We start from the raw sequence: 72,089 nt of genomic DNA on the forward strand, positions 1-72,089 counted from the left end.
GTTCTTGAAGTATATAAACTATAAATTGCATATTCCTGTAAAAAACATTGATTATAACTACTTACTAGATAAATTTTCCCTATTAAAACTTTCTGAAAGAAGAATAAACACAGATTTAATAGTACTACATAAAATACTTCATTACAAAATTGACTGTCCTGAGTTACTCCAATTAATCAGCATCCACATACCCAAAAGATCTTGCCGAAATTTACTACCCTTTTATTTTTACAACACCAGGACACTGTCTTATCAAAATTCCTCAATTCCAAGACTTCACAGTCTCGGAAATAAATACTCTGATCTGGGAGATATATTTCATCTAAAAAATAATCAATATAAATATTGTTTATTTCAATTCTTTTATAGATCGAGACACAAATAGACATCTATAATTTCCGCAATATATATATTTTTATTTTGAATATCTATTTATGTTAGACTTCTTATCATTTTGACTAATGTATCTTATTTTATTATATGCTTTTGTTGTAACATTTAGTATTTTTTCTTTTTTCGTTGTATTTTGTTTCCTTTATTGTTTTAATTTTGTAGAATCTATAATAACTGTGATACTCTACTATTAAACTTTGTAGTGTGTAAAAGCGTTGACGGCCGGCATAGTCCAGTGGTAACGCATTGGACTGCCATTCAGAAGGTCGCGGGTTCGAACCCGGCGTGCGCAAATAAATTTTATTTGATTAATTTGTGTTATTTCACAATTAATTAATTAAAATAATATATAGTATATTTGCGGCACGTTCCAGAGTGGAAGATACTACCAGTATCGCCCTGGTGTAAGACCACCATTCAGAATTGAAACGTTGCTCCAAATGGCTTTAGCCGTGTTTAGTGACTAGATCTGAATAGCCAGGTACTTCCCCACCTTCCTCTTTCCCTTCCCCATTTACCTTCAGCCTCACAACATCCCCCAATTGGGGATGCCATAGTCTCACTGGCTCCAGACGGGAGCAGTTGGGACTCTTGTGAGGTATTAACTATAAAAAAAAATATAAAAAAAAGCCCATTAGGGCGTGTAATAATAATAAATAATAAACAATAAATTTTATCATCACATGTATTTTTCCTCATTAGCCCGGAACTTCAAAATTATTACATCAATTGCTCCCCCGAATATAGATGCTCTGCTACTAACTGACAAAATATCCATTTTCAGGGTTTATCCTTCTCCAACCTCACATAAAGTTCCTTCAATCTATTAACAAGGATAATTTTTCCCAATATAGGATTGGGAAACATAATCAACATCGTTTGGACATCGGTTTTAAATATGAAATACAAAAAAAATATGAATATCCACCATCGAAAGAAATACGCTGATTGGCATATATGCATTTTTTAAATAATATAATTCTATAATAATATAATTCTATAATAATATAATTCTATAATATAACAGATCTAAAACAGTTTTCACTGCCAAAATTTTCGACAAAAGACGAGAATGTAATATTTTCGTTTGCATCCACTAACTAAAGGCATTTCTTAGAAGCGCCGTTCTTTCTAAGAAATCATTTGTCTCTTTTTTTGTATTAAGTTTGTGGAACGCTTTGAACTCTAAGAGGTTTGAATTTTTCGAGTACTCATTTCATTCTTACATTAACTATGTATCTTATATCTTATATATCACTAAATACTAATATAATTTTACTTCACGGTTTGGTTTTGATGGTTCAACAAAGGAAATCGGAACATGCTAAAACAATTCCCACAAAACAAAGTTTAATGTTTAAAAAAATTGCAAACTGTGTACCATGTAAATTAGGTACCTACCTGTAGAACTAGATCTATTAAAAAAAACATTCAAAAAAGGAAGCATTTATCGCCATAACCTATTCGAAATTATTTTCATTTGTGGACAAAAATTCGTAGTAATTATCTAAAAACAATTTTAGATCTCGGCGTTACTTTTCATATTGGGAGGTGGATTTGGGTACCGCCGCCCCGGGAAGCATTAATTGGATAACCAATACCTCTGTCATAGGTCACCTAAGTGATTCGCTACATTCGGTGAAATAACAGATGGAGAGAGGCTGGTTCTGGGAGACGCTTAGACCTCTCCAACTGGTATCTAGACTCATCGCCTCGCGCCACAGCCAGAAGGATGTATTCATACGTCCGTTACTCCTGGACACACTGGTCCTAAGATTCCTATCCAACCCTTATACCCTTTTCCTTCCCTAAAAATTCTCTCCTTCCTTTCCTTAAAAAAACACTCCACACACCATACCCAAAGATGTCATAGGCCCTGAGGGTAATTATTTTCCTTGTGGTCTCCCATCATCAAAATCGTCCTACTCACGTCGTAGCATCCGTCCTGGGCGGGTTATGAAAACTAGTGTTTTTATAAATTTCTAACCTCATATAATATCTTATATAACCTTACACCCTCATAAATTCACAATTATCCAAATTACACTTTGCCAGTCGCCCTCCCTTAACAACTATTGTTTTTTACCACAAATATTTTAAAGTACAGAGTTGGGCGTGGTTTGAATGTTAGAATAGAAGCTAGTTTAAATATAAAAAACAACACTACAAGGAAAATGTCGTTGTTTTATATATTTCTGGGTATTAAATAAGCAGTTACATTTATTTGTTCATAAAGAGCACATGTGGAATCATTCCACGATTAACACTTACAATTTTATATATTTGTTTTGCCATACGAAAGTTAAAGGGAGTACGAAAAAAACTTTTGACCGGTCATTGGCTGAGTTGGCATCGCGTTTGGGTCCCACCCAGGCGTAATTCCTCGGCTGGCTAAGTCCTCCTTCACAACACAAGCAACGTTTTCCGCTTAATGTGGTAGTAGTAGGGGATTATTCAATAGAGTGGGAGTAATCTAAAAAAATCCGCCAAATGTTCTAATCATCGTATTGAGAAAGTAGATTGCGGAATTCCCCACTCTCCAGCATGTTAAATTTACAAATATTTAGAGCTCATTCTATCTTCACCACCGAATTAGTTGTGCTTATTCTACTATCATTAGTATTAACAGTTATATTGTAGCCGTTACAGTGTAACAGTTCCAGAGTCTGACAGAACAGATTGGGGGTGGGAGTGGCCTCAATTCATACATCATCGTCGCGTAACTGGTAGATTTATCGGGAGCATTACGCGGAATCCGCTGGTCTTGCGGTTTAATAGTGATGGATGCTATCTCAGCATCCAAAAGGCAATCAATATTCTATTACTAGTGAGATATGCTATGTGCTTTGTCAACAAAACTACTAAATCATCATTCTTAAAATAAACTTGCATTCTATTCGTGCTTAGAAGACCGACAAAAGAGCAAGCAGAATTCACCAAAAATATTATTTACGAAAGTTATTAGGTATTAAGAAGAAAGACATAAAGAAATGTTTTAATTGTTTTGACCTATGTACTTATTTATGCAGAAGAAACATCAATTCTATCTGAAAAAAATACCCATGGGACACTATCGAGAGCAGGATACTGTTTGATGATTTCATTTTGATGACAATCGAGAAAAAGACAAGGCCCTTGGCCTCGATTCTCGACGAAGTCATTCCACTCGAACGGGTGTTTCGATCAACTAGTTGTTCGTGTGGAATGACGTATTGTTTTTGGCGTATGTAATTATGTACCTCAACGAGACTCAACAAAAAGAATGCCGACCAATGTATGTACTTTCGACTGCGATTGCGAGGGGCCTGGATTGGAGAATTGATACCTAGAAATATTGTAAAGTCTGAGGTAGAACTTAATGGCAGATAACCTGAATCAAAGGAAGCTACTAGCAAGGTGATGATAGAGATTCAGTAAAATAATGCTAATATTACGGTTATGTTACTGAAAAAATAATAATTTCGACCCCAACAAAAATCAGTGAATGTATTCTAATATTAATATGAAATCGGAGTTATAATATAACGTATTATTTTTTTATTTTTTTTATTAGGTACAATATTTTTTACAGTTCAAGTTTTCCAGTAATGTAGGCCTCACTGGGTGGCTTGCCCGTGCTGAGGCCTTCATTTGCTATAAGTGCTAGAAATGTAAAGGTCTTATAGTAACTAAAAATACGTAAATGTATTCAAATATAACCACCAAATCCGAATTATAATATTTAATATTACGAATTATTAGTTACTATAAGACCTAGAAATTTACGAAAAAGATTTGTCAATGGCTCCATAAGATCATTTCATAATTGTATTTTCAAAGGAAGGATGAAAGTAGATTGAATGCTGTTGAAATGAGATCCCTGAGGCGTATGTGTGGTAAAACCATGTTTGATTGTGTGGAATGTGGAGATCCACAAAGAGTGCAAGGCTGATCTAAGCGTAATGAGTAAGATTAAGAAAGGGACGCTTAGATGGTTTGGGCATGTAGAGCGAATGAGCGAAAATAGGAGTGTGAGGAGGATATATGATGCAAATGCGATTGGTAGCAGAAGTCGGGGACGCCCAAGGAAGACATGGCACGATCAAGTGAATCAGATACTCGAGTCGGGCCATGTCAAGAGTCAGAATAATAGAAGAGTATGTATGAGACGACGTATGAATGTGAATGAGGCAAGAAGTGTGTGCCAAGACCGAGTTGTTTGGCGGTCCGTCCTCTCTGCCTACCCCTGCGGGGAAACGGCGTGATGGTTAGTTAGTTAGTATTTCATTTGATGAAAATGAATTATATTTAAATAATTTTTCGAAGAAAACTTCTTCTAACTGCTTTTCACTTTGTGATGGCATTATTTATTTTTTATTAAAACACAAATAACATTGTTTACATCACTTTATTTCGATACAAAATCTCAACATGTTTCATGAACCAAGTTATCTATGATATCTAAAATTACGATTTTATGAGATTTTAAAGTGAACATTAATAAAATAAATGCTTAAGTGTCCCGTGACGTCGACGACCGGTGCAAAAATCAACATCTTTACTGCTTATAATATCTTTGATACTATTCGGTATTTTCTAAAAATTCTATAAGTTTCGTCTTCAGTATACTCTAATAAATAATATGATACATTTTTAAAACACATTAAATTTCGTTATAGTAGACGACCTCATTGAGATGAGCCGTTGAAAGCATTTAGAAATATGTATTTTTCTAAATATCGTGATAATTTTTTGGATTAAGTCCTAATAGAATTTCCAAAGTAATTTAAAAACAAATCGTGTGTACTTTAAAATAAATCAGAAATATTGAATATATAGAATACCAGATTGTAATTTAATCAACAAAAATATTATAAAGTTCGTAATAATTTATCAAGTTGAAAGAAAACAACACGACCGCAATAATTTATAGAAACCAAAAATCATGTTCCTTTATTTGCATAAGTCAGACTGGAATATTAATTAATACGGTGAAACTTTTTAAGAACGGTTGGCTTCGAAATTAGGAGGAAAACTGAAGAAAACACTAGAAATACTGGTTCCACCGCAGCCGAAACAAGATTTCACCAATCCCAGTGGATTTCAATTCGTGGAAATTTCTTCTCCGTCTTATTCCGTTATTTTACAGAATTATTTTTTTTACCCTACATTCTAGAGGGCAGTTTATCTTGTCTAAAAAAGGGTTGATTTTTTAATCTTGAACAAGATTGTTTATAAACTCTTTTACATTTAAAGGGGATATTTAAATGAAATTAAAAAATCTTAGAAGTCGGTGCATCAATTTGTGACAATTTGGTGGCGCGCTTTTTAAATTACTGTCACATTTTTGTGTTTCTTCTTGCTATGATATTAATAAGAATCGATAGGTATTATTATTTCAAACAAAATTAATATTCCTTAATTGGAGATGTTGTCATAGATTTCTATGGGTCGGTCAGACAAAATGTTTGGATCGTAGAATTCTATCAAAAAAATATTTCTTTTATTGGAACAACTATTCTTTAACTTTAGAAAGTTATGCCCGTCATTTTAAAATATAAAGCCTATTTCCCGGTAAGATAGAGATACTGAGTTCGATTTCCAGTTTAGACGGTTATCTTTTGATATTCTGTGTCTTCTTCCGTTTCATGTTTCGTTAAGATTTGTTATTATTATCTTCTTCTTCAAATATGTATTGTATTATTATTAGAAAAACATGTATTAAGTCCAGGCAGTTAGAAGTCTAGTGCAGTCTCGTAAAAAAAACAAATAAATATATAAATAAAATCGTTAAAAGTTAGATAAACAGTGATATTATTCATGAATCATTCGAAAATAACTTTAACAATAGTCCGGCATCCCCTCAATGACCCCCAGAGATTGAATAACGACCCATAAAACAACTTCAGGACAATAAAAAAATCAACATATGAAGTTATTATTTTCAAAGAAAAACTTTCATGACATAAAGTTTCTGTTCGCTGTCTTTTGTCCCGTAAGGATTATTATTTAACCTCTTCAGGAACACAATCGTCTCTGTCCACGGCGGCACAATGGGCGTAATCGTGCGGCCAATATTTGTTCAATTTGAATGGTTTATTGTGGGCAGTGAGCGCATGTTGTAGTATTTACTGTTCACAGATAAATTTATCGGGAAACGTTGTGAGCATCAAATAAGCATTCGCGAAGTATGACAAAGCATTTCCTCAGAAAGGGCATTCCAAATGGAATTCTTGAAATTTCGCGCGGTGGTGAGAAGAAGGAGAATACCTCTTCATCTGTCATGAATAATGTGCAAATAATTTAAATAAAAATAATATGTAGTCACGACACAAATAAGTTATTTTGTGGAAATGTATTACGCATTGGTACCATTTTTGACAGTGAAATCAAGCTTATATATTTTTTAAATAGGTAAGTAGTTCCTATATAAGAACATCATTTTAAAGTACACATTACGACAGTAGCATGTAATTAATGTGAACTAAACCTACCAATTGTTGTGACAAATCAAATTGCGTCAAAAATAAATTTGAGTTATAAACTGTATCTAAGTATCCCGTAGTGTGCGCCCAAAGACAAAGAAAGTGTTGACAGACGAGGGTTGTAAAGAAAGAAGTGAGAAGTGCGGGGTAGAGCGACAGGTCCTACGAGCTCAGGAAAGGAGACAGTCAAGATTGAGGCGGGAGAGAGAGGAGACTGAGACAGGAGTGGTGGTGAAGCACGCATTCCCCGTCCAGCGATGTGATGCTGGGCGGTGGATGAAGAAGTTACAGTCGAGTTAGAGAAAGTGATTTTCAAGATATGTTATTCTCCGCCCGGCGACGTAATGCTGGGCGTAAGGCGAAGAAAGTGCGGTGACCAGACGCAGTCGGGAGGCGAAGAAAGTACGGTGACCAGAAGCGGCCGGGAGGCGAAGAAAGTACGGTGACCAGAAGCGGCCGGGAGGCGAAGAAAGTACGGTGACCAGAAGCGGCCGGGAGGCGAAGAAAGTACGGTGACCAGAAGCGGCCGGGAGGCGAAGAAAGTACGGTGACCAGAAGCGGTCGGAAGGCGAAGAAAGCGCGGTGACCAGACGCGATCGGGAGGCCTGAACTGCAGAACTGCAGAAGCTGCCACCTAGGACTTCGGCCTTACTTAGGCCAATGCACAGAACCAACTCAGTGACGACAGGGTAGTAACTGAGAACAATGACGATGTGAATAGTGAAGAAGCAACCCGAACCATATTAAAACTAGTTAAGTTATAGATGTAAGTAGATCTAAGTATAATTTAGATTTAGTATTAACACTTGACAAACCTAATTATAATAGAGACTCATAATTAATAGATTTTATTAAATAAATTCACCTCCCTTGTCCCCACCCAAGCGATACGAATTGGCGAGAACATACGACTGAAGAGGTAAGTATAAAACAGCAATATGTTTAAATATAATTCTGAGCTAGTTGCGGAGGATATGTAAACGCGATATGTTACATTATATATATACCCTTGAAAAGGAAAGTCTTCAAAAGAAAATGATGTTATAAAATAAGTTAAGGAATTTTTTATTAGTTTCATCATGGAATGTAAGACTCTCGACTAGCAATTTGGAGGTCGCGGATTCAAATTCCGGTGGGCAAGTAAATTTGTAATTGATTGATTTGTGTTATTTCGTAATTTAATCACTCACAATAATATAAGGTAAACTTACGGTACGTTCCTGAGTGGAAGATACTTTTAGTATAGCCCTGGTGTAATCAGATCACCATTCTGAATTGAAACGTTCCTTGAAATGGCTTTAGCCGTGTTTGTTGACCAGATCTGAATAGCCAGGTACTTTCCCACCTTCCACTTCCCCATCTCTCACCACTACCTTCAGCCTCACGATGTTCCCCGATTGTGGATTCCATACTCTCACTGGCTCCAGTTGGGAGCAGGTGGAACGCTTGTGCGGTATTCACGTAAACTTAAGGCATGGAAACCTGATAAAAATTAAGCCGGTAGAAACCTTTGAAATGGGGATATAAGGTTTGAAATACCCTTGTTATAGAGTAAATAATTATTAATTTCTTTATCGAATGTCTAAAAAATGTTATATTTCAGTCAAAATTATTGGCATCATGAGATATATACGTTAAATAAATAATTTCTTGGTTGTATAGTACAGGATAAGATTGTTGCGAAGCGGAAAGGGAGATGACCCACTTGAAGACACTGTTTCTTGTTAAAATAAAGAAGAAGTAAATTTTTAGAGGTGGTGTATTAAATCTTTGCGTGGATTCATAAAAGCAAAGTGCATTAATGGTGAACAAAGTAAAAGAAAAATAATTATTTCGAGTTCGAAGCCTTGTAAATATTTTCATCCATTTTATAGAGAGATCGTTTACCTTGAGACTTCCGCTTATATTTCGCATAGGAAGCTCTGGTTTTAAAAATAAAAGCTGATAAAATGATAAAAGCCTTTGATACAAACAAGTTATACGAAATACATTCAAATGTATACGTAAAACGATATACTGAAAGAAACCGAAGAACGAAACTAGGATGTATTTTTTTTAATTGGCTTTTTTGAGAATTCATCGGCTGTAATGTTAGCATTAAAATGGGCGAATGTCGGATATTTTTTTACTGTGGTACAAAATAAACAATTTTGGATTACCGAATTTTTATAATGTGTGCATGTAATCTATACCAGCACTTTGTTGAATCCTTCAAATTATAGTAGCGTTGGTAATGCAGTTTTAGTGATTTTAATTATATTTAGTATTGTTCTAGTTTTGTTAATATTATTTTATGTTACTGTTACATGTTTTACTATTGTTTCACATTCAGTTAAACGTTATTTCATACTTTAAAAACTTTGTGTATAATTATCGATAGCTCACTAAGAATATTTTGTTTTTAAAATCCATGTAAAAGCCCGGCTTGGCGTAAAACTAAAGAATATATAACGTAGGTTGGCCTGGTTGTGTAAAAGGTGTTATTTTATGATTGATTTTTTTTTAAATTATCTGTGGTTAAACATGAAAAACAGTATGTCAGAATGTACTGGGGAAAAATACGTCAAGATTTAATCATATTTTTAATACAATAACTTCAAAACGAATGGTAAATAACGTTGTCAAAAGAGCCTCCACTTTCAACATTACTTTAGATTTCAGGGACAAGATTTTCATTCCTTTAAATATTGTAGAGTGTACGACGTACGTGTACAAAGCACTTCACCAAATGACGAAGAGTTATTTTGGCTCATTAAACTCTGCATTTGAATAAACGTCGCTCTGACAGCGGAATCAAAACATTTATCTATTCTATTGGCTCCGTAAGTCGGGGCCGTCTCTAACATATTTCGTACCCAGAGGGTCAGAATTCATCGAATAACCTTAAATTTAGAAACAACACTTTTTTTATCTAAAACCGGACAAGAGTTCCAACTGCTCCCAAAGCCATTTCAAGCAACGATTCAATTCTGAATGGTGGTCTTACACCATTGCGATACTGAGAGTATCTCCAACTCTGTAACGCTCCGCAAATCTTACTATATAAAAATCACTTGTCACTGTGTTCGTACACGCTAATCTACGAAACCTCCTAACCGATTTCAATGAAATTTTGTGAATATGTATGGTTTGTCCGAGGTTGAAATATACAAGGACCTATAAAAAGTTTGATAAAAAAACTTTTTTTTTCAGTCTTTACATCCAAAAATACATACAACACAAATTTTAACTTCCCTACATAGAAGGCGGTTTGTGGCAGGAAAACGTCATTTATTATAAAATGCATTCCAAACGGTTGAGATCAATTCTAACTGGTTTCTAATCGTAAAATATACAAATTCAGCCTGCCTATGTTTGTGATCGCAAAACTCGAAAAGTAGTGGACCGATATTGCTGAAAATTTCAAAGTTTGTTGTTATTAGTACCAGGAGTGTTTAGAGACTGAGGAATACAAACACAATATCTCTGCACCGTAATGAGATACAGAGTCGAATTTAAGTCGATGTAATGTGTTTTTTAACAGTTCAACATTGTGGTTTACTTGGTAGTGAATGATGGAAGAAGTCAGAGGCGCACAAAAAAGACTTTAATAATAGCGAAGCATTGCGGGGGATCCACTAGTATACTACAGGATTTTCCAATAAGAGGTGTTATTTTGAATAGCCCGCTATTTCGGTAGATTTTACTTTTGAAGATGTCATTTTTTTACATTAGACTAGTATAAACTACGCCATTAATAAAAATGGAACAATACACGCTTCAACAATGCATTGAAATTATTAAAATTCACTTAAGTGAATCAAATGCAAATCATCTTGAGTGATGAGGCCCATTTCCACCTCGGTGGCTTCGTCAACAAGCAAAATTGTCGCATCTGGGGCTCGGAAAACCTAAGAGTTATTGTTGAAAAACCTCTCTATACTCAACGTGTAACTGTTTGGTGCGGTTTATGGTCCGGCGGAGTCATTGGACCTTACTTTTTAGAAAATGAGGCTGGAACAACAGTTACGGTGAATGGATTGCGCTATCGAGAGATGATTAATGATTTTTTATGGTGAAATTGGATGGTACTGATTTGGAAAACGTTTAATTTCAACAAGACGGCGCTACGTGCCACACAAACAACGAAACCATTGATCTTTTACGATTGAATATCAAAATAACACCTCTTATTGTAAAACCCTGTATATACCAATTTTAATTGGTAAATTGTAAAATATCACAAAGAATCATATGAAATTTACTTGCGCAGGCCAGAATTTGAACACTTGACCTTCAGCTTGCTATTCAAGATCCTTACCCCTCGACCACAGAGGCCGTCAAATTATACTTTAATTATTACATTTTAAATTCGTGAAATTCCGTTAACCGTCTACCTGCTCTAAAACTATAACCTAATGAACTTTCGATGCAACCAGAACTGAATTGTCAATACAAATAATATGATTTATTTAATTACTTATAATATTTCTATATTTATTCACAAGAAGCCCTCCACTATCATTTATGGTGGAAAATCAATTGTAGCTGTTGCGATATTGTTTCTCCTATTAATGACCGTGACCCTTGGTTTTGACAGTGTTTATTTTAAGTCTAGTTTAGGGCTTATCCTTGTTTGTCTAATGACTGACTTCATTCTTCAAATGTTATGAATTAAATAATAGTGTTAGTTTGAAATTGTGTCAATGGGTTTACATTCTGACAATAAACGCAGAATGGCCAGGAACCTAATTACTAGAAGCATAATTGTGATGTTCTTTGTTCTTAACTACCAGTTGTTAAGGGAACTTTCCCTTTGTTGTTGTATTAGATTACAGTTTGTAATATTTGGAACAACACATTTACAACAATGGTTAATTTATTTACTTTCCTAAAGATTCAGAGAATATTCAGTGGTGTTTTGAACGCGCCTTATATTTCAATAATGTTTAAATAACAAATAGGTTGCCTACTCCACTTGATAAATGTTATTAATATTATTTCAGGGGATTCGTAGTTTTATTTAACTACCGAAAATTTGATTATCGTATCTTATTTCAATCTCGTGGTTAAAACCAACCAACTAGGTGGATTAGAAACTCCAATAATAAATCAACTAATCAACACAATGGGAAGCACCGCAAAGCATGAATAAAGTCAGCTTAAGAACAAAACATACTTTCGGTAGATAGGTAGGTACCCTTTTTCAGCGCCCTTGAGGTGATTTTTCACGAAAACGACGCTATATAAATTATCCAAATATTATTATTATTACTATTTTCTTAATAATATTATATAAACAAAATTGGTGGGTATAGTATGGAAACTTATGATTTTTTTTGTTTATTAGGGAAGCATATAATTTTGAGTTTTAAATACACGATACCTTGGATTGTTTTTGGTTTTTTTCTGAGACGATGTATAAAATATGAATGAAGCAAAAAACGTATTGTAAACAATGAGAGCTTAGAATAAAACAGTGCCTAGTGCAAATTTCGTGATGTGATTTTTTTTTTAAGAAACTTAAACATATGAGTGCCTAATGCAAATTATACGATGTGTAAACAAATTATCCGTTAACCCAGTTTTTAATAAGACATTGTTAACATGTACTCTTGTTGTACTGAAAAGTAAAAATAAAACGATCACCTGAAAAGTGCATTTTCCAAGTAGTTTAATCACCTGAAGTATCAAAGCTCAGTAGCTTTGGGCTAAGCTAACCATGTCTGATTCATGGCATAATATTGCAATTATCCTCGCAAAGTTACATGCATACTGGATACTGTGCTTAGACTAATTCACGTGTAGGTGTATACAACCTCAATTTATAGACCGGGCTAAAGTTGCTTAACAATATGTTCACGGCTGAACACCGGTCGTAGACCAGCTGAACTGGGATGTACCCTGACATATATTATATCTATCCAGTAATATGTGGGGTGCAGTGTATATTCCGAGCCGTGCACCAAGAGCTTGCAAACCCCAAAAGTTATCTTTACTTTTATATTATTATAAAAATCTTGTTTTAACTTCATACAAACTAAAATATTTTTGTGTGATAACTAGGTGTGATATTTGGTTCAATTCACTTCACGAAAAGTAGTTAGATTAAGGCGATGCACTACGTCGTGTAATATTTTAAATTGAGCCGCTATCAATAACAACCCTTACGTAGATGGCGATAAGGTTTAAATTTCCGCTTAACACCATCCGCCTGTTTTGATTTATGCCAGAAAAAAACATGGCCAAAAAGTGCCTTTTATTTTGTTTTGTGGATGTTCAGGAATAAATATTTAAGTTTTATTCCATCATTTTATAAATAACTTAATTTGCCACATTATACAATAAAACATTAAACGAAAACGTAATAACATAAACGTAAGTAGGAAATTTTGATCTTTAAAGCAGTTTTCATAGACCTTTACATTATTTTTTTCTGGGCTTATAAAAAGACTTATCTAAAAAATACTCGATTATTTCAAAGATGTATTCTACTCGCAGTATTTAATTAAAGCATCTGAAACATTTCTAGGCGACCAAAATTTCAAACGAAAAACACATGATTTTGCATTACTTCGTATGGCATCGTCTTATGTTATAAATTACAGACAATTGTGCATAAATAGAGGATAAAGTTAAAAAATTCAAATTCTCTACGAGAAAAATAAACATAAGATTCCTGGTTCACTAAAAGAGATATTAAACGCTTCATTTTAAATTTTATATTAAAATTTAATCAATATAAACATCATAATATCCTCCGCCAGCTGCTTTACCTTGTCAAGACTTAATACATTTTAATTAGATATGTTTGAATCCTGTAATATTTCCCAGAATCTTAGTTGCGTGCGCAGCATTTAATATATTATAAAATATGATCTTCAAATTTCGCTATCCACATAATCACTTTATCTACAAATTAAATCCGAGTTCTTCTCCCGTTTACCTAATTATAGGGTCTCGTGTTATGTTTAAGTTCCGCAAAGTGGTTGCTTCGCAATATGTTCTTACGATACTCTGTATTTCTTCATTCGGCGCTATTTAATTACACGCCGGAGAAGTTGACGGCTTATTATTAAGCGTAATATAAATTTCACGAGATTACAGCCTCCGGTGGAGAAGCTCCTCCGATGTATCATTTTACCCACTTGCTATCTCAAGCGTGGTTAACTAAACAAACACATTTGTTTGCGAGATAATCTTATCCCCTACAACCATCGATAATCCGTGAGATTAATAAGATCATCCATCACTTTGAGAAGTGAATGCACCAACCGTGCAGGGAATATTTTCTCAAATATCAACATCATAACACTGTGATATTAGCCATGGAAATAAAGTACTTCGATTTGAAAATGTTGTGTTACATTTGCGCTTTCGTTAAATCAATCATTTGAAATGTGTAAATAATATTGCACATGCTGTTGAACCGTACTATAACGTTATTATTATTTAAATATGTAAAAAAAACATACTTCCTGCTTCTCAAGTATTATGTAATATTTATATCTCGGTCTCTTGGCAATAACAAAAATTTTGATTTTGTTCGATAATAATACAATTTTCAAAATTTGAAGGGGTAATAACGAACTTCTTTATTCTAGGATATGCTAAGATAAAAAAATATTGTTAGGTGTATTGGCAAAATAAACGATAGTTCACTGTACATACTATACCTTGTATACGGTTAAAATAAGTTCACTCGTTCACTGTACATACTATACCTTGCATACGGATAAAATAAGTTCACTGTACATACTATACCTTGTATACGGATAAAATAAGTTCACTGTACATACTTTACTTTGTATACGGATAAAATAAGGTCACTGTACATACTATGCCTTGTATATGGATAAAATAAGTTCATTGTACATACTATACCCTGTATACGGATAAAATAAGTTCACTGTACATACTATACCTTGTATACGGATAAAATAAGTTCACTGTACATACTATACCTTGTATACGGATAAAATAAGTTCACTGTACATACTATACCTTGTATACGGATAAAATAAGTGGAATGTAAACTCTTTTTTTTAAATCAACCCATACAAACCAAAGTTTTATAACTATAAAACATCTATTTAAAATGTCTTGTAAAACTTAAAAATAAATTAAATGGTTTACTGAAAATCAAACCTTTGTACTCTATAGGAAATTCAGTGGACAACTGTGCCAACCTCGCCAAATGCCGATCGCGTAGGACCGACATTTATGTCGTACATTTACTGCTGTGATGTCATCCGACTATAGAGAAATGCCTAGGTATATGTCTCCGTATGTGTACCCGATTTCCACTAAAAGTGGAGAGAATGCATTGTTATTGACAACGAGTATATCTGCCGAGTCTCAGCTCGATCGGATTTCGGAACAGTGAGTTAATTGCATACAAGATTGACTGAAAAAATTTTAAGTTGGTATTTAAAAATACCTGTTTTACTACACATAATAAACATTAAAGAGATATTCATTCCCGAGTTCGTAAAAATACTCAAATGACCTCCGCTATCGATCCCAATAATAAATTAATTGTGATAAACTACTCGCAAAAAAAAATACTACAGTTACGTAATTTTGTATTCTGTAATTTTCCAACATGCACACAGCAAAGGAGATTCAGAAAGAAAATCCTGCTGGCGGAATTAGAAAATAATAGATTAAACGGCGCTCATGTTGTGCTTCATAATTTCAACTCCCATTCTTCCGAATCACGCCATGCAGATATCTCCCAAGACATTACACGTACATTACAAAGATGTATATTTTATTTTCATTTAGTGTTCAAAATAAGGTCAAACTAAAAACTTGTCGTACAGATTGGTAAAAGAAAGCCAAAAGGTCCAAAAAGAAAACTTATATATATATTTATTCATCTAACCAACTGGTCGAGTAGTCATTCATACGGGCGTTTTGACTTAAATATTTATTTATTTAAGACTAGTACAAATTTCATTTCGTGTGCCACTAGACCTATCTTTGTATTATAATACACAGGGTTTTAAAAGATGATTCCTGAAATTTTCTTCGGTGACTTCTTTCACTTTTTCACTTCAAAAATGACACCGGAGGCGGATTCCAAAATTTTATTCTCATTTTTTACTCCAAATAATATCAGGGATCACTAGTCAAGTCGCCCATTGGCACTTTGTATACAATGTCAATGCCATTTGTTGATAAAATGATCTCGAAGATGCAATCTCCTGTATAAACATAAAATATAAAACAGTTTACTTCATTTACTCAGTGTTTCCCACTCCAGTAGTTTGTAACACTTCTAGAAGTATCGGTTTCAACTTATAGGTAAATATTAACTATCTCGACACTGTTTATTGAAGTTATTAACTAAATGAGTAATAAATGCTACGTATACCTTTTATACTTGAATGCTTTGTCTGCTAATAATAATGAACGCATAACGCGAAATGTATGATTGCCTGTAATATGCATTAAAAATATTGTTATTATGTATGCTGAAAGAAAAAAAAGGTAACAGTAGAATTCATGGAGTCGCGTGAGGAAAATATTGGTCGCCTTACGGGGGTAATCATTTTGGCAGTAGGTAGTGTCACAATTCAATTCGGTGAAACCAACCAACCGTTAGTCGATAACTATTACATGTCTTGCGCAAATACAATGCAATTATTTGATCGTATTGTGTTATTTTGCAATTTAAACATTCAATACAATGTAAGATATATTTGATGCACGTTCCAGAATGGAAAATACTCTCAGCATCGCCCTGGCGCAAGACCATTTAGAATTGAAACGTTGCTTGAAATGGCTCAAGCCGTATTTTGTGACCAGATCTGAATAGCCAGGTGATTCGCCACATTCCTCTTCCCCAGCTCATTTCTTTACCACAACCTTCAACCACACAAAATACCTCAATTGTGGATGCAATAGTCCCACTGGATCCATGCTCTTGGGAGTCGTTGGAACTCTTGTGTGATATTCACTTAAAAAAGAACTCAGTTATTCAAATTCTGCTCGTTAAACCATATCAACGATGTTATTATTAGGTAGTAACACCAATACATTAAAATTCGTATTTGTAATACGTTGAACTGCCAAATACACATATTTTGACGGCAAATATAGAGCATCACTTAAAAATATAATTGATTAATAGAACAATATATATGCGCTTTGCTTCTAAAAGGGCAAATGTCAGTTTTTCTGTAAGCAATGAGGGAATGCACAGTCAAAAGAATGTTGTTGAAATTAATTTTTATATTTAATCATTCGTTCAGTAAAGTGTACATGTTTACTAAACTAAGCGACCATTCATCTTTAGTTACTGAAAATGGCCGTAGTTTAAGGATTGACAAAACCCTTTTGAAGATTATGGAAATAACTTAATTTCATACCTTCAAGGTAATTCAGGTCGTTGGGATTTAAATACTTATAAGTGTCAACCATTAATTTTACCACAGAACCAGCTACTGGGAGTACTAAATTATTTTATTCGGGAAATACTATAGAGCCCGCCAAATCGATATTCGTGGCATAGTGTACCAGCTTTGTTTTAAAATTAGACATGTGAATTTAACATCGCGATTGTCCTGTATTTTAATCGTCTTCAATTTAATTCGACAAAAAAAATTTCCACTGGACAGAAAATTCTGGGGTATATAATCCTCCCAAAAAATAGTTTTTTCATGACACTTTATGGTTAGACATTAGATTAAATCAAATAAGCTATTTATATAAAACCATAAATTTTAATGTATTTAACGTCAACCGGTTTCTCTTAGACCAAGCTTCATCGGGACAATTATAATAACTAAAAATCAACGACAGAATATTTTCATCGCTAACCGAAATTTCATTTACAATTTTTACTGCAAATAGAGTCAAATCTACGTTAAAAAGTAAGGCACGAACGTTTCTTAATATCCTGTATACAGGTATATGAAAATATTGTTTAAATAACTTGTGTTGGGAACGAAAACGTACATATCTATTGTATCCTTAATTTTTTTTATACAAATTAACCTTACGATGTACTTATACCAAAATATGTTTTTATTTTTTTTCGTCTATTCTTTTCACAATTTTGTTTTACTTATAACTTTAAATATCTACTTTCTTTCGAACTTGTAAACATAAAAAATATTGTAAATAGATCTTAACTGGTATATATTATACTCAATATCTTAAATCCAAAATTAATTCACATGTATAACTGTACGTTTCATAAATATACTCAAATAAAATTAATTATAAAAATGAAGGACAAAAATAATATACACAAACAAATACTTAAAAACATTCAAATTAATTTTGTGAAAAAGAAAAATCGAACCCGTCCTAATTCACTACGATACGACGCACAGAGCGAGGCGAAATACATATAACTCCTAATGTCTGAATAATATGAATCACGTACACACACAGGTACCAGCAGCAGGGTGCATTCTATATTTTATTCCGTATACACACAGCTCAAAATTATTTGACCAATTTTATTATCTTTGGATTTGACACACTATTTTTAGTACTATTAGGAAGTTTATTCCGTGACGCATTTTGACAGTTAAGTTTAAACTGAATCAGAACGCCCTTTTAGTGCGCCCTACTGTCGAATTTGGCAGCCATCTCTGGTCCGGAGCCCCTAAATACCTGAAAAAAACCCTTGACTCTGTGCAAAAACGGGCGGTCCGTTTGATAGATTCCCCAATCTTAACAAACGGACTGCAATCTTTAGAGCACAGGCGTCAGGTAGGTATGCTGTCCTTGTTCTATCGGTATTACAATGGAAGATGCTCTGAGGAACTAGCGTCATTAACCTTCGGCACCGGTGCGTAGTCGGAATACACGCCAAACGCGCGCCCAACATTTGTACACAGTTGACATTTGTCACATGAGAACGGGTCGCTTCTACGATTCGTTCTTAAGTTCAACAGCTCGGTTGTGGAATGAACTGCCGGCCTCTGTGTTTCCTCCCTCCTACAACATGGGACTCTTCAAGACCCATGTTCACTCCTTCCTCTCCACAAAAAGACCCTCCAAACAGCATCCCCAAAGATGACATAGGCCCTGAGGGAAATTATTTTCTTCAGGGCCTCCTGTGTGGAGTAAATATAAAAAAAAAAAAAAAAAAAAAATAGAACATTGTGTATCCTTTGATTATGGATTTAATTAATTTAATTTTGGATCTGTAATTTTTATTGACGTTGTGTAGCGTAAAGTATTCATGGAGCTAAATTGATATAACTACAATTTTTGCTATTAAATGCATCTCATTCATGGGCGAGTCCATAGATGTGTACTTTTCATGGTAGGTAAGAATATATTTACTGTTCACAATCCTTTCAGTACATCAAGCATGGTGATCAAATAGATAGTGTCACTTCTATAATTTGGGTAAAATAAATTTTGATTAGGTTTAACTAAATTATAAAATAAGAATAATATTACAGTCAAATTATGTTTAAGTGGTGTCCTACTTCGATAGTTTTTGATTTTTCGAAAGCGATACTTTACTATGCTAATATTAAACTAATAAAAACCATAAGAATACCATCTTGAATGACTCTTATTCGTCGAATTTCCTTTTACAAGGTAACCTATTCTGGCAGATACTTCGTGTTGCACTCTCGAGGAACAGATTTGGAATATTCTACATGATAAAAAATGTCCATCGCTTAAAAAGGCTCGTCATCATTGCACTGTCCATGACGCCCATGCAGCAAACAGAGGGTAGGCGGCTGACAGCGCAGCTAGAGTTGTTTGTTTACTCCTGGGAATGGCTGCCATAGCTATCGATTCTTGGAAAGTGAATTCAATAATTGAGAGCCTATTCATGGCCTGGTCCACGACAAGGGGAAAATGCTTGGAATGTAGAAAAATATTATTTTAAAATGCTTTCAATTTTACTATTAGAAAAAATGAAGAGCTTTTTCACATTCAATAATAACCATCATCTCTGTTTATTTTAAATCTTATCTTAATTCACGTAACCTCAAAATATATGCCACGAATTAAGACGATGTGTTAAAAAAATGTATTGTGTTACACACACTGTACTATTTAAAAACATCTTCTTATCTGCCTGTTCTTCAAGTTCTTGAGATCATTTATTATTTTTTTTAACGTAGTTTTAGTTTTAAATAAAGACTCGCTAAGGTCCTTGATAATATTTTATCATGTTTCTTTAAATACTATTAGTTTTGTGACGTCAATATTATCATCCTTTTTGTGAGATATTTCGTGTCAATACGCACGCAACACGCGACGCACGTCTTCTGTCATCGGCTCTCGATAGTATTCATTTTAATCGTTCGTTCTAGTCTATTTACAAAATGGAAGAGTTTGGTGATATCATTCAGTCCCTGATTAAAACGGTCGATGTTTTGAGTGGCAAAATCGAGGGTTTCGGTAGCGAACTGACCACGATTCGTTCAATTTTAAGTGACGGTAGTGCTAAAATTGTGTGCCCTTCATGCAAGTACTCGTACAACGTAACTGCAGGTACTCCCCAGGTACTAGCGCCGGCGCCAGACTTAAATGTGTGTGTGCGCTCAGCGTACGGCGATATCACTAAGCAGCCGTCTGGGATACCTCCACCGCCCGGGCCCCCCGGCCCCGCCCCCGCTCCTGCTATTACCTTAGCCGCTCTAGCCGGCCAGACTCACCTTCCCGTTAGCGGCGTACAGCCGCTCACTACTCGCAAAATGACCACAAGATCCACTGCTAAAAAAGGAAAACCGGAGGAAGATCTACATTCTGCTTCCACATCTGCTGCAGCGGCGTCTTATCCTCCACAACCACAGAGTACAATACAGCCTGTTGTGCCCAAGCTGCCAACCCAGCCAATAACATCGTATAGCGATGCCCTCGTCAACGGTAGACGACGATCTCGGCCAATCTGTAAAGGGACAGGGTCTATCGACGACAGCTTGGTCACTATTCCCAAAAACCTACATCTGCATGTATTCATGTTTCACCCGAATACCACAGAAGAAAATATATCTTCATTCTTAAAAAAGAAGAAGCCGGATTTAATTTACACTGTCGAAAAACTGGTTACGAGGCATGAACGTTATGCTGCCTTCAAAATAGGCATACCGGAAAATTACTTCCACTTTTTCCTGGACCCCACGATCTGGCCTGAAAACGTGGCCTTCAACGAATGGTCATTTCGGAGACCACGACCCCAAACTAGGACGGTCGATACGACGTCCGAAAAAGATAGACATTAGTGGAGTATACCAGAACGTTCGAAGTCTGAATAATAAAATTATCGACTTCATGACAAACGTAATGTGCCAGAAACCACTTCTGATTGCTCTTACCGAAACTTGGCTAACTTCAAGCACCTTTTCGTCGGAGCTATTCGAAAACCTATACCACGTCTACAGGAAGGATATAGGCAGTCGCGGAGGAGGGACTCTCCTAGCCCTCCGAGCTGACAGCCACTCACACGCGGAAAGAATGGACTGCATAGAAACCCAAGGTGAAGACTTGTGGGTGAAAGTATCGCATAGAAATGTCATCATTTATATATGTGTTGTATATTTTCCTTCAAATACAACATCTGAACAGTATCAATTATTTTACGACAAAACTATAAGTGAAAGTGTAAAGTTACAATCAAAAAATATTATTATTTTCGGTGATTTTAACTTTCCCTCAGGGAAAAACCCAATTGACGTTTTCGATTACTTTTGTTCTTTTTATAATTTAACATAATTCAACACTGTTTATAACATAAATGCACACATGTTAGACCTAGTATTAAGTAATGTAAATTCTAAAAATGCTGTTATCTGCCGCCATGACTCCCCATTAGTCAGAGAGGATATTCATCACCCTTCACTTTCATTCACATTCGATTACACAACTCAATCACATATACAAACAGACACATTGCCTCCAGACATAAACATGGGTTGGATTTTCCACGAAAGCTCAGATAACACACTTAAGAATGCCTTAGAACAACATCACTGGAATCATTACGATTGCCTTGACGTAAATCTAGCTGTCGAAATGTTTTATGAACAGCTCAATAATATTTTCAACATTTGTTTTAAGAAAAGATCTACACGTATGCTCAAAGATGTTAGACAATATCCGAAATGGTTTAATGGGGAAATCATTCACCTCATACGAGAAAAAACTAAAATGCACTATCTTTGGAAAAAAACAAAATCCGAACATGCCTTAGCTAACTTTAAAACTTTGCGAAAATCAATCAAACGGTTAATTGGTCAGGCCTACACTGACTTTACACGTGAGGCCGAGAACAGTATAATAACAGACCCAACTCGATTTTGGTCTTACACTAACGATAAACGCCGCGGCTGTGACAAACTTAACCACATGGACTACAAAGACAATAAATATGATGGATCGTCTGAGATCGCCGCAGGTTTCGCACACTATTTTCAATCAGTATTTAGCGACAATATCCCCAAACTTGACATATCCTCTATAGCTTCATCGTCATTTAACTCTTTACCTGTACAAATTCATGAAATCAACGATGACGATATTATTACAGCTTTCCATAAGCTAAAACCTAAATACTCCGTCGGCCCAGATTGTATTCCACCTATAATCCTTAAAAGATATGCAAGTTATTTTGTTCAACCTCTAAAACATATTTTTAACCTATCACTTCGCAAAAATATCTTTCCGGAAATGTGGAAACTAACGAAAGTTACGCCTATACATAAAAAAGGAAAAAAGTCAGAAATAGATAATTACAGACCTGTAGCTGTGTTGTCAGCACCCGCAAAACTTTTAGAAACCATAATTTATTCACAGATATATAACCAAACAAAACACGCACTCACCGAAAATCAGCACGGATTTCGTCCCACACTGTCACCTTCAACAAATCTTATGAATCTCATTACCTATATTAATAATTCATTTGAAAATTTTGTACCTGTTGATGTGATTTATACAGACTTCGAGAAAGCATTTGATAAAGTCGACCATGATATTTTATTAAAAAAATTAAGTGACATCGGATTCTCTCAGAATTTCCTCGCTTTTGTGGCTAGCTACTTACGCAATCGTCGTCAGTATGTCAGTTACGGACACCATATCTCTCACGAATACAAAACTAACTCCGGGATTCCCCAGGGATCGAATCTAGGACCCCTTCTCTTTCTCCTATTCATCAATGACATTGGCAACACTATAAACCACTCAAAATATCTCCTTTTTGCTGACGATATAAAACTTTTCAAAGCAATCAAAAGTTACATCGATTCCATTCTTCTGCAGAACGATCTTGATTCTCTTGTCAAATGGTCGGAACTGAACAACTTACCCTTCAGTATTCAGAAATGCAGTGTCGTTACATTTACAAGGTCCAAAGATACATTCCTGTTCCCCTACCACATTAATAAACATGAATTAACACGTAAAAATGAGATTCGAGACCTTGGCGTAATTTTTGAAGCAAATCTCTCTTTCAAATCCCATATATCTGATATTGTCTCCCGTGCCAACAAAATGCTTGGATTTGTTCTTCGTAATTCAAGATCATTTACCAACGGAATCGCAATCCGAAGAACGTATGAAGCACTTGTTCGCAGTATCTTGGAATATAGCTCCATTATTTGGGCCCCTTCCGAGCAAAACCATATTCTCGAAATAGAAAAAGTACAAAAGAGATTCATGCGTTACCTATATATGAGGGAATATATGTACTACCCTTTCCTGTATCCATCCTTATTCTTAGCAGGAATGCTCGATCTTAATACATTAGAAGCCCGCCGAAAAATATTTTTAGGAAAACATTTTTTTAAGATAATCTCTGGAACTATACATAATCCACCTATTTTGAAAGAGATTAACTTATATGTCCCAGACAAGTATACTCGTGGAAGGTCCCATACCCTTTTTTATGCTCCAAAAGCGAGGACTTCTGCCTATCAGAACGCCCCAGTCAACAGAGCGACTGAACTGCTCAACGAGTCTGCATTGACCATCGACTTTTTTAACGTAACCTACAGGCAGTTTAACAATTATCTTTTGACGTATGTCACAAAGTAGTGAAACTGACCTTTTTATGTGTTTTGCCATACTTTTTGTCTAATTTGTAATCTTCTCCATAATGTATTGGTGAATAACCGTTTTACGGAGATCATGAAAAATAAATAAATAAATAAATAAATGTGCAGTTATTTTAGAACAAATATTTTTTTTTTTTTTTGGTAAAATATTTTACATGTCTTGGTTTAATTTAGTAATGTTGGCCTCACTGGGTGGCTTACCCTTGCTGAGAATTAAATCATTAGGTTTAAAGTTTTGATGTTTATGATTTCAACTGCAGGTAATCAAAACATGTCATTAGTGCAGAGATACTGTGAGTAAATCATCAGGTCGAGCACTTCGTATACTGGAACACTTTTGTGCTTACCCTAACGCGTTTTGAAATACGTAGGTAAGCGATTCATAATGCTGGGCTGCACTTTGGTTTCGACCACACGCCACTGCTGGTACACAATAGGTACCTAGAACCTACCCTTATATACCTACATCAAATCATTTCTCTTTCCCAAAACAGGCAAACAGAATAAAACATAAGCATTCAAAAAAACTTTATAACTAAATGTGTTTCCTGGAGGTAAGTCATTAGGTACCTATGATAAAATTCTTTCTCCCGCTCCATTACACATCTTAGCAACAGAAAAGAACGGTAATTTTCCTTTATGCATAATAAATAAATGAAAAAACGCCAGAGGAAAATATTGCAACAGAAATAAAGTAGGGATTGTTCCCATTACAGAAGCAGATAGTGTATCTACCCGTAGCAATGTAGAGAGAAAATACTGTCCATGTTTAAGTTTGCTTAGTAACCTAAGTGTATATCGATCAAAATATAAACAATAAAAGCTCTTACAATATGAAACAAAATATAAATATGTACAATTCTGATTGAAGTAAAAATATATTATATATTATTTCTTCCTACTTACAGATGAAATTATTTATCAGTATTCCCATTTCTTTTAAACAACAATTGCAAATTTTTAAACTTACGGCCTTAGTTTTTCTCAAGTGAACTGTTTTGATAAATTATCAGATAAAGCGCTCTCATAGCTGGTGTTTATTTTTTCTGTCAAATGTTAATCGGTACCCCTGTCTTAGAGCGTGATCCCGGGCTCGTTTCGCTCGACTTACTCCCGGAAAAGGTTGAGCCTCTCCCGGCCCGGGATAATAAATGAATATTTAAGCCTCCTTTGAGAAGTTGCGTCTAAAAGACTAAAACAAGTATTTTTACTTACAACCCACGATGTAAACTAAACCACTTCACAAAAAGAGAATAAATATAATAGTTTTTTTTTCGTTGCTGTTTGTTTTCTGCTTCAACCTTTTTGTTTTGGACCGTGCTCCTTAGAATCGTAAGCTCTTTATCCTTACCTGACACCGCTACACGCAATTTTTCCAGACGTACATCTTCTTAGGCAAGCGAAAAATTTACTCGACCGAACGACATATGCGGATTTCTAACAGCATATTTTTTAAACGGGAATTAATATTTTTTGAGTCAACGTAGTCGCATAACGAAATCCATTTATTCAGTTACTAATGTGTGGAAGTGGTAATTAAATTGTACTTAAATAATCTGATAATATTATTACTCCAGCGTCTGGACGGTGTAGGCCCTGTGATTGGTCAAATTCAAATTGTGTTTAAATAAGATTTTAAAGATTAAGACACGATTTCATACTGAAATAGAATCGCCACATGTAATACGATATTTCTTAAAAAATATCGTTTCTGCTCATACAATTTTTGGATAATATCGAAGAAAATATGTCTTAGAAAGTTCATAATCCATTGGATTAATTACATTACAGTGAAAATTATCCACAATTACGTGATTACGTTTGACGTTTGACGAAAAAAGCACGCGTTAATTCAATATGGCCGATACCCGATACACATCGCGGCTAGGTGGCCGACAGAGCGCCCCTCTGGCGGTGAAGAAACGAATCAAATGACTGGCGCGTATATTTAAATATGCAAAATTACTTGAACATCAAGCGTTTAATAATAAGATTTCTTCTGGAAGTTTAGTTCTACTTTGCAATGGCATTTTTCATTATTATTTATAATTTTTTTTTTGCTTATTAATTACATCTGATTTCATATTGACATGTTTTCTAATTTCTAAAATTTCTAAATTATTTATTTGCGATGCTTTAATCCTGAGTGAAGTATTTTAAGACCTGAATTTTTATCGAAAGTGTGATTCAAAAGATGATTTGCAAACTCATATTCACTATTTCCATTTAGAACCCTGAGATGTTTTTTAGTTCTGACTTCAAAGTTTCTATTGGTTCTACCTTTGTAAAATAAATTACAATCCAGCCCAATTGAGTTTATAAACTCCTGATTTTTTTGTTTGATTTTCGCAATCTATATTATTAAGAATATATTTATTCATTCTGTTATTAGTGTAAAACGCCGGTTGAATAGTACCAGGAATGTTTATATATATAATTTTAGAAGTGTCGTTATCCACAAACAGAATTCTACGCCATTGTTTATTTATATCTTAAGAACTAGGGTAAAAATACCGTTTGAAGATAATATGTTTAATTATTTTATTTAGTATTTCAACTATCAATTTATTAGAATAACCGTTATTAAATGTTATTTGTCTTATGAATATATTGTTTTATGGTTATATGCAAAAAAAAATTTCAGGTCTTAAAATACTTTACACAGGATATAAAGCATCACAAATAAATAATTTCGAAATTTTAGAAATAAGAGAACATGTTTATAAAAGTAGATGTAATTAACAAGAATTTTTTTTTATAAACTCTCTTTTAAATATTTTCCCACTTAACTGGTCTTTCATATTGTAATTCCTAATTCTTATAAACCCAGCCTACTCTTACCCCTCCCCCCTCCTTCCACTTCTTTTTTCCAATTGTAATCTATATTTAATTTTTGACTTCGGTGTATACTTCGTTCATGAAACATGTATTGGTTGTATATAATAAAGTGAAGTTAAAAAAGTTATTTGTTTTTTAATAAAATAAAGTTTAATCGGATAACATTATTTTATCTATTTCCATTGTATATCAATGCATACGTACATAATAAAATGTAAACATTATATTTATTTATTAATTGGACAATTTGCATGGCGCCGCTTTTGTGAGATATCACCTCAGGGGCGCTATATTGTAATAATCTACCTTTATATATAGATTTTTACTCTCCTGATGAAGGTGTATATATAATCTAACTTTAAACTTTATTAGATACAGTAACAGTTTTAGGAAAAGAATTACCACCAGTCGGAGTAAAATTCACACCTTTTAATTAAACCGACTGCTAATCACATTGCACAATTACCCTCCTTTTATCCATAAACACGGGTACAATTAATCAATATGTAATAATGTATTATTTCAGTCAACTTTGTTGTAACTATCTTTAATTGTTGTGACAAACTATACGATATTGATTCAACTTATAGACATTGACGGTTGTAACACATATTTAAGCACTGCGAGTCTCCTATGAGCAAATTATATTAGGTACCATAACAGTTAATATCAGTTGTAGACATGTAGTCAATAATAGTGTTTCATTTGAAATAATCCATCACAAATACGTAAAATTTCATTTATTCAAACAACTGTCATTCTTATTATGCCTAAATTGAGCATGTTATTATTCATTAACTCCTTCCTGTTCCGTGTTTTAACAATATATACTCACCCTCTCTCTGTGAATGACCTAATATCTATCTATTAAATGTAACTGTTGTTAATATCACTTAAACTGGGCGCAGCCCAACCAAGTGCCGCCCGCAGGGCCTAGCAGCAAAAACCCGCGGAGCGGGTTTTTAACTGCTAGTTAAATATATTCCACAACAATTAGTAATATCTAAATACATTATAAATATTATAAATAATTTAAATACATCTACTTGAATTTCATTTTTGTTTACAGTAATGAATAAATGCTAATCTTGGAACCAGAAAATTGACTCTTTACCAATGCATTTTATCAATTGTTGGTGGCGATAACGTACTAACACGCCGACATATGGGCATTTCTATGAAATTGGATGACATTACAGCAATTAACATATCTAATAAATGTCGATCCTACACAATTATGTTCTGCACAGTTATTAGCGTGGTTGACTCCAGTCCCTGAGAAGGAAGGTTCAATCCTCAGTCAAATAAAGGAAAGTTTATATTTATAAAAATATCTATTAATTTTTTTTAAATGTATTATACAGGGTTTTCCAATAAGAGGTGTTATTTTGAATAGCCCATTTCCACCTCGGTGGCTTCGTTAACAAGCAAAATTGTCGTATCTGGGGCTCGGAAAACCCAAGAGTTATTGTTCCTCTATTAAGCCTCTCTCAACGTGTGACTATTTGGTGCGGCTTATGGTCTGGCGAAGTCATTGGACCTTACTTTTTCTAAAATTAGGCTGGAGCAACAGTTACGGTGAATGGATCGCTATCGAAAGATGATTAATGATTTTTATGGCCGGAATTGGATAACATTGATCTGGACAACTATGATTTAAGATTTTCACGGCCAAAAGTATTTTTGTTATTTGTTTTTGGGGTATTATGCCGTGTTGCGCTAACTCCTTCTTTAGCCAACGTTTCGGACAGCATTGCAGTGTCCATCATCAGGGCAGATGTGTTATTTGAGGTTGTGTTAAAATGTGAGCTTATGTATGAGGTTGTGATACCGTGTTGCCAGCTCCAACCCTCTGAGCTAACATTAACGTATCATTTAATTTTTTTTATTTATTTAAAGTGGTTTTCTTCGTTTAGCTCTGGTGTATCCGTCAATTACCGGATACCAAGAACTATTAAGCTTAGCTCCATCGTCTCTATTAATGTTTACGGGATTTTTATGAATTTCAATGGCCTCCATAATCAGCCGTGCTCTATAAGTTTTCGGTCTCCTCAGGATTTCAGGAACAAATCCAAAGTAATGCCCGGTGTCAATCAAATGCTCGGCAATTGCCGATTTGTCAGGGTGGCCGAGTTTACAAGCTCTGAAGTGTTCTGAAATCCTTTTGGAGATAGTCCGCTCTGTCTGGCCTACATAGACCTTGTCACATCCGGAACAGCTGAGTTTATACACTCCATCTGTTTCCAGGGGAAACTTAGTCTTTGCAGACCTCAGTAAGTCCTGTATCTTTGTTGTTGTTCCGAAGACAGTCTTGATATTTTCCTTTCTCAATAGCCTGGCAATTTTGTCTGTCACATTGTGCACATAAGGCAGGAAAGCACAGCCTTTCGACTCTTGTTCAATTCTGTCTTCGTTTGGTGCAGATTTGGCTCTTATGATTTGCCTTGTCTGACTTGCTGGGTAGCCGTTACGCTCCAGTGCATCGGTCAGCTTCGCAAGTTCCGCTCCGATTTTATGTTCTTCACATATTCTGGTCACTCGGGTCACCAATGTATGGATAAGTCCTCTCTTCTGCGCTGGGTGGTGGTGCAAATCAGCGTGTAAGTACCGATTCGTATGGGTTGGTTTCCTATATACAGTATGCCCTAGGCTACCATCGTGTTTCCGCATCACCTCCACATCTAGAAAGGGCAGGATTTTATCTTCGTTTTCCAGTTCCATTGTGAATTTAATTTTGCTGTGGAGAGAATTAAGATGGTCAAGGAATTCGTTTAGTTTCTCTGTTCCATGAGGCCAAATGGCGAAGACATCGTCGACGTAGCGCCACCATACTTTAGGGACAGCCGAAGCTGTGTCGAGTGCCACTTCTTCAAACTTCTCCATAAAAAAGTTGGCTAGTACTGGCGATAACGGACTGCCCATCGCAACTCCCTCCAATTGCTCAAATAGTTCACCCTGAAATGCAAAGTATCCCGTTTTGAGGCAGTGTTCAAAAAGTTTGCAAATGTCTTCCTCATATATCTCCCTTAGCATTGTCATGGAGTCTTCTAGAGGCACATTTGTGAAAAATGACACGACGTCAAAGCTGACCAGAATATCTCCTTCCTCAGTCTTAACTTTCTTGAGCTTACTAATCAGATCTGTTGAATCCTTAATCCACGATTCGGTTTTTCCAGTTTGCATCTGCAGTAATCTCGAGAGGTATTGGGAAAGTTTGTATGTAGGAGCACCAATAGCGCTGACAATCGGTCTCATTCATACATAAGCTCACATTTTAACACAACCTCAAATAACACATCTGCCCTGATGATGGACACTGCAATGCTGTCCGAAACGTTGGCTAAAGAAGGAGTTAGCGCAACACGGCATAATACCCCAAAAACAAATAACAAAAAAGATCTGGACAACGTTTACTTTCAACAAGACGGCGCTACGTGCCACACAAGCAACGAAACCATTGATATTTTCCGATTGAATATCAAAATAACACCTCTTATTGGAAAACCCTGTATTAAAAAAAAACTTTCCTTTCTACGAGTTGTTTTTTTTAATGTTTCAAATGATTAAGCAAATCGTTTTATTTATTCGATATGCCGCAATAAAAAAACGAGGGACTTGAAAACATGAAAACATGATTTCTTTTGAAAATTGTGAACGCGAAAAATATTCCAAGACTTCTGTTGTTTGTTCCAATAACCTGATAATATACATTACCATACAAAGAGGAATGGAATAGTTTTCGTAATAATACGAAAACAAGAAAAAGGTTCACTTCCCATATTTTTACTGTCATATAAATTTTCTTATTAATTTATGCGGAGTACACATTTAATTTAAAAAAAACATGTTTAAAGATATTAATTATGTTAATAGGTAAAGATTACTCCGATTGGCTAACTTATTGATTCAACGGAGATAATGAAGGATCTAGATCACACCCCCTTTGGGGGTAGTTGTATGGTGTAATTAAGGGAATGTTTTAGAAACAACCTGATATCGAGACCATTATTATCCCTCGGGCACAATCCTTCGATTGGATATAGGTAACTTTTAACACTACATATATCGACCAGGCGTTGCTGCATACATATAAAAACCGTGACCTTCATATTGACGGCTGATCACATTTTAGTGCAATTTTTGGTATAATGTAAAATATATAAAACAATAATTAATGAAATTACTTTATTTAATTAGGTACACATTTGGTAGAATATAATCTAAACGCAACGAATATTTAGCGACTTGAAATACGTTCGCAGTGATCAACATAAGATAGAATACAAACAACCGATCCTAAAAGACAGATTAGTACTATTATTTTTTAAACTTGGAGGAAGAAGTTGTAAACAAAATCAGCTTAATGGCTCTCACCGTCACATTGACGGAGGCGGTTTTTGCAGGTATGAATTAATATTTGTTTTTAAAAAACAAATAAGATACGTAATATAGTCGTTAAATTTAGAATCATGACAAGTCTTAAAAAATCAAATGAATAGAATAACGTTTAAGCAAAATATCGTCACATTACATCGGCCAGCCGTCAAAATGACGGCTGCGGTCTTTCAGATGTTAATATTGTTAATTTTGCGGAAAGCGAGGCCTTTGAGATTTTGAAAACCTTATTTTTGAAATAAACACCTTATTAATGTTAGATACTCGCTTTGAATGAGTGACAGGCCCCGACGCGACGGCTCGGAGTTTGCCCGCGCGTTTTGAAACTTTTAGAGAGAAAACTTCCGCAGTGGGTTGTACTGGTACGTTCTGCGTACCTTTTACTGAATTCAGATAAATAAAATGCTTATGTTACTAACTTCTATAACAACCTATGTTGATGAAGGAACCATTTTAGTTTCTAAATTTTTAATTCACTATTGATGTTGAATGAATGGTATTTAATATATTTTAATGTTTCCCAAACAGGTTCGTTCTCAGATATGAATTGAGTTTTCTACGGCCAAAAGTATTGCAGTGATTTATTTTTGAGGAATTATGTATCTTTAGACAAAAGATGGAGGTAGCAGAACACGGCATAATACCCCAAAAATAAATCACTGTAAGACTTGCTCTTCTTCAAATGAACATGAATCACCTGTCAAAATTGAATTTTTGTTCCGAAATTCTGAAACTGCGTACCTATCTCGAATTAATTTGAAAATATTTTATGTGGTTTAGGAAAATCGAACGAGGCTCAAGACAACATTATAAACTCTATTATTATTGCAATCACCCTAAAGAGATGGCAGCAATTAGTTTATCAATCACATGACATTATTTAAAATACGTAATATAATAAATACGTATTGCCCCGAATATCTGAAACAAGATGGTCGTCCTACTCTAAGACCCCCCAATGCGGTGAAGTTATGTCTCTACCACGGGGTACTTTTCCATATCCCGCGACGTGTGCCAACCCCTCTAACTCCTTCCTACTCCATCCCCACCCCTTGGCCGACGAGGGGAAGGAGGAGGTCTATGATAAATAACATAATGTGAGAAAATCTCAAGATGCTCGGAATATAGAGTACCAAATAAAATGCACTATGTGTGCCCAGTAAAGCGCCAAGATTATTTTTCAATGCTATCGCGCTGTCAGATTTAATGGCCCTGATGCTAAAAACTGCGGGACGCCATATTGTTATGAAAATTAAAAATCAACCGGCAAGTTTAGTTATGTGATCTAATTTCCTGTTCATACGGAAATAGGCAAGCCATTTATACAAGCTAACAGAATTATCTTTGCATAAATCAAAGCACGATTTCGCGAAAGGTAACCACGTACCACATATAGAATATATGAGTAAACCATTTGAAGGTTCTGCTTGTCTAAAACAACAAATTATAAATCATTTCAATAAAAACAATCAATAAATTTCAGATTGAAGATCCCCTTAGTCGTTGGTTAAATATTTATACCCAATAAAAACACACCGTTACGTTGAAACTAATTTTCAATCACCTGTTCAAAGTACACTTTGAGCGTTGTAAAAGAAACGTTAAAACGCCCCCTTAATACTAAGGGTCTTGGCGCGGGGTTCCCGACTCCACCCCAGCCCTAGTTCAGCGGCGGGAGGGTGTCGGGAGGGTTTAGGAGAAGAAGAATGCGGGGGACCGTAGACTTAAGTGGATCATAAAATAAACCGCGTGGTTGAGACAGAGGTCTGGCGGCTGTCGCGGAAAGGGATGAAAAAGTGACAACAAAAAATTCCCCATTCGAGTAACGCTGGAATCGAGTTGCAGAGACAATCATGTGTGCCGTCATAATGCGATGCAATGACTCACGGACATATTTCTTTAATAAGAGATAGCGCTTTTTTTACGATTTTATTACGGTTATATTGCTAACCATGGTAACACGAATATATTATATTTAAATTGTAATTAAACGCATTAGTAGTAATTGCAACGTAAAGTGCGTCAAGTCGAAAGTGAGATTTCGAAGCATTTAGAAGTATAAGGTCTTGAAATCATTAGATATTGAAGCATTAATCCATGAGGTCATCAAGTATTTAAACATGATAATGACAAAAATCTTTTTACAGAATTTTTTCAAGGAAGCTACTATAAGGCGCCATTGCTACCCGAAACCGGAAAATCCATATTTCCGTTAAGGACTCAATCACAATTTCAAGGCATATTCTTTGAATGATTTTACACACATTTTTATAGACAAAACCAAAATGTAAATATTGCATACCTTCAAAACATACACAATCCAAATAACTTACAGATATGTAGCTTTAGCTGCCTATCCTTTTTTGGTTATGTTATATTTATCTTATAAACTAAATACGGAACTAAAATCCAACAGTATTATTATTTATTATTTAAGGAAAATTTTTCGTTTCCAATATAACATCAAACGAATGGAAAAAACAGATATTACAGTGAATGGAGAGCCCATTATAGACCTGCAAAGCAATGACAAATATGAAAGACAAAAATGTATACGAGGAAAAATAAATTCAAGTTGAAGCTTGAACGAGGTTTCGATGAAGTCAAAATATCTATCTTTACGATCCTTATCGATCCTGACAATAATCATTGAGAAAGGGTGGTTAAGTAAAATTTCAATAAATCATTAAATTTAAAATTTGAAATTCAAGTTTTCTGAAAATTCTAACCATGTTATGCTATTATTTTATTATGAGCTGGTTTTTACAGTACCTGGATAGTAACAGAACTTGAATGAGACTTTAACAGAACTTGAAAATTTACTATTAAATATGATGATTTGTTTAAATCCTCTGAGACAACCCGTCCTAAGACTTAAACCAAAAAATGCTATGCTTTGCTTTGAGTTTACAAGTCACAAGATTCTGGACAAAATAGAATGATCGGTATTCATAATAATTGTTGAAATAACTGTGCTTTTGCAGACGGAAAGTATTTGAGTAGTTTTGTAGGCCTCCAAAATATTAAAAGTATATTATTTTTTAAGTATAACTGGTAAGAAGGTAAAAATGACACACGTACTAGCCTTTTGTTTCATATGTTTGCGACGTTCATTAGGGCGAAATACGTAGACTCGACCTGAAATTTGTCAGTTTTTAGGCCAATTTTAGACGTATGGACACTTTTCTGCAAAAAAAAACTTACATTGATTTCGAAAAATCGTTATTTTATCTACTAAAGCAAGACGTTAAATTTTGAAAAATAATATTATTTTCTTATCATAATAAAGTATAACCGTTGTTCGACCCGCAGATTTGTTACATTTTCAAAGGTGAATTTGTATTATACGACAAATATTTCAAATCATATAATTATAAAGTATAAACAATCGATAAATTATCTACGGATAGTGTATATAAGAATTTTGTTTTTACTTCAAATAAATTAATAAAAGCACGCGTTTTGTAACGAAAATCCCTCAATTTGACTATTTATTTATGGTCTTACAAATTGGTATAGTTTTTTTATTTATCAGATTTTTTTTTTAAATAATTTACTAAGACATTATTGAAAAATTAGAAATAATTTATGACCAAAAAATATATTTTTAAAGTATATAATCGTAATTAATTTCGATTCGCGTTTGTGCATTTTTATTAACTCTGCGCAAGTCAAAATTTTGTCAGTATTCGCTGCGACAGGGTGGCGAACGGACGTTTCGTCCGTGCCGGTCTAGTTAATAACATTTTAAAGAAATTTCTCGCTTTAAAATGGGGAGGAAAATACCCTTAGAAAAAAGTTTTACTAGAAAACCCAAATTACAACATCAAAAACTTTAGAAAAAAAGAAGGTTAGTGATATTTAATTATCCGTGTACATTGAACGTACTTTATATGTTACAGGGTCGTTCGAACGAATCAGTCAGAATACACATTTATTTTTTAATATTTAGCGATAATTTTGTGTTGTTCAATTTCCAGGGCAAAAAATCAACTATGGACTATCAGAAGTTTATGTCTGTCATCGATGTTCCATGTATAAATGTTAAAACTTATGCCAAAGTACAGGTTTTTCCAATAAGAGGTGTTATTTTGATATTCAATCGTAAAAGATCAATGGTTTCGTTGCTTATGTGACATGTAGCGCCGTTTTTTTGAAAGCAAACGTTGTCCAAATCAATATCATCTGATTCCGGCCATAAAAAATCACTAATCATCTCTCGATAGCGCAATCCATTTACCGTAACTTTTTAACCGAAAGTTTTTTTTAGTACAGGGTTTTCCAATAAGAGGTGTTATTTTGATATTCAATCGTAAAAGATCAATGGTTTCGTTGCTTGTGTGGTATTTTCCATACCCGGAGAGAAGTTGGGTCACATGGTGATCCAGGATCAAATATGCCCCTTCCATTCTGAGTTTAACAACAAACGGGAAGAATGAGTAAGTCCATCTTCCCGAATTTGACCTGTCCCATAGTACTTGTCATTTACTCAGCGTTTTTTCTTGCATCACTCTCAGAAGACCAGGGAGAGACACAGCCTTGCCTGGTATTAAATCAACACCTAGCTGAGTAGCAGATCTTTCTTTGGTAAGCTTTTTCTTTGTTAGCACCTCCCTAATTTCTAAATCAATTACCAATAAGCCGGTCAAAACTTGCAAAGCGTCTGAAGCAACTGTTCTATAGGCACCGAGAGTGCCAATAGGCGGATCACTAGCCCTTCTTGAGGGCCGACTGGATTAATACATTATCCAGGCGGTGCTCTCACACAGAGACTGCATGGGTGACTTGCGACACATACACCCCTCAATATAAAAGGCGAAGCGCTGAAGATCCTAATCCCCACTCGGCAGTTGAGATCCTTCTCAGTTTCAAGAAGAGGGCTCGGGCCTTGCTTGATACACTCTCAACATGTGCCATGAAAGAGGATGATCGATCCAAGAGAATGACTAAATAATTGTGGTTTCCACCAATTTGGTTTTTGAATATCCCATTTTGTCTCTATTGAGGGAGCCCTTCATCAGGAGATACAGGGTCTATTGGAGAGCAAAGGTCAAACAATTTCTCTGACCTCATTATAAAATTGCACTTAAATCTTCTTCAGCTCTGCACTTAACTTCTTTTCTGCTGTTCCCGAGACCAAAAGCAATTTTTCATCAGCGTAATCAACCGAGATACATCATTTAGGCAAGGGCAACCTGGAAGAGTTGTCAAACAAAATGTTCCAGTAATCTGGACCTAGGACCGATCTCATGTGACAATCCATGTTGACCTCCCGTTCGATAGTGACATCCCCGTTTGACAGAATAATAGAACGGTTGTTCAAACAATCTACGGTTATCTTGAATAACCTTGGAGAACAATTACGAGATTTTAGTTTAAATAGTATCATCGGCCACCACGCATGATCGAAAGTACCATTGATATCTAAGAAGACCCCAATCACATAACTCTTAGGGAAAGCCTTCACCCATTCAAGCGAATACGAAATTGCGTGTTCCATAGATATACCGGGACGAAGCCAAATTGTCGATTGCAGGGTGGTGACAAAGTTCTGATCAATTTTTCTAGGAATTTCCCAAATACCGGAAGCAGGGTGATGGGCTGGTACGCCTTGACATCTATTCGGGGTTAATCATTCCCTTTTGGTATGACACGGAGCATGCCTTTCTTCCATACTGGGGGAAAAACTCACCTTCTCATGCACGTGTCCAACACTTGGAAGAGCTCCTCGTTGGCATAGATAGATCCACACTTTCTTCACTATAATGCCATTAATTTTTGGGGTCCTATGGAAAATTTAATACTTTATTTTCTGAGTCCTGTGTCCTCAATGTGTACCATTTTCACAGCATCCCCGAAGATGAGACAGAAAGGCTTAATGAACTTTTTTCCCATCGGGTTTCCTGGTATTGATTTAACATTAAAAATAAATTAAAAATTGGCTCCCCGCCCCAAGGTTGGAGCTCTAGGCCGGGACCTCTCAGGCCTAAGTGAAAGTATGGCTCCGACGTCTGTATCTGGCACTAAACATTAACCCCTCCTGCCCGTTCCTGCCGACGCCAATGAATAGTTTCCTTCGTAAATGCGTCTCCAGATGAATCCATAACTGTTATTTAATCTGTAAGCGAGTCTTATAACCATCTTAATTAGCATTACTCCCGTAATTTCTTATTAAACATTTAATTTTTTAATACCAAAATAATAAGAAATCAAAATTAAACTAGTAGGTGAATACATAAGCACCTGTCGGCTATGTTATACCTTTCTCTGGGTTTAATAATAATGTAACGGACGTTGTTGGCCACATTATTTATTTTTGTCAAAATATGTTTACATTTATAAAATGTGCCAACTCCACGCCACTGGCAAAATCCTCACTCCCCGCCACTGCTCATTTCGATTTCCCGTTTCGGCCGAAATGGCCTGAAAACTCTGACTCCGAAAAGAATCGGTACCGCATCGCGCACCTACTTCTGCCGAGAGAGATTTTCTATGTAAAAAATTTACTAACAAATAACAATTTATTAAATGTTACAAATGCCTATTTTTTACTTGTACATCTCCTCGGCAGTAGTTAAATTAACATTATTTGCGAAGTGCTACCACTGAGGAGATATTTAAAATGCCGGTTTATAACGAATTTGTGTAACCATTTTTGTACAATTATATTTACTTATTTGCCTCTACAAAAATCCAGGAACCTCGTAGCATAGAAAATCTTTTCTCTTTCTGAGCGCTATGTCACGGGGGACCTGCGAAAAATACTAACTTAACCAATTTTACAAATTTGATCGCTTCAAGATCATTTTTACACTTTTATTGACAAACTTTTCTTATTTTTTGTCGTATTTTGACAAACTAAAAATCTAGTTGTCAAGGTACACATTCTTATAACTGCTATGTAATAAAACTATGTAATTGTAATTCAAGCGAGCTTGCAAAATCTTTGCAAACTCCCAAATTTAAGCGTCTGTCATCGGCTATACCACCGGCAAAATGAATATGCAACATTTTGCGGTGGCCTATGTACGCGTTTGTGGCGCGGATAGAATCCTTACCATTTTTCGGCCGACAGCCAAATGTCGGCTGCAAGTCAAGCTTATTGCATACAAGCAGCGACACAAAAAATGATAAATCAGTTCATCTTTGCCACTAAAACAAGCGTTTTTCTATCAACAAGTGACTCCTGCCCACCAACTACCTCACCTCGCCTAGTTTTCTGCTCCAAACCTTCTGGTGTTACCTCATCAAGACCAGCCGGCCCTACTCAGGAAAACCGCCAACGCCAGAAGCGAGCAGAGGCGACAGCACACGCAGTGCCCAACATTCACCGGGTGCGGGAGGCAGATTGACATAAATTCGTACAACTATCATCATCATCAGCCGTAAAGGAGCATTCTCATCGGTTGAAGACACGGTTTGGAACAGGTGCCCAATTTTACAGTCTTGTGCGGACTCCCGTCCAGTTTAATTAATGTATTAAAAACGTATATCAAAAACTGTGAAAAAAAAAACCGTTCTCGAGTGTTCTGGAAGAAAATTTTTTCACATTTTTTTTTCATCAGCAGGCCGCACCGAAAGTGCTCGCGGGCCGCACCAAAAAGCCTCGCGGGCCGCAGGTTCCTTACCCCTGGTCTAGTGGTATCAACATTCTGCTTTATGGGGTTTTTCGACTTCTCATATAGATAGCGACCTTTCTCTTGTTTTGAAGATCAAAATTTCATCGATCCCGGAATAATACCTGTAGATGTGTATAAAAAAACCATGCTACGTTGGTTCACGTCTTATATAAATGTAGGTGGATATATAAGACCATGGCGTTTGCCGGGCTTTTTGCAAAGTTTTTTGAAATCAGATGTATACTGTAATTTTATTAATTTTTTAAATGGCGTGCAATATTTCATCAAGATGTTTTTAAAGGTGGGAAGGGTGGATGGGGCTGATTTTTCGAAAGACTTGTAGTTACTGGCATTGACCTTATTTTAAAGATCAAGTGTGGAAAATTTCATCAACCTCTCAATAAAAACCGTCCGCCTACCACAAACAGCCACACTCTTTTAAATATTATATGTTATATATTATGTTTTAGATATATTTATATATTAGATATATTTAAAAATTCTATTTCCATAACAATCTCTAAAATACAATAAATAAAAGCTTTCAGAAGGGTGTTTTCCCAAGCACTTATAAAAAAATAAAATCATTCAAATATTTAAATTCGGTAACAAATAAATAAAATTCATAAAAAAACTTACATTATTAATAAGTATTTTACACAATAAAATTATAAATAAAGCCAAATAAAATATTATCTACCAACAACGCTAAGGATCCTGGCTCCCTTGTCAGGCACAATGGCTTCTCTCTTCTGATAATTTATAAATAACCAGGAATGCATTTGTAAATAATATTTTGTAAAATGTACGTGCAAAATGTAACTCATATTTATTTAATATTTCTTTATTGTTCACGTGTCTGCGCTAGTATAACATAATATCATATAAGTATAAGTTAAATATTACGCCTCAAAAATAGTTCAATAAAAAAAGTGTCTCTTTCAACTCCCTTTATAATAGTCCAGCTATGCGGGCACTTGTCAGTCAGTGTAAATTGGCCGCGCGGCGTATGGCACTATGGTAGTATGGCGGTACTGTACTGAGGCAGACCGAAGACAGGAGAGCAGAGATGTCGGTTATAAATAACATGGATATTATCATCCCCCTTGCCCCTCCATTTTCGTTTTGTTTTATGGTCCTGAAAAAAGCTTTTACGTATTTTTCTTTCTGCCGTTCCGCCTTTCCGCTCTGGGATAATATTCTCACAATGGCGAGGATTCCCAAAACATACTGTCGATTTATCTTTAACAATTTCGGGTACAATAATCATTTTCAAGATGCTTTTTACTTTTTATTAAAATGTATATTTTGTTACGCATATTTTTCTTCGATAGGTACTAAACCATCAGTTCGAAATAGGTTTTGTAGAAAACATTTTGTATGAAAAGAGATCTTAAAATTTAAGATTGCAGACCCCCCATGCTTTTACAATGATCATATTTCCTACGGAATTAAATTTATCGCTTGGGCGATTTTAAAAGTTAATATGGATATCGTTATTTACTTTGGCTATTAGAAATTGGGTTCATACGAACTGTGAACAATGCTGTCATTTATAAAAGTCGTACCTATTCCGCCTATTCAGCGTCCTTCATGGTGATTTTTTACAAGAACGACTCTATGCAAATTATCCAATTATTATTATTCATATTCCATTTCATGAATTACAATATCTTCTCTGAGGAGCTTTGGAATTTCAGTTTACTGTAATCAATCAATTGCAAGCCGATCAACATATTCATCAATAATTGTAAAAGATTACGATTCAAGAAATAATATTTAATTTACATTTATTAAAACTTTGCATTCACACAAATCGTACTGATCTAACAAAATAGTAAAATATGCAGGTATTCCGACAAACCTAACTTACGTTTTTTTTAGCACACACTTAAACAATCTAAAATTTAAGCTACTGAAAAAAGTTTTTTATGTGGGAAATTTTAGTCGGTTTAATTATCTACGTGTGTAATTCTGACAGTATAATATGCGTGGCAGTGTGACGCCGGTGTAATTCCACGCTGACATCGTGAAGAACAAACATCTTGATGAAATCGTTAAAATGTATTAAAAGCACGGTTTATTTTAGCTTGTCCAGAGACAAAGGGGGTTCTGTTAAATTCATTCTGTTAATTTCACAGTAAATGATAATAACTACTCGTACTTAGAAATACTTAAAAACAAACATTTCACTATTTTGTTCTTATTCCATTTACTATGTATTGATGTAACAATATTATAAATTAAAATATATTATATGCTATATGTACTTTAAATTAAAAAATGTGAAAAATTTTAAAAAAATTAGTATATAATTTTAAAAAGTATTAGAAGTAGGAAGAAACGTCATACGAAACAAGATCCCCAAATTTCTCGCCAATAAAACTCCCAACTAGACGAATGATATCAAAATATTACACAGTGGAATATAATATATATCCTGAAATACTGCCAACTCGTTTAAGTCCAAATAGTTGAGTCTAAAGCCCCTCTTGATCCACACGAAACGGTTAACATTTGTACCTAAATAATTCAAACTAACAGAATGTGCGATTTTGCCTTAATCTGGAAACAAAACAAGGGTCCGGACAAAACACGCCGTTGTCACAGTTGTTTGTCGCAGCTGTGAACTTTACACAGTTCATACTCGCCGACATTTGCATATGCCAAAACGAACAACTGTTTGCCAAAACCACGGATTCATTTGGAAGAAAAATAATAGGCTCCAAAGAAAAATACCAACTCCATTGCGCCTCGAGAACTAAAGTTTCTTCCGCGAACAGTGCTTGTATGACAAAGATTGTAACGAGATGCTGGCTTTTAACAAAATATTGTTTCTTGGGAGCTTTTTATCTTCCTCAAAGGATTTAACTTCAGAAGGGGTTATATTTGTGTCTGAGCTTTTTTAACATGTGCGGTTTAATTTAATGATATTTAAATAATCATCATTACAAATATTGATGAAAACTCTTTAAAAAAAATTTTTAAAAAGAAATATTTTTTTTTAAATCGGTCACATAAATCATCCATCTATTACATCTCCGTGAGCCACTCAAAGACTTTCAGTTCACGGAGGCTCGTTTAATTTAATAAAAGAGTAGGAAAGTAATTAGGTTGTACACATTCCTCACTTTTCATTATTCTTCAATAAAGAAATGATAAAAGATCATTAAGCTTTAATTTGAGTGCCAATGGAAAAACGCTGTGAAATATTCGTGAATATTCTTATTTACATATTTTTCTTGAAAGATTATAAAATACAGGCTTTGCGAGTTTCAAATCTGGCTAATAGATTCCTATAATCGTGGCATTAGAATAATAAGCCGCAGAAAGGTTTATACGTAAACACACCGGACATTAGTCCAGTTAATTCCCAATAGTTAAGTTGAACGTCAAGCTGATGTAGTTTCCGCCAACATGACCATTAACCATTGTTTTTATTTCTGCTCACGAACATTCTGCTTAACTGACTTACAAATAGTACCAGGAAAACACTTCTGTTTTAGATAAGTAAGTGTTTTTATTAAGCGAATGTCGGATGGAGTATATTACTATACAACACATTTATTTTTTTCAAGAACTACAGACGTTGTGATTTTTATTATTTGGTTAGTTTTCGTTGTTATAATATTATTATAGAGCGATGCAAAGGAAAAAACACGTAGCATAAGTTAGAACACAAGAAAAAAAATGTGGGCTTGTTTCGAGATCCAAAACTTTTCTAATTATTTTCTTAAATTTCAAATGCAGTAATTCGTTTCATCGTCGAACCTATTAAAATGGAAAAGTGTTAAGAAAGGCAGAACGCGTGCTAATTTTTCATTGGTTATTTCTGGGTTGGAACCAAAAGATCGGTGCTTACAGTGGTGCATTTGTTTCAAAATGATATGGAAGGCAATCTTTTAATACATTTTCAGTTCAACTAATTTTAATTTTTAAATCTATAAACCATAAAACTAAAAATTGTAGTTCGTTCTAACAAAAAGGAGTTAAACGTAGAATAACTACATATTATAATTCAGTCTATAAAAGTCTTGGCTTGGTCTGGTTTTGCCTCCGTTTATAACACATTGTGCCTACTGAATTATCCGTTAAATCAGTGTCGGCCAAACTGTGTGCCGCGGCACGCCCGTGTGCCGTAAGAAGTCTCAGGTGAGCCGCGAAGGTAGAGGCCTCAAAATAGTTCATTTTAAATAATTCTTATTCATTGAAAGTTTGTTCAAATTTAAATAAATTCAACATCTACATATTAAAATAAATATTAAGGTGTCAGTCATTGCCTGGTCAACTCCTGAAAACGATGGCCAATGTTATTTTATAGCAGATAATTACATAAAATGAAATTCCCTTCGTTGCAGACTTTTTGCATCCCTGTGTGAAAATATGGATTCTGCTTTTAGGTGTTTGCTGCTTCACACTGAAGTACTTTGGCTCTCAAAAGGTAAAGTACCATCACGATTTATATCTTTGCAAGCAGAAATAATTTCTTTCTTCGATGCTGAAATTACGGGATATGATTTTATTATCAAACGCGGAACTAGTGGCTGAAAGAAACATTTCTTAGTGATCTTTTTGAGAAGTTTAACATTTTAATTTTAATCCTACAAGTTGCAAACGAAAATATTATAATAGTTATAGAATAATTAAAATCTTTCGCGGACAAGTTGGAACTGTAAATCATAAATGTTCAAAATTTAAAAATTTTCAAGGACATTCTTTATATTCATAGTATCCACAGTATTCTTCCTAAAAAATCAATTCTATCCTTCTCACTAATAAAATTATTACCACCTGTGTTGATAAAATAATAAATAAATTAAATAACCTCGATTATATAATTCCTTTATTCACGTTAATATAGTATGTTTACTTTTATAGGCATTTTTATTTAGTTTGCCACGGAACTAATCCCATTTACAAGTGTGCCAAGTAAAAAAGTTTGACCGACACTGCGCTAAATACTAAACCACATAGCTATGCGGACCACGACTGTAGGAATTTGTACGTTGAGACTAAATTTGCAGGATGTCGATCAGCTCCGGAATCCATACGGCTTCTAGTTGGTTCATAACTCAACGGCGACTTCATCAATATGTACTTACTCGAATTAAATTAATGAAATCAAAACTTATATTTGATTTGGTTGCTTGCTAATTCTACGTGGTTCATTTGAAGTCAATATCAAATGCAATTCATTGCATTATGACCAGTGAATTTTTTTTTTGTGTTAGCGATATTTATTTATGTATTTATTTAAACGCCATAAAATGGCTTTTACAATAGAATGATATATCGGATTATAAGCATACAGTGGTACACAGGAGAATATTAGTAATAAATTACAGAACAAGTAATGTGTACACAAAAATATTTTTGCAATTGATACAGTTGTTAATAGAAGTACAGTGAGACAATACAGTGGGTTGCCATATTAATAGGGACAGTTCCAATATTTCCTGATTTTTATGTTTACGTTGTCTCCACTTCTAAATAACTTGGATATGATGGCCATTCCTTCCTTATTTTTGTTGCTGGTATCACCATTGACACTTTTCAGAAGTGGCAATACTCGCAAAGTGCCACATCCCTCGAAAATTTAAGGTTTTTTGCACGTGGTCAGCATTTTTGTGAATAAGCGTGATTGAGGTTCTGGTAAATAAATATACATTATAATTCTATTTAAGAGTTTTTAACAGTTTTGCTATACAAAAATGTAAGTAATTATTAATTATCTATTAATTTCTGTAATTTTTTTTTTCATATCTTATTTCAGTGAATAGTTTTTCCATGTTGAGTAAAATGTTTTGCTTTTTCAGTATGGCTAGGTCTTCAGACACGTCCCCAAGAAAATTTCCGAAAGTGAAGACACTATTAATAAACACTCAACATTTCCAAAGGAATATAGCAGCCATTACAGGTATTTTAAAGTCTGTGGTTAACAGGATAAATTAGAAAATCAATCAAAACCTGCCCCTTGAATTGTATCACATTGGGAAATGTGGCAGAAAACGAATCACTACACCTCTTACTGGTCGCAAAATCAAAGACGTCTGTCTCCAAAATCGCCAAAAAAGTGTGGCTCGTCTGACCTTGATAATCAAAGAAGAAGATATCGAAGTCTCCCAAAGGAGGGTCCAGAGGATATTGGCTGAGGAGAACCTCACTGGTCATCGGCCAGCTAAAAAACCTCGGCTCACAGTAGATATGAGGATAAAACCACTGGAATGGGCCAACGCGCACCAAAACATGACTATATAGAACAGGAATATGGTGATTAACATTTTTGTGGTTTTCAAGCTTTCAAAAAATTCCATTAGTTTGATTATGGCCCTTTTTAAGGTGTGCTTCTCTGACGAGTCCATATTCAAAATTTTGTTGGATTAATCATCGTTCGTCCGACGACGCCCAGGAGAGAAATTTCACCCGGACTGCCTTGTAGAGACTATCAAACACCCTACCCGTATCATGATGTGGTCAGTTATCTTTTCCAAAGGTATGGGGCGCCTCCACATCGTGCAAGGGACTATGAGGCAGGATCAGTACAGACAAATACTCGAAAATCGATTACTGCCTCAAGTCGGAGAATGGTTCCCTGGTGGCCAGGAATACGTCTTTATGCACAACTCCGCACCCTGTCATAAAGCCAGGACTGTCACTGCATTCCTGGCTGAAAAAAATGTGCAGGTTTTACCTTGGCCGGGGACTTCCCCTAACATGAACCCTATTAAAAACCTGTAGGAGCTCACCAAGAGGGAGATTGCCAAGGAGATGATCACAACAAAGCAGCAGCTCATCGAAACCCTCATCCGGGTGTGGCATCATTCTCCTGATCTAAAGATTACTGCAAAATTTTGCATTGAGTGTATACCACGGCGTGTACAAGCTGTTATTGCGGCTAAAGGCGAAATTACAAAATATTGACTTTTTGTTCGATAATGTTTAAAAATAATAAAAATAAAAAAATAATCGTAGATTAAGGACAAATACGGTGTTTATTTTTTCTAAATTCAATGTCCTTGTAAATAAATAATAATAACCGCACCTAAAATCATAAAAATCTGTGTTTTATGAACACAAAGTGTAAAAAACACATTTTCTATAGGTGTCCCTATTAATATGGCAACCCACTGTACATAATTAAAAGAAATATCTACTGGTGTAATAATAGTTGAATGAATACTAGGTTTGTATAAGACCTGACATAAATCGAGGTATGGGGTGTTAACGATAATAGATAGTAATTAATATAAAATAAATTCTACTATCGTATGGAATGTTATAATAACAGAGAATTTTTTTTTTCAACAGAATATTAATATGTTTAAAAAAGTGACTTGTCAACATATATAATCTAGCAAAATATTATAATACATCAATTAGTAGTGAGTTTATTGTTAATTCTACTTGGAATAGTTGGGGAGGTATCGCAATATGACTTTAATAATTCAGGGCTGTCAGCGATTTAATGATGCTTTTGGAAAGGAAATAATATATTTTTTTAAATAATAAACATGATAGCTAACACTATAAGTTATCTGGAGTAAATAGTTTAGATGTAGTAAAATATGATATAGGACCCACGCAGAAAAATATTATCATGTCTAACAATGATTATTGTGATTAAGGTATGTAATTACAGCCTTCTTATAACTATATTCCGTGCTACATACATCTACTACTTCCGAAAAAACATTTCAACGAATGAAACCAAGCATTTTTAATCCTTTATTGGTAAATGAATTTAGATTTTGGTGCAATAATAACGCAAATTTTCTAATATAATTTCTAGTAGAATAAGTCAAGTGTGTTTTAACTAAATCGCAACTTTCTGCATTGTGATAAAATTTAAAAAAGTAAAACTTCATCTATTTCCATTAAAATTATATTAATATAGAGACTTAGATAATATTATTTGGCTTGTTATGAATGTTGTGATAAATAAATGTTACTTAGGACACAGGGGTTTAAATTCTTCACCGTAATAATAAAGGAAAAAAATGGATAATTTAGAAGCACTCGAAATCAAAAAATCCTTAAATAATAAATCTAGTACAATGAATAACCAAATTAATCTATCGTTTAGTCCGATTCTAGATATAATTCCAGTCTACCGCTCTGTTCTTCCTGGAAATCCTGTAATTACCCCTTCCATTTGGTCCATCTCTCCCTCATACACCTAAAGTATTTTGTATATATATCAATATTTTTTATCGTAGATTAGTTTTAATATTCTCCTGATGAAGGAAGGGTAATTCTGAAACCGATAGAGTTTAAATAAAATTAAAGTGGTCAAAAACAACTCTATGTGTTTTTTATTCTAATAAGTATCTGGTCTAAAAATCTTTATTATTCGAATTGGAAACTCATTCGAATAATTTTGTGACTCTTCATTCCGTGAAAACACATCGTTAAAACAATAATGTTCGTACTATCAAAGTTTTAACACAACGCAGTCAAAAAAATATTTTGTTATAACCGTCCTCTACAGAGTTCCAAAACCAATAAAACCACCTAGGTAATAAGAACCGCAATAAAATTTAACATTTTCATAAACGCAGGTTGTTCAAAAAGATTAAAAACACTTAAAAGGGTAAAACACATATTGTGAGATCGTTCTTACGTTAAAGCTTTTTACCGAGGATTCTATATCCGGAGAGCTTTAATTATTTTTGAAGTGCTACATAGATCCTAATTAGCGTATGCTATTAGAGCGACATAATTGAACCTGCCAGCGCTCGAACTAAGTGAATCCCCGACTTTTTGGTTCAATAAATAATATAAAAGCATGCAATTTAAGACTTACGTGTGTACGTACGTATCTGGAACAGGGCAAAACAAAAAAAGGCCACCAGGAAATGTACAAAAAAATTTTTTTTTTACGTTAACAACAGTTAATAAGATATTATAAAATAATTTTGAAATTGTTTTTGCATTAAAAAATTACCGGGTTACGCGGACGTTTTTAAAATAGATTAAAGATCTATTTTTTATTTGGATCCTACAAAAACATCATATACGAGTTTTTATTATAAGATATAATGTATCATTAATTGTTTTAACACATCTTTAAAATAGCATCACGTAACATTATTTTCAAATTTAACTTGACAAATTAATTCTTCACTTTTTGTTTTCACAAAAATATTTTCATTCTACAAAGAATACATTTAATTTGAAAAGCTTTGTGGTTTGCACTCATATTTTCATATATTTTTTTGGCCGGGGACACCGCAGGAATGCAATTAGCTGCTGCCGGTCGCGGCAGGTAGAGGCGGCTAATTATAGCCACATTAACACCCGGCCACAGCACGTGAGGCGGCAGCACGAGGACTGCAGGGAAGAATGGACGCCCGAACACGTTACCTGGGATAAATGGACACCGCACAACAAATCACTTTTGAAAGAATAAAGGCACGTGTTGTATTGTTCTCGTCTAGACAATATAATGTACTGGCACGCAAGTGAATATAGAGTGAGTTTTTTAACATCGTAACTGTGCGACGCCGCAAAATGAAATAAGTCAGGACATTAATGATGGAATCATACTGACCAACAGATTCTATAACAATCTCCAAATAAATTTAGAATCGAGACTCCTCTGCCCCACATCGGTGCTAAGCGCAGAGCATAGGGCCCCCGCGACGAATATCATATCATATTTGGAGCTATGGATAATGGTATCGGAAAAAAAATAACCACAAATTATCCCCGGTGATTATAACAAGCCAAATACCAAAATGGAAGATACATCATCTATCGACCTGGTAAATGGCTTACGTACATAATTAAAAATACTCTTCGAATATGTTTTAGCGGTGTTTAGTGACACAGTGACAGATATAAATGTAAAATTTTTCTCGGCAATTCTATATTCTTCCTTCTCTGGTATCTCCACTACACTCACTAGATTCAAATTTGTAACGCTTAGCTACAACAAGGAAGGGGTTGATTTTGTTATTTTATAAATACCGTTAAATGCTCGTAAATCTTATTTTTATAGTAAGAAAATCTGTTTTTTGAAGCAGCAAAAACTCTTGAACTGTGATAAAAGTAGTTTTTCAAGATCAACGTAAAATACACAAGCTTATTGTCATTCATATAATATTATAGAGTTTTTTAAAGCTCGTCAAATATTGTTAAAATATTATGACCCCTTTATATTTTGGCAGATATTTTGTGCATTACTACAACATACTAATTTGTTTCTTCAAAATATATATTTTTAAAACATTAAAAAAATTATTGTTATTTGAACATGACCAATTAATTTTGTCAGACGATAGGTTGAATTGAAGTTTCTCTTCGCGGCTAATGTCAATATTATCGCAAACATATTTATTAAATATTAAGGATTTCAACTCTACCTAAAGATGAAAGACAGTTTGGCAAGTGGATATTGTCAATTTCAGCGTCTCCTGTGATAGTTTAACTCCATTCGTCCAATCTACCGTCATAGCACACATTGGTGGCCCGCTCCGGTAAGGCCTAGCACTAATTATATTGGCCGTCACCTATGTGTTAACTAAACGCCAGGGATTATCTACCGCCAGCTGATTTGAATATAACTTCAACTAATTTGTACATGTGCCTGCATGTTGATAGGAAATTATAAAAATCTTTCTCCTTAAAAATCCTGATGTTGCTTTTGACTTTTCTTGAATAGCATGTTTTCACAAACTGTTTTGATTACTCCATCGTTTTTTGTAGAATACCATCACACGTCACGCAACGTCACGCCACGTGTCACCTTGGCTTTATAAAACTCAGCGAAAATGAAACGTGTGATATTTTCTAAAACGCCCAGAGGACAACCAAATGATGATTTTACTCTCAAATTTCAACGTACTCGTACCACTGGCACTGCCCCATTATCTAGAAGCATTACATTTCTTGGCATTAAAATCGACGTAAATCTTCAAAGGAACTGCCAAATAAACACCTTTACAAAAAGTACCCGTAAGAACTCCATCAAAAGAAATATTTCTAAACTTTAATGTTTAAAGTGTTATAAAATTCTATTAAAAATAGCGCTTCTCAATTTTAAAAGAAAAACTTGAGTTCCTTACCGACTGTGATGTTTTGAATATCCACATAAATAAACGATAAATAATAAACGAACGTGCTCTAAAAATTTTTTGTCTAGACTAGCAACATGGGATAGATTATAGGCCTTAAGTAAACACATTCCCACAGAAAGGGATAAAATACGGGCAGTCAGTTCTTGAACGTGGATACGTTGACAGCTCCGAGAAATGAATACAAATCAGAAGTGTTGTGTGAGATTACAGTTAATTAGTGAATTCAGATGGTGTTAGAAAGCTTTGTTGGTTTTTGAATTAAAGTGAAAGATTATTGAACCGGTGTTTGTGTGAAGTGAAAGTGGTTCGACTCAGTGAGAATACAATTAATAATAATGACAATAATAATAATTGGATAATTTGTAGAGCGCCGTTTTGTGAAAAATCACCCCAGGGGCGCTAAGGGTTGGGCGATCGCGATTATAATATAAAATGTGTTAAATTAAACGTGATTTCGTAAATATGTAGTTCAAACTAAATTACTTGTTTTAAAAACATGAAAATAATAATAATAATGATTGCGTTGTAAAATAGAGTGAACGTATTTAAAGGCAGGAAGTTTTTTAATCGGGCTAGGGAGGAATTGATTTGACGAGATGGCATTCTATCCACGGAGACCGAAATCCAGAGAATTAAACAAATCATAAACTCGGGTTCGAATCCCAACAGAGATTAGGGAGGTACAATTGTATTTATAGAATTATTTAATTACCCTTTTATAAGCGTAGGGAGGGGACCAAAATTGAACAGATTGCAAGGATTTCGCTAAAATGAGGAAAGAAGCCGATAGGGGGGAGATCAAAAATTAAAGTGATTTAGATATATAGTGTAACCAGGTAAGCTTCACGCTGAGAATGAGAGATGACTAACTGGGTGAGTTTTTTAATATTATTTTTTAAATTTCAGAGGACCCTTTTAAAAGACGGATACAACCGAGGTACAGGAACTAAGTTTACGACACCTGCCGCCCAAATAATGTTATCATTAAAAGGGATGTGCTAGGCAAACTGTCAATCAGCTGTGAGCGAGAGACGAGTCAACGACCTTTCATATGTAGGCCGATAACTTTTGTTTTTAGGGGAACGCCTTGGACCGAGGGTCATATCGAAAATTTACCTACCTGCCGATCTGTTATCCTTTTAAACATTGCGAATCAAATCATGACGTTGTCCCTGCGGTAGGTATTGAATCGCCGACGAAACATAAAATACCTATTACAAATTAGGCCAACCAATATAAATTTGCAGTATAAAAATACCTATCTACAGGGTACCTACCACAACACTGGCGTACAATTGAAACAGCGAACACTATGAGGCCGAGAGGCGCGGTGTACAGTCAGTCAAAGGGGAAGTTTTGCTAGCGTATGATCGCCCGAATAGAAAGCGATCGGATGCAACCAGATAGAACAAAATGAATACTTTTCTTCTGTTATTTGACTTTCTAATTTAATACTTTTCATCTATTGTTTGACTTTCTAAGTTACGAATTGGGATGCACAAAAACAAATCTAGAGTCGAAAGAGGGAGGTGGTAATCTCCGAAATAAAACTACCAACCGAACAACTTTTCTCAACAGGTACCTTTCGAGAGGTAGGCAGCCTCTTTAAATTAAATGCAAAAATCAAACCAATTATCCGTTTATACCTACCTGAGAGGATAGGTATTCAATAGAAGTTACCCATACCTAATACACGAGGATGCTAGTAACCTCATAAAATAAATACTGGAACCAAATATTAAAATACAGACAGTCCTCATCCTAAATTTGGCATTTCGAGTAGACCTTACATATATCTCACATGATAATTGGCTGAATGGGTAGGCACACAACCTATCGCTAAAGGCAGGCTAAATGTCGACAAGATCGTCGTGTGTTATCTATGTTATTGACCTAGAAAGGGATGTAAATCCTCGACGACGAGGGAGTTACAACGTTTTCTAGAGGTGGCACGTAACTTAGGACCTTACGTGTCACATTTTCGCGACTAGATTCGTGACAAGGGATGTCATGGTTTTCCCCTTCTACACTCAGTAAAGTAGATTTTCCTGGAGGTGTTTGAGGTTGGGGCAATTTTGAAATTGGTGATGAGACCTGGTTTTTCTTTATTCTGGCGTGACGGTTGCCGATTTGGAACAAGGGGAGACCCGGCCGGTTGTGATATCCAGACACGCAGATATCGATCGCCTTGCTCAAATTATCATCCATCGGTTTTGTTTGGTAAAGAGGAGGAGCCAATCTTAACTTGAAAAAAATTTCATTTCCTTTCCTCTCCTTCCCCTCCCAAAATATATACATGGATGGCGCCGACACCTAACACCATAAATTTATCGTATGTATATCACATATATAAAATCTAACACTTTATTATATTCACATTACCCTACGATAGATAGAATCGCGTAGCCAGTTGGGGGAGCAGGCGACTTAGAAGATAAGGTTTATAAAATGACTTTAAAACACAGCGGTAATGGATTCAACTCACTCTATCTCAAAAGAACCAAGGGATACCACACATACATAGATAACTAGGTTTCTAAACCGAGAAACAAAAAAACCAACACAACGTTCGGTGAAACCTTTTTATACTGAACCGTCACGTGAGATGAGTACGTTCAAGGTCGTACGTCACGTAGACAAACTAGGATGTACACACTTGAAGGGGTGTGTAATAAGGAGAGGGACAAAGGCTTGAAAGACGGAAAGGAGGACATTCCTACCCCGGATATATACATAACCAAAGCCTTATGGAAAAGTTACCTACGGGACTTAAGGAAAATTTATCGTAGAAAGAAGAGAAGGAAAATTTTGAAGTAGAAAGGCTAGATCATTACACGACCAACACGCCTACACACTACAAGGAGAAAGTTTTCAAATCCACTTACCATTCTAAAATTAAAAACATTTATTGGCTCGAAAATTCTATTAATTTCAAAAACTTGAAAGATACATAGTGAGGTGTTCACAAAACACTACTACTAACCCCATACAGTTACTGATTATTAACATTTTTTTGTATAACTGGTACTTATTTTGTAAACTATTGAAATTTTAAGAATTTGTTAAAAGTATACACACAAAAACACGAGTAATAGAAAAATCATGCACGTAAATTGACCTTATGTGTGTGTGTGTTATGCAACAGATTATATTTGTCTACACAGGTTCCATACTAGCCACAAATATTCACATTTCAGATAACCTGAAAATAAATAAAACCAGCAAAGTAATAAAAAACTGAAATAAGAAACTATTCCATTTCCTTATTTTTTAATCAATAATTGTAACTTAAATACCAGTATATTTTTGTAATGTTATAATTATATTTAATAGTTAACCATTACCTCCATGATTTATTTTTCATTTTTATAAACTTTAATCATCATTATAACCCGATAGTATAGACTTAAAGGAAAGCTGAAAATCAGTTTTAGAATTTTCCGCCCGCCCACCCTCTCACCAGAGCGTCTAGAAAATTGATGCCTAACGCAACCCTTTAAGGTGACCCCCCTAAGCTAAATTTATGTCAACTATGGGAAAAATGCATTCAACTGCATGATTTATATTGATAATATAAAATAAATAATTGCCTTTGTTTATAATACAGTGAAAAAAATATTATTAATGGAAAATACGCAAAATAAGCGTGTCCCGAAAACGTACCAAATCTATAGACGCGACCTGTCACCAGTCACAAAAAGCAAACTTTTTTTTCAACCGGCGCTGTACTTTGTATGGGAGTATAGATGTTTTTTATTCTTGAGGCTGCCAATAAATATTTTCCTAAATCCCCTCAAGAAATGAAGAGATGTTCAAATTCTCCACAAAATTCCCACATATTCCTTCACTCCAAAATGAAACATAATTCGCATTTTTTTATTAATATTTTTCGGATTTTCTCTTTCGTTCAGGCCTTAAAAACAGATTTTTTTAAAAACCTGCTGCAATAGAAAACAAAATATAGTACGTTCTTACAATTATTGTAAATATTATTTTTCAATATCATGGAATCCCCAAGAAATCCCCAAAATAGCAGCATTTTCCCCACCAAAAATAAAAAATCTTATAAATTACCCGCAAATTGGGGAATTCACCACAAATTGACAACCCCGATGTAAATATTGCAGGCCATGGATATATCACTCATTTAGACTGGTTCAGATTCAGTCGTACCAACCAAAAAGTGTGTTTTAATGTGACCATGCTTTGTTTTTTATTTAATGGAGTTTTAAAAATTCTACGAAGATAAAAATACAAATAATAAAACTTATATTTCCAGAATCGACTTTTGGGTGATGTGGGTGAACTTCATCAAATGGAATACAATGAAAAGTCTAAATAATATGACAATTAACCCACAAGATGTAAATGAGAAGATAATACAAAACCAAACATAAATGAAAATAAGATTAACAAAATATTGCTTTTATAATAAAGAACTACAATTAATATAACGTGAAAAAGATACACTGTACAAAATCACAAAAATCTCATGATACCTGAGACTGGTTCGTATTAAAAAAATGTAGTAAATAAACACTCAAAATCATTGAAAGTTTGTCAAAATGAATACTTTAAAAATAAATGTATCTGATAAAAATGACACATGATATATGACATTGAATTTCTACAACAGTTGTTTCTATAATAATAGACACATTCTTAAATTTCTGTTTTACTGTAACAACTTCCCTTATGTTTTATATTGTTCTACAACATATCATTTTGTTATATCATGTGCGACTACCATAATACGGGCATGAGCCTAGTATGGTAGTTGAAAACATCACCTAAATTATAATGTTTTAAAATTTATAAAATAAATTAAAAAATAAGAGATACAGGGTGGCATACAGAACTACTTCAACAAATACTTTGTAAGCCGCGAAATAGAGTTACATCAAAGTATACCGATACTGGAGCAAAATAACCACGTGAGAAATTTTCGGCTTAACCGAGAAAAACTTGACAGCACTAAATCAACAGAGAGTCCAGATGGAATCAGTATATGCCAGTGATAGGACTTTGTTTGCTGAATATAATAAATTAACCAGAAGTGGAAAAATTCTAAACATATGGAAAACATCTATTGTTATCCAGATTCCTAAAGTTATTAATACTAGAAAGAATTTAAACCAATACTGCCGCAAAAGCACAGTCTCCCTTGAGACTCTCAAGGAAGGCACAGTATTTTTATTTACCGGGGAAGAATAAATTTATTATACCAAAATACGAACATATACTAGAAATTGTAATAGAAATGTAACTCGTATATGGAGCATATGGAAAAATGCAACATATTACGTGGCGAGTAATCAGGATTACGGGACAGTAACTCTTGGGAAGCGACGATAAACATAGTGATTGACAATGGTCAATCTACTTCTTTTGGAAAATTGGGACCAAATTCTATCAATATCAAACCCACATTCAGCGTTAGAATCGTTTTATAAAACTCTCCAAGAATATATTTCAAAAAGTACAAATAAAATTGTTATATCTAAGAGAAAATATAAAAAAATTAAACCTTGGATAACTGTAGGAATAATAGTCGCCATTTAACAAAGAGATAAACTATACAGAGAGATGCTAAATTATCAAAGAGCCTATCAAAAAAACAATGTCAGAACAATGTCCTTCATGAAAACAAAATATTTAATGTATAGAAATTTACTAAATAGGTTAATAAGAAGTTGTTAAAAAAATACTATGGTGAACAAATTGATAATACAAATAATGATACCAAAAAAACGTGGAATATTATTAAGGAAATAACGAATAAAAAAAGAATAGCATCAACTGAGGTGAAGGAGATTAAAATAAATAGCAATATTATAACTGACAAATCTGACATTGCAAATAACTTTAACAACTTCTTCATAAATGTAGTAGACCAAGTACTTGAATCATCCAGTAAGATTGCTAATACAGCGCCCGTTGACTCATCTCTGCTTTTGGTACCAACAAACAATTCAATTAAGTCATTAGAATATTTTACACCTATCACAACAAATGAAATTGAAAAACACATTGAGAGCCTAAAACCAACTAATTCTTCAGGAATTGATAATTTATCAGGTAATACACTAAAAAAAATAAAACAATATATTTTAACTCCTTTGCAACATATTTATAATATATCCCTAAAAGAGGGGTATTTCCCAGAACAATTTAAAATCTCCTCTATAATACCAATTAACAAATCGGGTGACACACACATATTAGACAATTACAGACCTATCTCTTTAGTTTCAAACCATTCAAAAATATTTGAAAAATGTATCAAAAATAGATTTATGAAACACCTAGAACAAAACTATATTCTGTCCGACAATCAATATGGCTTCAGAAGTAAATTAAGCACTGAAGATGCAATATTCGATCTGACAAAAAATTTATACACATCTGTTGATCAAAATAAAAAAGTCTAGCTATATTTTTAGACTTAAGAAAAACGTTTGATACTGTCAATCACAATCTACTCATAAACAAAATTAATCAAATAGGTTTCAAAAGAGATGCACTAAAAATTCTCACTACTATCTCAAAAACAGATTACAAAAAACAAAAATAGGGAAGCACGGAAACAATGATAAAAAATGGAGTACCATAGGGGACTGTGCTTGGCCAATTCTATTTCTAATATATATTAATGATTTATGTAATGTTGTAATCCCTGGTTAAATTGTATCTTACGCTGATGATACAGCAATAATATTAAATGGAAAATCCTGGCCTGAAACTTTTTTTAATGCAACAAAATGTATTTCATATGTCTTATCATGGCTAACTTGTAATAGACTTTTCTTAAACTATAGTAAAACATTTTACCTAACTTTTCATATAAACAGTAAAAACAAACCTCCCAATGACCATAAAATTAGATTACATAATCCTAACTGTAATAAAGTAACATGCACCTCTTGCTTTGAACTTGGAAAAATCGAAAAGATCAAATATTTGGGTATATATATTGACACAAATTTAAACTGGCAACCACAAATTAATAACACCGTTTTTAAATTAAGATATCTGACGTACATATTTTATAGACTTAAGGATGTACTCAATGTTGACAAATTGAAAATGATTTATTTTTCTCTAGTGCAATCCTCAATTATGTACGGTATATTGGGATGGGGTGGCGCACTAGATACATTTATAAAACCTCTACAAATAGTACAAAATCATATTATCAAGATTATATATAATAAAATGAGGACATTTTCGACTGATCAATTGTATAAGGAATCTCAACTATTCAATCTGCGTAAACTATTTTTACTTCAAAGCCTGAAATATGTCTTAAAAAACCAAAACAAATTTCAAAAATATGAACCCAAAATCAACTTTAGAAGAAATCATGTATTTTATACCCCACAAACCAAAAACAAACTAATGCAAACTAACAGTAGCTTTATTGGACCTCGCACTTTTAATCTATTACAAAAAAAATTTAGTAACAACTAAACTAGCGCAATACCAAAAAGAATTAAAGTTGTGGCTTTTTTTGTTATTTGTTTTTGGGGTATTATGCCGTGTTGCGCTAACTCCTTCTTTAGCCAACGTTTCGGACAGCATTGCAGTGTACATCATAAGGGCAGATGTGTTATTTGAGGTTGTGTTAAAATGTGAGCTTATGTATGAGGTTGTGATACCGTGTTGCCAGCTCCAACCCTCTGAGCTAACATTAACGTATCATTTTTTATTTAAAGTGGTTTTCTTCGTTTAGCTCTGGTGTAGCCGTCAATTACCGGATACCAAGAACTATTAAGCTTAGCTCCATCGTCTCTATTAATGTTTACGGGATTTTTATGAATTCCAATGGCCTCCGTAATCAGCCGTGCTCTATAAGTTTTCGGTCTCCCCAGGATTTCAGGAACAAATCCAAAGTAATGCCCGGTGTTAATCAAATGCTCGGCAATTGCCGATTTGTCAGGGTGGCCGAGTTTACAAGCTCTGAAGTGTTCTGAAATCTTTTTGGAGATAGTCCGCTCAGTCTGGCCTACATAGACCTTGTCACATCCGGAACAGCTGAGTTTATACACTCCATCTGTTTCCAGAGGAAACTTAGTCTTTGCAGACCTCAGTAAGTCCTGTATCTTTGTTGTTGTTCCGAAGACAGTCTTCATATTTTCCTTTCTGCCTTATGTGCACAATGTGACAGACAAAATTGCCAGGCTACTGAGAAAGGAAAATATCAAGACTGTCTTGCTGATGTATCTCTAAACCTATTCAGAGAACATCTCCAGGATAGAAAACAAGTAACGAAAGTTAAGAGCTCGGTAGAGGACAACCTAGTGCTCCGCAAGGGTCGGTATTAGACACGACTTTATTAATATTATACATAAATGATATGATTAAATAATAAAACATCGCAAAATTAGCTTATTTGCATACGTTACATTAATTTATGTTTTGTGTGAATACATTCAATTATGGAGACCTACAAAATAAGGTATAATAGCTGTAACTGACCGTAAACAAAACAAAAATTATGTAAATAGACCATAAAACGCATAATTACACAAGATTATTGCTCTACGATGTTAATTTTGGCCAATGGAGGAAACTTAACGAATCTAGAATCTATACAAAACAGAGCTATGTTTAAGATATATTTGTTACATTAATTTATTATATTTAATAAACTAATTTATGCATAACATCAGAGATGCAAAAATTTAAAAAATCAAACAAATTAGAGAAGATTTAATATGGATTCCAATAAAAAAGTGACAACATAATATAGTGTGTTAATTTTTGTATGGCCTCCGTGGTCGAGGGGTAAAGCTCTCGACTAGCAAACCGAAGGTCGCGGGTTCAAATCCCGGCGAGCGCAAGTAAATTTTATTTCATGAATTTGTGTAATTTCACAATTTATTCCTCAAAAATAATATTAAGTGTACTTGCAGCACGTTGCAGATTGGAAGATACTCTCAGTATCGCCGTGGTGTAAAACCACCATTCGGAATTGAAACGTTTCTTGAAATGGCTGTAGCCGTATTTGGTGACCCGGTCTAAATCACCAGGTACTCTCCCACCTTCGTCTTCCCCATCTCCTCCACCCTCCCTAACTTCAGTCTCACAACATATCCGAATTGTGGATGCCATAGTCTCACTGGCGCACAGTGGCCAATTTTGATAATTTGGCGCGACATCGCTCTCGGCGTTCGACTATTTGGCATCATTGATGTTTTTTAAGTATTAATAAGAAATACCACATATTTTTTGTTAATTCTTATTAGTTGAAATTTTGATAATAATTTTAATGCTTTTATAAAAAGTAGCGTGTAACTTGGGCGCAAAGTTTGTATTTTATGAAAATTATGTACAATAATTTCTTAAAAATGCAATTACTGGAGTGGCTGGCTTAAGTTGGTGGTGATTTTTTTTCCGTGAACAAAAAAAACACAGCAATAATATCCTATTAAAATTTGCGTGAAGACTAGTGAAGATTTTTATTCCTACTCTATTAAAGGAAAAAAATTGGAAAAAAGCTAAACTTTGAACCAAGGCAACAGTTATAATTTATGAAAAAAAAATTTTTTCAGTTGCTTAAATAAAGCACGTATCTTAAAGAATATCTCAAGTGATTTTTAAAAGTACTTTTTTGTATAATAAGTTAAACGCCTTTAAACTCTAGCCTAGATACAGCAGCATAGTTGCGCGGCCGAATAGCAGTGTACCCCTGTTCTGCGACTAATTACATAATAATTGAGTTTCCGATGTTAATTTAAATTGACAGTGAATAATTTTGAATAACTTAAATTTTATTCTAACGGCACGAAAAACTAAATATTACATACAGTTGATCTTTCTTTGACATATCAGAGTCAAATATAGGATTCTGAAAAAAAATTGACGAAAATTAAGTACAATCATTTCTTAAAAATGCAATTACTGGAGTGGCTGGCTAAAGTTGGTGGTGAATTTTTTTGTCCGTGTACAAAAAAGACACAGCAATAATATCCTATTAAAATTAGCGTGAAGACTTGTGAAGATTTTTATTCCTACTCCATTAAAGGCAAAACTTTGGTAAAAAAATTTGGAAAAAAGGGTAAACTTTGAACCAAGGCAACAGTTATAATTTATGAAAAAAATATTTTTTTCAGTTATTTAAATAAAGCACGTATCTTAAAGAATATGTCAAGTAATTTTTTAAAATACTTTTTTTGTGAAACAAGTACACAAACAACCTGATTCCGCACGCCTTCAAACTCGCCTAGATACAGCAGCATAGTTGCACGCCCGAACATCTCAGTTCTGTGCGTAATTACCGAGTAAGTAAGCTTCGGATGTTATTTTCAATATTTTTTTTAATGTCAGTGATTAACTGAGAACACATTGGTAAAAAAAAAATTTATTTCGGGAACATGCCGATCTGGGGTCAATGTCGCGCCAGCGCTCAAATTTAAGCCACTGTGTGGCGCCAGACGGTTGGATACTGTGCGGTTTTTACATTTAAAAAATAGATATTTTAAAAATAGAACAATTATAATGAAAAATAAATGTCAAATGTTTTTAATAGAAATATACATTATTATGAAACCAGCAATGTAAGTACAATTAGATTGCGGCATATGAGAAAACCAAGCCACAGAACTGCCTAATGTATAAAGGATTTAAAAGTATGATGAAATGTCTGAAACTCGTAAGATTGAAGGAACTATAAATAATGAAATGTAACCTTGTATATATTAGTTTATATATGATCGTGTAATATAAACATTGCAAATAAAATTTATAATTACTTTACAATTCCAAATAAATTAAGTGTAAAAACACGTCGCCATATAGCTTAGGTATATAATAATATAATCATGTGTTATGCTGCTTTGACTATTTCATGTTAACTACATTTAGTTTTTTTTTGTTAATTTCTTTCTCCTCATAGTATCTTTGTTTTGTTTCTTTCTCTCGCCACTTAAAGAGTAAGCTTGTTTTATAATTGTTGTATAATATAAATTAATATACATATGTAAGTAACAAAAAAGTATTAATAAATGAAAACACATAAAAATAAAATTTAAAAAAACTTGGGCCCCGTGGATTTGTCGTTTTAGAAATCTACAATTTTACTCCGCAGTTGGTGAAACCTCCCTTTTCCCACCCCTTAAAACAATATTTTGTTAATCTTTGATAAAATTTTGCACACTTGACATTTAAAATAAGTGGAAAATAACTGTCTACATCTGATTTCGAAGAACTCTGCATAAATCGGGCAATGCCGGGGAAATCAGCTATATATTAAGTATTATTTATTTTTATTTTACAATTTAAACCAGCTTAACTGTTTTTGCAGTTTGTGCAAATAAAATAAATTAATATCTATATATGATGATATTATATTTTGATGATTTTTATAGCGCAGTTTTTGTGCAAAATCATCTCAAGGGCGCTGTACAAATATATATTACACTTCTTCAATGATCTACTAACTATATATCGAGATAATATACAGTACCATACTTACCTGGTAGGTCACTTGAGATTAACTAATTGTTTATTAGTGAAATTTAGATAAAAAAATTTAGGACATAATTGGAAAATTTGATGTAATTGAACTTTCTCTCAGGAGTGGTATATTTAATTTAAGGGTATGATAGCATAAAAAGGTAAGTTTTTAGTTTAGACCTGAATTCTGTTGGACTTGTTATGGATCTTAGTTCCGGAGGGAGTTTATTCCAAGCCTTCGGCCCAGATGCTCCGAAAGTCGCTGTGTGGCCTTACGCAAATCATTCATGTTAGTGAAATTTGGCACACTTGATCTTCAAAATAAGAGGAAGGTTACTAATTGCATTAGATGTAGATAAACTACCCCCATGCACGTCTACCCCCACGCCTTAAAGCAAAATATTCATAACACTAGATGAAATTTTGCACACATAACGTTCGAAATACGAGGAAAAATACGGTATTTATCTAATTTTGAAATGACACAAAGAAATGTTTATTTATAAATTTGGCACCTTTCATCAACAAGAAAACAGAATTTTCATACATCGTGATGAAGTTTTGCACACTTGATGTTCAAAATAAGAGGATCATCACCGTCTCCATCTAATTTGAAACTCTCCTAAAGCTCGGGTAGTGCCGGAGACACACACATTCTTTAACGCTTTACACTACACACTCAAACACTAAAACGCATAATAAAAGAATGAAACTCAAAGCTCAGAGCTCAAAGTTGAAAATCTTAAAGCTAAAAGTTCAAAGCTTAAAGCTCAATGCTCTAAATTCAAAGGTCAAAGCTCAAAACAAAACGTCAATCAACGCCATTGTCGTGGTTCAGATCGCCACTCAATGCTCTACGGGTAAAGATGATGCGGAGAATACCATGAGGGACAATCGGTTAATTTAACTTTTTTATTTGTTTCCATGTTTATAATAATTACCTATTATTTTTATTTCTTGAAATGTAACTATAGGTATCATTTTTCTTATGTTATATGGCAGACTTGGATTGCACCGTTTGTTGAGCTGATAAGGACATTGAATTACTAAGTGGATCGTAGAAAAGATTGGGGACGCCCGAATAAGACATGGCAAATCAACCGAATTAAATAATTGTGTGTGGTAATATGAAGTAGTATGTGATGAACGAAGAAGGGGTGCAGAATTTATGACATGAAAGTGTATGGTTGAAGAAATCGGTTGGACAGAAAATGGTTGGTTGCAAAGGAAGACTTGAAACAATTAGTTATTTGTGGTAAAGTGAGGCATATGTATAAGACTAAGCAAAATGGATAAGATTAAGCAGATTAATGAAGAAAGGAGCGTGATGAGATTGTATGACGTGGAATTGAATGGCAGAAGAAGTGGGAGACGTGGCATTATAAATTGAATCGAATACCTTAAAAAATAACCGTTTTCAATTATTGACAATGTAATTATTTCCATCTTAAAACCAGTTTTCTAGAATTCTCAATCTCAAAACTTTATCCAAACCATGCATAAACCCGATCAGCGTCGGATTCACTCAGCCATATTAAAGACGAGGGAAATATAAAAAAAAACAGTAATACAATTTTTTTCGATACAGTATTTACGATTCGGTAGCGGATTCTTAGCGGTATTATACTTTTTATATATAATATTTTAAACTTTAAAATTTTTTTTAAAAACTAGCGTAAATATTCAATTTCAAAGAAGTTGAGAACCATTGCATTAGAAAAGGGATAACTGATTATATTTATATTATAGTGTAAATTTATTTTAAATACTGGTTTTAAGCACTTTTGGCGAGATATAATATAATTAAGCTAGCGTCTGGACGGTCTAGGCCCTCTGATTGGTCGAATTCAAATCGTGTGTTTTGGTCAAATTCCGCTAACTTGAAAATGAAGACCCGATTTCATACTAAAATAGGATCGCCAAATTTAATACGAGATTTCTTCAAATGCATCGTTTCTGCTCATATAATTTTTGTATAATATCGAAGAAAATATATTTTAGAATGTTAAATACATTGGATTAATTACATTACAGTAAAAAATTATCCACAATTACGTTTTATATATCTGACTATTATTTGACGTTTGTCAAGAATCAAACATTCTAAGGTTGCTTGAAAATGTCAATCCCTCCTTTACCGGCCGCTGGGGTTCCCTATTGGCCGACAGAGCGCATAAGAGCGATATACAAATACGTACAATTTCATTTATTCAAACAACGGTAATTATTTACGTAAAACTACCATTTTAATACACATTTACAAATAAAACAAACATTCGATCCAACTTAAGGACAATAAACAACAACTCTTTGCATTTACGGTTATGGAAAATATTTATATTAATATTATTGACACAAAAATTAATTTCGCACCATTTTTTATGAAGTTCACGCATAATACACGTGTGTTTGTAGGAAGTATAGGCACTGCCAACCCAATAAAATAACATGAAACACAGTCGGAAGATAGAAACGCTTCGTTGATTGTAAAATTAGCCAACAAATCTCTAATCTGATATGTACTAATATGTATAATAAAACAATCATTTTGGCAGGTATATATATTTATATACCTTATTATTCATTAACTCCTTCCTGTTACGTGTTTTTACAATATTTACTCACCTCTCTCTGTGAATGACCTAATATCTTACTATTAAATGTAACTGTTGTTAGTATCACTAACACTGGGCGAAGCCCAACTAAGTGCCGCCCGCAGGGCCTAGTAGCAAAAAACCCGCGGGGCGGGTTTTTAACTGCTAGTAATTATCAATATAGTATAAAATTGTATGCTTGTTGATACCTTTGCATTAAATTTCGTGCGTTTACATTAAACCAGAGCGCATGCAATTACTTATCAGTAGAAACCGTCTCGTTTGAAAGTGTAATTTTAGTTTCGAGATATTCAGCGGCAAAGGAAGTTCTATTCACCACAACATACATAATACAAATATACATATGCATATAAATTTCCGAAAACATTATGCATTGTATGATATATGATGTAAAGAAAGCAACCAGAGCGTTTTGAAGTAGTACGAGTATTATCTTAAATGTATCATATAACATGATCTTCAACATCAAATAAATAATGTAATCACCTTTTAAGGTTTCTATTAAAATCACAAAAGAAAAGTTCTTGCCGCTAATTTGCATGATAATTATTAAATCAAATTCGTAAAGTTTTATTTTTGAACACCTAAATGTGGATTAAATTTCCTAATTTCTAAGCTATTCATTTTAAATTAGGTGAGTAACTAGTAATATTGTTTTTTTTCCGAGATTCGTTAATTTATAACATAACGTACGAAAATAATGCTCAAAATATTTAAAAAATAAAAAAAACTTTCATTTGCACGAAAAACAAGTTGCCGTAATAAAAAAAAAATGATTATATCTTCCATGTCAATCTTGAGATTTCAAAACTTAGATAATAAATTCGAGTGAGAGCTTACTTCACCGCAAGAATTTGAAAATAATTTATTCTTATCATTAAATCATTTAATGTTTTATTTGATTTTGAATAAAAGTTGAAGCAATCGCCACTTATAAAGACTTTGCTGTAAAATTAAACGTCACATTTCAAAACGTAACTTTTTAATTACATTAAAAACCAATTTGAAGTCTCGCGAAAATCTTCTCCGCATAAAAAGATAAAATTCATAACAAATTTATTAATTCTCCGCCGTGACAGAATGTGAAGTGACGTAATGCTTAAGATTCCACCCTGTCGATAATGTAAAGTGATGAAAAATGATTCGGCAATAGGTAAAGTACCCGCAGGGGTGGGAAAACACTTTCACTTGATCGATATCTCGCGGGAACGTAGCGTCTCCTTTACAACCTCCATATCTCTTCCATATAGCACCGCATTTAGGCGTTTGAGTTCCTCTTTTCTATTACCCTAATAGCCGGGCGATTTCATTTTATTTATGGTATGAATTTAGTAAACGAGCGATATTACTTGTTTCTTGGCCTGCGTCGGAACGGTGTTATTTGTTATCTTTTATTTTCCTTATAAATATTTTAGTGTTTTTTTACGTGACGTTAGATGTTCGTGTACTCTTTCCCTGCTAACTCCATTAGGTTTATTAAAACGTTTTAAACTGAGTTATGACGGTTGCTATATATAAAATGGTTGAGATCGCTCCACTTTTTGCAAATCGGTTTACTTTTAATCCAATTTGCTTAGTTATGTTAACTCAATCTCATTGAATCCCAATGTGGATACGAGTGACGGGGGTGATTACTTTTACATTATATGATGAGCAACTAACCCTTCAAAACATATTTTGTATAAATAAGAACATTTTACTGAATGAGCAAGAACTTGATAAGACGTTTCACTCTAATAAAAAAAATACTGTATTTATTTAAGTACATAAAACCGGCACGATGCCGAAAAATTTACATACATGGATGTTTTAATATAAAGTGATTACAAAAATGATAATAATAACAAATATATGGGTAAAAGTTAGAATACAAGTATATTAATAAACAATTTATTATTTTATCGAAGGAATCAAACACTTTGTGATGTGACATTATATATTAAATGAAAAATACACTTTGTAAAACACCACTTTTATTTTGAATTAATATTAACATTACATTCTTTACACAAACGAATTCAATTTACTGTAGAAAAAGGTACCAACTCAACCTTGAATTTTCTAGACCTAACTTTAAGTATCATTAACAATAAAATTGATTTCGATATCTACCGTAAACCTACATATACTGATACTACCATTCACAATTCGTCTAACCACCCAATATCCCACAAACATTCAGCTTTTCACTCCATGATACATCGATTGATTACCTTACCATTAAACAAAAACAATTTTAAGAAGGAATTATCTATAATTAAACAAATTGCTGTAAATAACGGGTATGAGACAAAACTAGTAGACAATATTCTTAATAAAAAATTGAAACAAATAGCTTCAAATAAATTTCTTTTCAATAAATCTAATAATAATATGAATATTAATCACCAATTCCAGCGGAGTAGAGTACTGTATACAAATAACTTTTCTTCTTTAAGTGTAAAAAAATTCCTTCCAGAAATAAATCCCGCTTTTTATACTAATAATAACTTAGGTAAATACTTAATTAACACTTAAGATATTGATGATAAACTTAGCCACTCGGGCATATATAAACTTAATTGTAATGATTGTTCTGCTTTTTACATAGGAAAAACGGCCCGGAACGTAAACATAAGAATAAAAGAACACCTGAGGTGTTTAAAAAATAATTCTTTTTCAGAATTCGCGAATCATCTACTAGAAACTAACCATTCATTTGATAAAACCTCTGGGACTTCAATATTACATAAAAATGGAATTGGAATTAGGTTAAACAATTTAGAAGCCCTCGAAATTAAAAAAGCCGTCAGTAATAAATCAAATATAATCAACAATCAAATCAATTTAACTGATAGTCCAATATTTAATTTATTCCTTTAACCTCTGATAAAACTGTTTCCTCCCTTCCCCCTCCCTTCCTACCCATCCTGTAATCAGTCTACATCCTTTCTCGTTCTAGCACTAATAAGGTCTCTGCTCTTTTATTTCTATCTCTTTCACTCGTCGATTTTATTTCTATCTCTTTCACTCATTGTTTTATTTTCTTCTATATATATGTGTCTGTATGAAAATAACTTTAGTTGATATAATAAGCCCTGACGAAGCTTGAGCTAAGCGAAACCTGGTTGGCTGTTAATATTTATTCAAAATAAAATTGGTGTTTTACAAAGTGTATTTTTTCATTTAATAATTTATTATTGTCACCTGTGCTGATGAGACACTGATGTGGTGTGTACAATGTTGTCTGACTTTAAATAAGAGGCTTCATCACAATATCAGCTTGATATGATTATTGTTAAAAAAAATTAAGTGTTTAACCCTAGATAACTAATCGCTCGTCGAGGCGACGACGCGCTACTCGGCGAAATTCGAAATGACCTACTTCCCCCCGCTCCCCGACCTTGACTCTTTCATTACCTTCCTAATTTGAGTAACACTAACAGTGCAGCACGTGACGCGATTGCGGCCACACGCATACTAGGACGTACCCTATGACCATCTCATCGTCCGCTGGACGAAAGTTTAGTTATTACAACAACTTTTATTTTTAAGGTACGTACATTCATATATTCTTATATGTATTGTTAATGTTGGCAAATCTTCTACAATAGAAGCTCCGGTTCCATCTACGTCAAACGTGCCTAAAATTTGCTACCTGTGTCCATCCAAGACCCGGAAGATGACCAAACACCGTTGCACTAGATGTAGAAAGGCTATTTGTAGTCCACATAATGTTGACATATGTGGTCACGGCGTAAACTGTTATTTTGATATTAATTTGTTCATTATAAACCTCACTTTTGTGCCATGTAACAAATTTTAATCTTTATTAATTATTTTTTATTTATTTATTGTGTTTTATTGCGTAGTCCACTCGACGAAAGTGTAGTTACAATGAAACAATGAAAACAGTTTAGTTATCTAGGGTTAAATTGGTCACAAAAAATATGTATGTCATTATTAGAGTAGTGTATAGTGTTATAATTTCTTAATGTTCGCCTAAGAGGGGATAAATATCCTTATTTTTGTGTATAGGTTTGATATTGAAAAGGTCTTTCATCCTCCTTGTTGATTATCGTGATGGTGTGTTGATGTTAATTTGGAAAAAAACATTTGGTCCACTAACTGATGCGTGTATAATTGTATGTAGAATCAATAAATCAGAAAATTTACGTCTGACCGTCGGAGAGTGTAGCTAATAATGAAAAATTCTGTCATTATACGTTACAAATTGATATAAACCTTCACGATAAGCGATTTACGGTTTAATTTTCTTTGTATGGATTTTAAGCTATAATTATGAATCTCATAATTGAGACCAAATAGTGGATGCTATTCGAGAATACTTCACACTATTGTTTATAATAATAATGTTAAAGTAAATTCCGTTCTTTTAAAACAATTTATGATTATTGGCGTTAATCCTAATATGTGTTTGTGATGCACTTTTTGAATATGTTTATTGAAGCTAAATGAGGAGTCATGAATGTTACGCCTAAGTCTTTAACTGAAGTGTTTGAAAATGTATTTATATTCTTTATGGAGGAAATTACAGCACATTTGTTTTAAGAAAAATATCTAATATAAATGGCAAGGAATAATTTGTTACTATTAATTATAAAACTATTTTAAATAAACGAGTGATTAGTGGATTGTATTGGAACAAACTTATTTTGATGCGCTTACATGATCAAAATAACAAACCAACCAATTTAGGAATTAGTCTAATTTTTATCACTTAAGATGGACAAAATACTCCTGAAAAAAATCTAAATAACGAGAGCATAAAAGGCCTATACTTTATGTATCAAAGGCTCGGCTAGAGAACTACTAAACCCTTCAATCACAAGCATCATCGACTGAAGAGATGAGTGGGAAATAAGTGGGGGACCCTTAACCCTCTCCAGTGCAAGCTTTGATTCGTACTTAATCAAGCTTTCTAAATTAGTCTAGTAAATACGATTTTCTCGTGAATAAAACATTTTATTGATGGCTTACAAAAGAAATTAAACGATTTGGATAGCTTAATCTCGACATAATATTATTTATATATTTGATTGAAGGGAAAATCTTATGAGTTTTGATATTTATTTAAAATATAAATTCAAAACGATATTCCTAGGTTTGTTCAGTGAAATGCAAGTTATAAAACTATGCTATAACATCGTCCGTGCAAAAATAAAATAAATATTTTAAACTAAAGCTTTAGTTTTTTACCGCATCAATTTTCTAAAAGTTTAACCAAACGGATGTTAAATTAATAAAACAAAAATGGGAATTTGTTTTAAAAAATATAATTATTACAACATATCTAATACCCAACCGAGTTTTCTGAGAACGCATTTTGTTAAGCTGGCCGTATTTATGATGAGAAACATGAAATGATGATGCGTAGAAAATGCACCTACTTTTTTTAGTAGATTTTAGACCTTAATTACAAAATAAGATAAAAAAACTTTTTATCAGTTTCAGTTCATTGAAAAACTTGTTGAAAACAATCGAATTATTTTCAAAGTATGCAGGAGAAAGCACATCAGGTGTATGCTTGGAATGTATAGATTGTACAATGTACAGTGTATAGATTTATTCGAGCGCACTGCGGATCCTGACTGAAATGACCGGGTGATGTCTCCCTTCTCCAGTCTCCGTTGATCTCGTCCATGCGCGGACATCACGAGAGACAAGCACAAGTTCTATGGCGAATTTCACATTATTGCGGTTGTTGTACGTGACAGCCGCGCGATTGTTCCCCGCGGAGGCGGCGGGGAGAGGCTGACCACAATGGGGAGGACCTCTCAGACAATGATCTGTCTCCCCCACCCCAAACCCCATCCTAACATCCATCCTCCTCCCTCCCCCTCCCACACACGTCCCAGATATTGTTTCCTTAACAAGACGATATTTTATGTCAGATAAAGTTCGGATTCACGGCTTATTGGGTCACAATCGATTCGGAAAGGATAAATTTTAAAAGGATTTAACTTTTCTTTTTATGAAACGTAAATCTGTCTTGGACAGCTAGATAAAATATGTTTCTATTAATAAACTATTAACTTTATCGTTATAAAGATAAATTTCCTCCAAGAAACGTATTAGGTTATTGATTTGGATACGTGGCTAATTAGGTGTACTAACATCAGTATATTAACGTATTAAATGATCACTGATAACTCCTATTGTCTTTTATGTAATGTCAAACAGCAACATGTCATAAATTAGATAAATGAAAATCTCATGTAAAATACTCAGCAATATCATCAAACGTTCGTGCGTACTCAAGGAAAGATTTTTACTTTATTAAAAAAAAAAATAATACATAAAGCAACTGAATAATCTTGTTCCCACTTGCATTTTTGCATACATATATAAAGATGATAATTTAAAAGCTTCAATTTAAGAACGCGATGCTTTTCAATGGCATAAATTCATTTAAGTAGATTGAATCCACAGATGAGTCCCTCGGCGTCGCATATAACGGCTCCTCTAGTTGCATCTCAACACCGTGGGAGTCACTTTTATTAGCTGAATAAATTATGTGAACCTACCTTGCTTCTAGTTCTACCTCTCCTTGGTCGTTGCAATGTGCACTGTGCGCTATGTACTGTGCGCTGTGCAGTCAATGTGCATTATATAGCCGCAGCCAGTTACAGTAGCCTGCCGCCAGTAGCTTCTTGTTATAGTGTTCACTAAATAAACTTGTACTGGAAATAATTACATCAACGGTGCCTTTATTCTTTTAAATATAAATTACTCGTTGTTACCACCCGGCTAAGATCGAGTTTCAATATTATCTTTTTTCGATAATATATTTTTATTGAACATTTGAAAAAGAGTCTTAAAATAATATTGCAACTTGTTTAAGACGTTGACAATTGCATTGGTAACTGAATATCATACCCTCATTTCTTATTATGGAAATGAGGTTATGGTATCATTTAAAATAGTTTCTTTGGCCTAGAACCCAAAAAAATTAAACATGGCTTTGATTTTGCTAGAACTCACTGTTTAGAATTTCTTTTGCTTCAGACTTTTACATCGACAGAATTATTACTTTTCAATTAAATTTTTTAACATCATAATAAATAGTTTTTGTATTATTTGACTGATCTGGTACTGTTGTTACCTTACCTGCTTTTGAATAAAGTAATATTTTTTATAATATACATATGGGTAGGTACTTTACTGCTCATGTAATAGAAATTTTCGCGATCTACTTATAATGTTTTATTTTGCATTATTTGTAAGTAAAATGTTAATGTCTCCTTAGTCATAATTTCTATTATTAATCAAGTGAATTTTTTTTAAATGCATTACATTTTAGTAATCTTCTACAAATAAAACTGAGATAATATTCATTATGTGTACCCCAAAATACGTGAAACCTTATACTTTTCTCTTGAACAGAGAATGTCTTTTATCGTGTTTTGAAAAGATTTCAACAATTCAATGAAAAGTTATTCTTAAGAAAAGCATTTGTTAAGTAAAGTATTGATAAGATTTCTCTTTTGTCTAGAGTAAATGTAGACTGAGCTATACAACGATTCTGTCTGCCGCGGCCGGCCGTAGCGAGACTTGTGGAAAGCGTATTTTGCAGGTAAAAATCTTTGTTTCGCACTACTGACTACGTGCTTCAGTGTACATCGACCCGAGCTTAATAATTTACAGAAATAACAAAGATAAACTGTCTTTGTTTTATAAGCTCAGTGCACAGTATTGCCTTGGGTTCGTCATCGAAACACATTTTAAGCGAACATTATTTAGAATTTGTACAGAAATAAAAATATGTACCCGAACATTTATCTAGTAAACAAGGTGTTGTAATTACGGAAATAAAATCCTGTTCTGGCTTTAGAAACCTTTACGGCTTTTTCATCCCTTGAATAATTATAATGTTTGTTAAATTAGAGCTCACAATATGTTTTGTTATATTTTTTCTGCTAAAAACATTAGAAATTCAATGCATTTTTTTCAATCTATTGTGAAATTCAGAAATAAATGTATTTTCAACTGGTGTACGGCGTACCTACCTATTTGTGAACGAATAAAGGTCTTTGTCATTTCACTTAGGAACCCATGATATTTTTTAAGATTTTCAAATTATTTATTAAGACTTTATTATGTACCTATATACCAACAAAACAAAATTTATTTTGAGCAAAAGATACGAGAATTTTTAAGTATCACATTATTTTTTTATTGTTCCTTTTTGCGGAGTTGAGATTTA

At 34.0% G+C, this 72,089-nt stretch overlaps 1 pseudogene; it reads left to right on the forward strand.

The window, feature by feature from the left end:
• The first annotated feature begins 20,149 nt into the window (after nt 1-20,149).
• LOC149426363 (uncharacterized) lies at nt 20,150-45,654 on the forward strand (annotated as a pseudogene).
• The last annotated feature ends 26,435 nt before the right edge of the window (nt 45,655-72,089 follow it).

Source organism: Hesperophylax consimilis, chromosome 1 (genome assembly GCF_061612785.1).
Source record: "Hesperophylax consimilis isolate HC1 chromosome 1, BYU_Hcon_1.0, whole genome shotgun sequence".
Classification (NCBI taxonomy): Eukaryota; Metazoa; Arthropoda; class Insecta; order Trichoptera; family Limnephilidae; genus Hesperophylax; species Hesperophylax consimilis.